The sequence below is a fragment of the Dryobates pubescens genome, chromosome 16 (assembly GCF_014839835.1).
Source record: "Dryobates pubescens isolate bDryPub1 chromosome 16, bDryPub1.pri, whole genome shotgun sequence".
Lineage (NCBI taxonomy): Eukaryota > Metazoa > Chordata > Aves > Piciformes > Picidae > Dryobates > Dryobates pubescens.
Genome location: NC_071627.1, coordinates 7468870 through 7534394, shown reverse-complemented (window position 1 = coordinate 7534394; position 65525 = coordinate 7468870). Strand labels below are relative to the sequence as shown.

The following is a 65525-nucleotide window of genomic DNA, read 5'->3' as shown; positions in this document are numbered from 1 at the left end:
TGCTTGTGTTGACACATTTCTCTGGAGACTTCAGGAAGTTTGCCAGATCATTAATCATAGCTGTTTCTCACATCAGACACACTGCTACTTCAGCTGCATGTGCTGTTTTCTTTCCCTATTTTAGTGATTTATGAAGGCGATAAGATACCAATCACATCCTGCACTCACCCAGCTGCTCTATATAAGGGAGCTCAGCCCCTGCCAAGAGAGTCAAGCCCGAATTCAGATACAAGGATCGAGCTCCCAGACATCACACCTCCAAAATGTACCTCCACTTGGGTTTTCTACTCTTCACCTCTTGGGCATCCAGCTACTTTCTCCCTCTGAAGGCAGCTCTGCAGAGCGAGAGCATCATCCATGAAATGCTTTGCTTACTTGAAGCTGAGAGAGAGACCATCAAAGTAAATCATTTTCTGCTTTCCCCCAACCCCAGCTTTGCTTTCTGAGACAGTTTGCACTGCTCAGCTAACAGATCTCTGTTGTTTTCAGGAGCGGTTCCTCAGACCTCTTCACATCAAGGTAAGAAGCTCTTGTTTCCTGTCCCATTGCTGTCAGTCTCCAAAGGGAACTTGAAGTGCAGCCTCTGGTATTGCAGGGCTGAGGACACCAAAAGGCAGGATGTAGAACACAGGCTGAGGTGGGACTGCCAGCTGGGGAGCCAGGGCTTCACCCCCTTTCTGCCCACTTGGGCTCCTCTTGCTGTCCCCAAATGCTGACACAAGGTCAGGTTTTCAAGATTCCATCAATGTGCCTAATAACACAAGCTGACTGCTAACAGAGATAAATAGCATGGCACAAGCCCAGCATTTATCAGTTCTTATCAATGCATTGCTGGGGTGACCTGCAGGAAAGCAGAGAGAGAACAGGGCTCTCTTGAAAACCAACATCTGCTGCACAACAGCAGTTCAGCCCAGGAAGCTTCCAAGCACCAGCAGGATGACCCAAAGGCCATGCCACACTCCATCTGTCCTGTCAAGCAGAGCAACTCCAATTCACAGCCAGTAAACCTTGAGCAGTTTTCCATCTTGTGTGGACTGATAGCAGATTGTGTGTGAGGGACATGGTGCAGGCTCCAGAAAGCAAAACGCAGCAGATTAAAGGAATTCTTCTTAATTAGCAGACAGGGGCAAGGCACAGCTAGAAGAGGAATGAGGGCAGGGTCCTGCACCTGGGGAGGAATAACCTCCTGTGCCTGTACAGGTGAGGGCTGACCTGCTGGAAAGCAGCTCTGTGCAGAAGGACCTGGGAGTCATGTGGACAACAGGTTCACCATGAGCCAGCAATGTGCCCTCAGGCCAAGAAGGCCAAGGGTCTCCTGGAGTGCATTCAGAAGAGTGTGGCCAGCAGGTCACAGGAGGTTCTCCTCATCTCTGCTGCCCTAGTGAGGCCACAGATGGAGGACTGGGTCCACTTTTGGGCTCCCCAGTCCAAGAGAGACAGGGAATTACTGGAGAGAGTCCAGCAGATGCTAGGAAGATGCTGAAGGGCATCTGTCCTATGAGGAGGACAGGCTGAGAGCCCTGGGGCTGTTGAGCCTGCAGAAGAGCAGCCCCAGAGGGGTGTGTGCAACGCTCAGAAACAGCAGAAGGGTGGGGAGCAAGAGGCCGGGGCCAGACTCTTGTCAGTGGTGTCCAGTGACAGGGTCCTTCAAGAAATAAAAGCTTTCTGTTGCAAAGTAGAAAACTATTTGTTCTACCCTTTTTTCCCCCTCCCACCTAGAAAGAAAACTGTGCACATTACAACACTGAAAAATTCATTCATGAACTGAAGAGGATCCCCATGCACAGGTGTATGAAGCAAGTTGAAAAAGATATGGAAAAGCTAGAGCAAAACTGTCCTGGTTTGAAGGTAGGCTTCTACCATGTCTATGTGTTTCAAGTATTTTCTTGTAGCTATCCATTCATCCAGGATCTTTACATTGGGTGATGCTGTTCAAACTCCTGGTAGCTCACTCAGATGCATGCTAAGCAACCCAGGAGCTGGAAAGCCATGGGCACATCTCCAGCTGGGTGCTGCTGCTGCAGCTCCTGGGCTGCACCAATGTGTGCACCTTCATTCTTAGGGCCACGAAGGGGCTAAGGTAACTGGAGCATCTGTGAGTAGTACAGCATCTGCTGTAGTTGAGGACCCCCCCTGCTTACTGCAGAGGGGGTTGGACTAGATGACCTTTGGAGGTCCCTTGCAACTCAGACCATTCTATGATTCTGTGAAAGGCTGAGGGACCTGGGGGCCTGGAGAAGAGCAGCCTGAAAGGGGAATCTGATCAATGCTCAGCAAGAGATAAAGGGCATGGAGCACCAACTAGAACCCAGGAGGCTCCATCTGAACAGGAGGAGAAAATTCTATGGTGTGAGGGTGCTGGAGCCCTGGAGCAGGCTGCCCAGAGAGGTTGTGGAGTCTCCTTCTCTGGAGAGCTTCCAAACCCACCTGGACACTGATCCTGGGCAAGCTGCTGCAGGTGACCCTGATTTAGCTGAGATGTTTGACCAGATGATCTTCAGAGGTGCCTTCCAACACCCACCATGCTGGGATTTGGTGACTTATGATCTGTAGGAATTGTGTGAAAAGGTTTGGTGCTGGTGAAGGGCAGTTGGCTGGCCTCATCCTCCGCCCCAGTGAGCTGGGGAAGCTACAGGGAATGTGCAGCACTGGGGTGGAATCCCTCTGTAAGTCATGCATCAGTATCTTCTCTTTTCCTTTAGAAACCTCCATCCACTGATGAAAATTGCTTTGAGCTGGCAGAAACAAGCTTCTTACGGTTTAAAGAGAGCCTGGAAGAGTTCTTGAAATGGGTCAGTCACAAGCAGAACTGCAGCAGCATTGTGAGAAGCAAGTTGGATTTGTACCTGGACAGCAAGTGCAGCTGCCCTGACTCGTGGAAACACCCCAATGGCTTGTTCTAGGGAAGAGTCACCCAGGCAGCAAGGAGAAGGTGGGAAGGGGTGAAGAGAAGGTTGGCATGGTCTGTGCTAAGTGCTACAGCATGGAGGTGAATCCAAACTGTACCCAGCAATTAAAGATTCATACAATGAGCACAGCCAAGTATTGTCATTTCTGTCATGCAGGCATGGAACATGAAATGCCTTTATCTCACCAGAGATATCTAACAAGGCCTGAAGTTCATGGGGTTTTGCACAAAGAAAGCCCAACCCTGACTCACAGACCTGAGACCATTCAAAGGCTTCAAGGACTGGGGCCAGGGAAGGGTTCTCAATGGGTGGCTGAAGGATAAGGATGTTCAGGAGGGATTTACCATGTTCAGCACAACTCCATAAGGGGCAGAGTGAAAGGGAGAAAGAGACACAGCATTTATTAGCCACACAGAGAAACAAAAATCCTCTTTTCATGCTTCAGTCCAAACATAAGTAGCTTTCTAGCATGCTCAGAAGACCCTGCACCATCAGGCACCTCCAGGTTAATAGAGAAATGGGTATGGGGTGGAAGGGGTCTTGGTTTGGCTGCCTGCATCTTTCTGCATCCCATGCAAGATGAGCACTTTGGAAACACATCAGAGTGATCTGTGAAAATGGAAATGAGAGGATCAACTGGCAAATTTCAAAGTCTATGAGAACATGTGGAGTGCCCACACGATTTGGATAGCAGCAGGGTTCTGAAGGGCTATGTTCCACCAGCCAGGTAAAAGATGAGTGTCTGTGGCTGTGTGTGAAAGGAGGGGACCTGCACAAAGAAACAAACCTGCTGAATTACTGTGCTGGAATTAGCCACAGCACATACAGCAAACGCAACCAACTACTAACCTTCCACTTGGAGCAGCTGCTGAGCAATAGCTGAATTTCCTCATACCATCAGCCTCACCTTCAAAAGCACTCAGCTTAAAGCACTTCTGAACTTCCACTTAAAACCACTTTTGAAGTGGGTATCTTCCAATAGATCTCACTCTTGAAGCCACTGTTTTATGTTACTTATCTGTGATGTTACTTTAGTCCCAGGGTTCTAATTTATCTGTGATGTTACCTTAGCCCCAGAGTTCTACTTGAGGGGATGCAGCTTCCTCACCAAACTGTAGCTATCACATCAGTTAAAAAAACACACAAACAGAAAGCAGTTGAAGAGCACATAGCTTAGCTTCACAAACCCTGCAGATGAACACAAGAATACAGAATTAACCAGGTTGGAAAAGACCTTTGAGATCATCGAGTCCTACCTATCACCCAACACCATCCAATCAACTTCCAGCAATGGTGACTCCACCACCTCCCTGGGCAGCACATTCCAATGGCCAATCTCTCTTGCTGGGAAGAATTTCTTCCTAACATCCAGCCTAAACCTCCCCTGGTGTAGCTTGAGACTGTGTCTTCTTCTGTCACAGGTTGTCTGGGAGAAGAAACCAACCCCTACCTGGCTGCAACCTCGCTGTCCAATGCTTTGAGAAAGAACAGACCAAACCACACCACTTGAGGTGTTTGAGAAGCACATTGATATGGCGCTTTGGGACATGGTGTAATGGCATTAAACTGAAAGTTGGACTCAAGGATTGTAAAAACCTTTTCCAGCCAAAACAATTCTATGATTTTCTGGGGCTGGGCTGGTCAAACACAGAATCTGACAAAGCCAGGGACAGCTATCCCAGCCAGTGCATCAGCTGGGATGGTTGGCAGGAGAGTTGCCTTACCATCAGAAAGACATCCATTCTGCAGGAGGCCGTGATTTAGGTTGGACATTAGAAGAAACTTCTTCACTGAAAGGGTTCTCAAACACTGGAAGAGGCTCCCCAGGGAGGTGGTTGAATCCCCATCCCTGGGGATGTTTAAAAGAGGCACAGATGTGGAGCTGAGGGATATGGTTTAGCACCAGACCGGGCAGGATTCAAGAATGGTTGGACTCAAGCATCTTAAAGATCTTCTCCAACCAAAGCGATTCTGTGATTCCCAAGAGATCTTAGCAGACAACATATTTTTATTACCTCCTGTGGTCAGGTGTGCTGGGAAGCTTGGGATTTTCTGCTGAGCATCCACCCTGTCCCAGCAGCTCCTCCAAAGTGTTAACATTAGTGTCCTTCAACCTAACCTTTAAAACACTCGAGATGACACTCGGGCTTACCCCGGAAACTGTGGCATCCCATTGGCTTGATGAGAATGTACTGCAGCAGCCCCAGAGTGATTCATAAAGAGGGGAGAAGAAAAAAACAAACAGCTACCTACTCTCACTCCTACAACACCCTCTTGTAACTCCAGGTCACCACTTCTCTGTAGATGTTTACTGTTCAACACACCTACTTGCTGCCCTTTGATGAAGGAAAAGCAGAGAAGGAAACCATCTCAGAAGTCACTCTTGACCATCCAAATTAGGCTAGTAGCCTCACTTTCCTTTAGGGAAGGGTTCATTCTGAACTTACAGCCTTTTCCATACCTTCTTCCTGTGCACACACCTCTCCTCTTCCCAGCATGGAGGATGTCCAGGCCACCCCCAGCAGCACTGGCATGTCCAGATCGTGATATCCACACCAGATCATGACAGCCAAAGTCTGCTTGTCCAGGTTTCTTCCCCATGGTCTCCAGTTTTTAGTTCATGAAAAAAAATGTTTCCTTCTGAAAACTGGGCCTTGGTTTCACTCTAAGCTCACCTACAAAGCTCCACAACTCTGGGCAGGGAAAATGGTGATATCCCAGCTCATTGCACAAAGTTCATGGATGGATAAAACACTCAATGATTTAACTTCTACTTTGAAGATATTGGTCAGAACTGCAGAGGAGAAACCAAAGATGATGCTGCCACTTAACTGCAAATTGTGTCCCGTTCTGTCTCGCCACCACCTTCTCTCACATGAGAGCTTCCTGATATACAGATGAAAGCTCTGCTGTTACCCACTGTTACCTCCACTTGACATGCTATGGACACAGAGTTTGGGATCCATAACATCACAAACCCACCAGCTCCAGCACACTCTTAGGTGCCTATGGACAGTGGGGCATCAACCCAGCATGTTCCCTTGTCCCCACACAGCCAGCTGGCATCACTACCCCTACACCCACGAGCAACAGCAGCAAAATAGGAGTAGATCATCAGCTCCAGAAAATATCACAGGGTGTTTTAACTGGAAACAAGCAATATCACAAGTTTGTTCTGATAAGAGAGTCAGAATCTGGGCACAAACCATGCTTACAAATCAATCTTCCTGCACATCAGGTGCTTGCTGGATGAACATCACAGTCCACAGCCACAGCCATTAGCAGGACAACTGGGCTTACTTTGAGTTTTCTCATGCCACCTCAAAAGATGATAACCAAGGAAAACCCTCACTGAGCCTGCCCAGTGTGCACCAGTTAAACCACTTGGCTCACTCATAGGGCAATGGAGGGGTTGGCAGCAGGTTCACCAGGCCTGATGGTGGGGAGGAGTTGGCCATGCCTGACAAGCCTCAGGTCATCCACCAAGATCAAAGCCATATTGAGCTATTCCTCATACTTCTACAGGGGGAAGCAAACAAGCAAAACCACTTACACCCTCTTTTAAGATCTGAGTGGGCAAAGTACTTGAAAATAATGACTCTGCAGAGCTTATACTTCATGTTAGTGCTTCTACTAAAAACAACAGTTTAGGATCACAGATTCTTGGACTCCCAGCATGGTGGGGTTTGGAAGGGACTTCTGCAGATCATTCAGTCCAACCCCACTGCTAAAGCAGGGCACCCACAGCACCTTGCCCAGAACCACAATGGTCAGGGGGGGTTGGAAGCTCTCCAGAGAAGGAGGGACACAATGTCTCTGGGCAGCCTGCTCCAGGGCTCCAGCACTCTCATACTCAAGAAGTTTTTCCTGTTCAGATGGAGTCTTCTGGGTTCCAGTTTGTGCCCACTGCCCCTGGGGCTGTCAGTGGGTACCACTGACAGTTAGTGCTGCCATTCAGCAATGCAAATGTGGATTGTTGATGTCACAGAACTGTCAAGGTTGGAGGACATCTTTGAGATCATCAAGTCCACTCACTCACCTAGAGCACACAAAGTCCTCATGCCCACAGTTAACTAGAGAGCAGACTCACACAAATCTGGTCCACAGGTTCTGACCCAAAGGAAACAGTCAGACAGCTTCAGCATGTTAATTATTTCTTCCCACAACTCCATCAAAGAGTGGGGAAATACAACAGGCACTGAGGTTATGGCACCTTTCAAAGCTGAAAGACTTTGACAGCTGGGTTTTTCTTTTAACACAGAGATGTTACCACATCCTTGAGTCATAAAGACTCTGAGCTATTGAGATTCTCATGATTAGAGAGCATGTGGCTTCTTCTAGAAGACTGGGGAAAGAATTTTAACATATTATAGTAAAAAAAGGGGGGAAAAAAAGAAGTGTCAGACATTTAATCATCTGTTTGAGCTAATGACCCACCAGTAATCCATACAGTTGTTATAGAATGGGTTGGAAGGGACCTCCAAAGGTCATCTAGTCCAACCCCCCTGCAGTCAGCATGGACATCCTCCATCAGATCAGGTTGCTCAGAGCCTTACCAAGCCTGGCCTTGAATAGCTCCAGGGATAGGGCCTTGACTAACTCCCTGGGCAAACTGTTTCAGTGTTCCACCACCCTCATGGTGCAGAACTTCTTCCTAATGGCCAGTCTTAATCTGCCCTTCTCCCATTTCAAACCATTGCCCATTGTCCCATCACTGAAGCCCTTTGCAAACAGGCCATCTGCAGCCTTCTTGTAGCCCCCTTCAGGCACTGGAAGGCTGCTGTTAGGTCTCCCTGGAATCTTCTCATCAACATTGATCAGTTCTCAACAGTGACCTTATGTAAAAGGTATAAAATATTCCCCCCCTCCCCAAAGACTTCAGATTACAGGAACCAAATCTCATTCTGGTCAGAAACAATCCTGAGCCACCCCCAATTCTCTATATCCAATGCTGTAAATTATTTGAACCTTCATCCAGACTTTGAAGCTAAGTGCAATGCTCAGAGCATTCCCAAAGGCAATGGAAAAAAAAAAATAAAGGGGGAAAAAAAATAATAGAGGAATCTGGGTCTAATGTTCTTGGCAGCAGCACAATCTTCACTCTAACAGCTTCCATAAGCACTGGGCACTCATCTCAGGAAGCATATTTTATCTGTGACACACTTCACATGCAAGGGTTTTTGATTTTCATTGCTTGCAATTCGCTGCTCCTACTCATCCTCACGGCAGGCTCCACACTTTCAGTGCAGGACAGAACCCACTTGGGACTGAATGCAGTTTAACCACCTCCCACCGGCAAACAAAGAAACCATGGGGAAGTCCCATCTCTGCCTCAGCTATCTGTGAGAGCATCACCTGTGTTATGACCCTGACCTGGGCTGGCAGCAATCAGATATCTCAAATAAACCCAAGGCTCATCCTACTGAGCTCACTGCCAAGCCAGCCCTGACCCACTCCTTTGGGTGGGGGTAGCTTCCATCCACTCCATACCTGATCCTTGAAAAGCCACAGAACCTGCTTACCTCTTCAAACACATTAAACCCAATCATAGCTCTTCCTCAAACCTTCAACCTCACACCTTCAACATGACCTTCAACACATGGCTTATTTCCAAGCAGCTGGGCAAAACATAAATCACCAGCTAGAGCCACAAACACAAATCATTTTCCCAGTGGTCAGAAGGCTACTGGATGGGTCCAGAGAGGTCCAAATGACATGGAAACCAGCTTACCTTTCTGCTGGAGTTCTGCTGACAGGACATTGCAGGGTCACTTGTCACCATTTACTGGATGTGAGCCTATGAGGAGAGAGGTGGAAGAAGTGTTTTAGCTTTTGAGAAGTTTACAAAAGAAGGCTTAATAGCTAGAAAATAAAAACAGAAATAGATGTGCCACACTAAGGGCCCTCCCCCAGATACACACAGGAGATAAGGCTGTGGTTGAAGAGCAGCAGGAGCCGAGCATGCAGGCAGTGGTCACTGCTTTGCCTCAGCTTCCTGTGCTGCCCAGTTGTGCAGCCCCAGAAGAGCAGCATAAAACAAAGCTAGAATGAACTTACTGCAGTTTCTGAGTGCAGGACTGCTGAAGGCTTGGGGACAGACAATCCTAGATGAGGAGCTGCCTTCACCACTTTCCCAAACCACGCTGCCATGACCAGAGCTTCCCACTGCAGCACCCATCGCAGCACAGGGGAGGCGAGTCCTGCACACCCAGGTCTGCAGGTGGGCAGCTCGGCACAATGTATAGCAACTTCCAGAAGCTCAGCTTAGTTCTGAGCTCTGCAGTCTCAACAGGATTCAAAACAGTCACCAGAAACATCTCTTATCCAGTTGTTACTCACTGAGCTTCTCAGTTCTGCAGAACAATGCCCTTACTCAGCAGCTCTTCTGTGGCTTCCCAGTTACTGCAGCTTTTCTTTAACTGAGCTAAGATGCACTAAAACACAGCTCCAGGCACTACACAACCACAGCCAGTGCCAGTCCTTTGCAATTTCAGTGAGAGCTGATCAGTCTAATGCTGCAGCACTCCAGGTAGCCACCAGTCTATAAGCAACACACATGGTGTGAAGAGCTTTGTTTATGGCTGACACTTGCAACAGCTCTGCCATCACAAACCATCCCTACTAGAAGACTTAGGTTTACCAAGCACTGTAGCTGGGTCCAGGTAGCTTCCACAAACACCCTAACAAAACAACAGCTCTCAAGAGTAAAATTCCATTCTAATTCCCACCTCATTTCAATGCCAGTCCCAGTTTCTGCATGCAAACCCCAGCCTGGCTTAGAAACTCAGCTACAGTGAACAGCAAAAGCTCAGCTGCTGAGAAAGGATAGGACTAAGTCCTTGAAGAAGAGCAGAGTTTCCTCTTCCATAGCCTCTGCCAGCTCCATGGAAAGCTCCTGCTCCGTCCCCCATCCCTTCAGCTCCATAGAAAGCTCCTCCACTAGCCTTTCCTTCAGCTGCAAGAAAGTCTACTCCATCCACCATCTCTTCAGCTCCATGGAGCTACTTTGCCTCTTAAAGATTTCAATTTCTCACAGGTGTGGAACTGCCTTTTGTTGGTAACAAGCCAAGCCCCCCTTACCCCATAGGGCAGGACCACCAAAGCAGGGCAGGGCTACAGGTGAGTGAAGCTCTCAAGGAAAAACATTATTGGCATCCAACTCACACCTGACTTGCTTAGTTGTGCTAAAGGACACAGGTTTCATGTGTGCTTCCACCACAGGATGACTCAGCTCACATCCTGCAGCCTTTTCAGCTCAGGGAAGCCCTACTACTAGTTGCAAAGCTGCTGAAAGTGAGCAGAATTCCCATGCCAAGCAGAGAGTTATTTCTACTCAGGGGTGATGGGTTACACTAAAAGAGGGAGATTTAGACTGGCTACAAGGCAGAAATGTTTTACAGTGAGAGTGGTGAGACCCTTGCCCAGCATGCCCAGAGAGGTGGGAGATGCCCCATGTCTGGAACCATTCCAGGTGAGGTTGTTGCTCTGGTTGCAATGTCTCTGCTGACTGCAGGGAGGTTGCACTAGAAGACCTTTAGAGATCCCTTGCCACCCAAACCATTCTGTGGGTCTATGATTCTGGTTTTCCCTGCCCCTTTCCAAAAGGATATTGCATCATCTCACTGTGTAGGCAGAACACAATGAGTGGATGCTTTGGCTCACCCTAGGTAAAAATATTTCTTCTGCTGAGCAGGTCACAACTGTCACTGTGTCATTTCAGCTCAGCTGTTGCTCAAGGGGGTCATGAGGCATTCACAGAAGGTTTTAGGTTGGAAGGGACCTTTAAAGATCATCCAGTCCCAATCCCTTGCCACAGGCAAGTAGATCAGGACCCCTTCTCCCACTCCTGAGGGCTGCCCTGGCTCCTGAAGGCAGTTAAGGGATGACCATCAGCCACAGGTGAGAAGTCAGGGGCTTATTACCAGGGAATGCTGTGGCTCGACGATCTCAAAGGTCTTTTCTGATCCAGGCAACTCTGTGATTCTGTGAATTTGGGGTTTAAAGCACTTGGCCTGCTTTACAGATTTTCAGTGTTAAATAAAAGTGCTTTGAATAAAGTAAAGCTGGTTTCTAGGAAACATTTCACCCTGAAGTGGCCAGGCAGTTGGACTGGATGATCACTGCAGGGCCCTTCCAACTGAACTATTCCATTAATTCCTCCTCCTGGGCTCTTTCTCACACTGTTCCAGTCACAATCCACTGCTGGCTCTGGCCAGCAGCTCTCCCAGCTGGATCCCATCAGCTCCACCACTCCCCCAAAGCTTTGGAGCCTTTCTGGAGCCTTTTTTTTGGTGTGTTTACGTGGCACCCCGAGCATGGGTTGGTGACACTCCTGCTTACAGAGGACCCTAAGCAGGGGACATCCCACATACAAGGGTTGATTAAAGCCAGCTGTGAGGGGAAGAGGTTGGCAGTGGTGGCTTTGAGGTATCCCCCAAGTTAAAATTTCCCAAAGAATATAACCCAAAGTGCAAACCCCTTGTGACCTCACATAAGAAAATAGCTGGGCCAAGTGTCCAGCTAACAGGGGATGTAAGGACAGGCCAGGAGGTGTTTCTTATGATGCTGGCAGAGCTGGGCAAATCCTTGTTTTGAGCAAAGAGATTTCTTGGCCATCCCTGTGCTCCAAGACACATGAGAGACTTTGACAGGCTTGAGAGGTGGGCCCATGACAACCTCATGAAATTCAAAAGGTCAAGTGCAAGGTCCTGCATCCGAGTCAGGACAAACCCAAGCACAAATCCAGCCTGAGAGCAGTGCTGAAGAGAAGGACTTCAGAGAAGTTCTGGCGGGTGAAAGGCTGGGCACAAGCCAGCACTGGGTGCCCACAGTACAGAGCCACCCATGTCCTGGGCTGACCCCCAGCAATGTGGGCACTACAGCAGAGGGCTTCCAGCCCTCCCAGCATTGCTGTGGCTTCCTCTGACCCTGCTCCAACAGGTCCATGTCTTTCATGTGCTGAAGACTCCAGAGTTGCCCCAGCACTGTAGGGGAAGTCTCAGCAGAGCACAGCAGAGGGGCAGAATCCCCTCCTGGCCCAGGACAGGGCTGGGGCTGGGCTGCAAGATGGGACATGGATCTGCTCTGCTGGCCAACGGTGCTCAGCCACTGTCCCCAACCTTGAAACCAAAGCTGCAGAGAAATTTCTTGGGTACCACTTCAAAGCCAGCTGCACTGTGTCATTTCCTCTTTCCTGTGAGCAAGCCCAGGCAGTTATCTAGAAAATCCAAGTTATCAGTTCTTCACAGCAGAGCACACAGGTGAAAAGCCACAGCACTGGAGCCTGTGCAAAGCGTCTGGCTCAGAGCGCCAAAGGCTGATTGTTCTTCTGCCGTGGGCAAAGCAACCACAGTGAGCTCTGCTGGGAAGGAACCCTCAGAGGTGGCAGCATGTCACAATCCAGGTGCTCAAGTGCCACTACAGTACCATTCCAATGAAAAAGGTTTCATAGAATCTTGGAATCGTTTTGGTTGAAAAAGACCTTTAAGACGAACAAGTCGAGCTGCTAACCCAGCACTGCCAGGTCATCACTAAACCATGGCCCTCTGCTTTCAAACACAGCTTTGAAACCCCTCCAGGGAAGGGGACTCCAACACTGCCCTTGACAACCCTTTTCAGGAAGAAATTGTTCCTCATGCCCAACCTAAACCTCCCCTGGTGCAGCTTGAGACTGTTTCCTCTTGGGCTATCACTTGATCTTTGTGAGATGTGACCAACCCCTACCTCACTCCGCCCTCCTTCCAGGGAGCTGTACACAGCCAGAAGGTGTCCCCTCAGCCTCCTCTTCTCCTGGCTGAACAACCCCAGTTTCTTCAGCCACTCCTCACCAGCCCTGGTCTCCAGATGCTTCACCAGCTTCGTTACCCTTCTCTGGACATGCTCCAGCCCCTCAATGTTCTTCTTGCAGTGGAGAAGGGCCACCCCTGGATGAGCATCCACACACCCACCCCTTCCTGCCTTTCCAACCCATATGAAGATCATGGGATGTTTGGAAGCAGAGTGGGTGGGGGAGATTGGACAGCAAGCAGAGCCTCAGCTGGGTCTACGGGCTCAGCAAGAGATTTCCATCACTCATTTTGGCAAGGGGAAAATGAGATGAAGAGGAGCTTGATGACCTCAGCTGCTTTGTATAACTCAGAATGGCTCCTTCCCAGCCCAGAGGCTGAGAGGCTGAGCTGCAGAGAGGGTGTGATCCAGTTGCCACCACCTCATCCAGAGAAAGCCCACGTGTTCCCAGCTGCTGCAGGAGCTGGGGAAAGCCCCCCTGGAAGCAGATCAGACTTTGCATGGTAAAGGAGCCCTGCAAGGCAGGCATGCCACGGGTAGATGTGGTGAGTGCTCCTGCCAGGGTGAGGAGTGCAGAGCTGCTGCAGGCTGGGGACGGAGGGAGCCATGGGTGTGGTGTAGGTTTGGCAGTGTTTCTGCCACCAAAACACAGGCGTGGAGGAAAGCAAGACCAGAGGGGCAGAGTAAAGTGACACTTGTTATGAGGAGCCAGCTTCAGGCCACAGCTGGTGTGCATGGCTAACAAGGACACACACCTCACTGGGTCTGAAACTTTTCACTTGTTTGCCCTCATTCAACAAGACTAAAGTGGAGGAAATCAGCGTACAACCAGGTGACCACACCATATTGTGGGGGTCCCAGCCCACACATCTCCCTGTGAGCACACTCAAGGTGCAGCAGCCATGGCCACCTGCTTTGCAGAGCACTCAGCAATAGCCACCGGGGCACAAGCAGTTAAAGCTCTCCCCCTGGGGCTGCACCAGGCTGGAAACACTTAACTGGATCCATCCTCCTTTTCTGGTTTATCTCAGAGGGACAGGAGGCAGCCATTCCCAAAGGGCTGCACAGACTCAATAACCACATGAGTGTTGAGGAAGGGGTTCTCTGAATCACTGGAGAAAAGAGGAGCTGACCAACACATCCTCACCACACCCAGGCTGGGCAGTCTCTTCCCTGCAGGATGAAACAGATCCAGGACTAAACACACAGAATGGTCTCCACATTCCTACCCAGCCAGGTTCTGGCTCTTTTCAGGGTCCCTGACAGGAACTCCTCATATTTGGGCCAAAGGAGCACACCTACCAGAAAGCCGGGGAGGGACTTTTAACAAGGGCTCATGGTGACAGGACAAGGAAGAGGAGAGATTTAGACTAGAGATTAGGAGAAATTCTTTAGAAACAGGGTCAGGAGAGACTGGAACAGGTTGCCCAGGGAGGTTGTGGATGCCTCCTTCCTGGAGATGTTCAAGGTCAGGTTGGATGAGGCCTTGAGCAGCCTGGGCTGGTGGGAGGGGTCCCTGTCCATGACAGGGGTGTTGGAACTGGATGATTGGTTGGACTTGATGATCTTGGAGGTCTCTTCCAACCTAGCTGATTCTGTGACTCTGATCTTTAAGGTGTCTTCCAACCCAAACCATTCTGTGATTCTGTGCTGTGCTGAACTGTACCCAACACCATCCCTGGTTACAGGTAGAGCAGAAGAAAGAAGCCTGAGGGACAGCTATAGCCTCTGCTGCCTTTTACATACACGTCTTCCTCATCTCTCCTTCTCTGGAGAAGAGAAGGCTCCAAGGAGACCTTCTGGTGGCCTTCCCCTGCTTAAAAGGGATGATCAGAAAGCTGGGGACAGACTTTTGAGCAGGGCTGCTTGTGACAAGACAGAGTAATGGGTTGAACTAAAAGAGGGAGAATTTGGCTACAGAGAAGGAAAAGATCTTTTCCACGGAAGGTGGTAAGACAGTGTTCTATGTTGCCCAGAGAGGTGGGAGATGCCCTGTCCCTGGAACCATTGCAAGTCACGTAGATTGGGGTTCTGAGGAACCTGCTCTGGTTGCAGATGTCCCTGCTGATTGCAGGGGGGTTGGACTGGATGACCTTTAAAGGTCTCTTTCCAACCCAAACCCTTCTGTGATTCTATGATAAGCACGGTCCCTTCCCAGCCGCAGCTGGCAGCTGCACTCTGCCAGAGCTTGTCCAGCTTCCCCTGTCTGTTGGCAGTTGGCAACCTTAGAGATCCCTTCTATCCTCAGTGATTCTATAATCACAGCCAAAGCCTTTCTCCCCTCACACCACACATTTTGACCTGGGTACCAGCTTTCCCCCAGGAGATTAGATAGATGACCTTTACATGTTTTTCCACCCTAGCAGGAAAGAGAAGCAGCTTCTAATGCAGATACAAAGAAGATAAGCTCCTCACTGAGTCCCTGCAGCTGAAGGTGAAGTCTTTAGGTGCTTCCCTAACCCAGCTGGAGGGCTGCATAGCTGCTCAGTGACACAGTACATGTCCACACAGCAGTATTCAGGCCAGGGTTGAAAACCCACACACGCAGGCTGGATGTGGATTACTGGAAGGGGCTGGGGGTGGTGGCTCTTCTTATGACTACATAAGCCACAAGAAGAGACCATCTTTCCATGAGAGCTCACAGAGTGTCTGCTTCCATCAGTACCTGATTTGCAGAGCAGGGCCTTAAAGAGCTCACCAGCAGACTCACTGCAAGGGAGGTCTTCAGGTCACCTGTCTGAAAGGTCCCAAAGCACTTCTGTGGCTGGCAGTCCACGGTAAGGCTTTTTAGTGTGAAGAATAGCTAGCAGGGGACCAAGAGAAATCAACTTCAGTCTAAACAAGACCTAAATACTTACCCTGTAGCAGTGGCATGCTGGCAGATGCCCCCCATGCCCAGCTAGAGAAAGGGTTATGTGATCCAGCACATGAAACTACTCCCTTTTAGGTCTAAAAAAAATCCCGTAGGATTATTTTTTTAGGCTAAGTGCCATATTCTGTTCATCATCTAGAATGAGAAAGAACAGATACTGTAAGTTGCCAGGCTACACAAACATGCCCAGGAGGTCACTGAATGGCCCACAAGTCATACTTGCTCACAACCTGGGGCTGTGGAGCCTGGAAAAGAGCAGCCTGGGAAGGGATCTGATCAATGCTCAGCAAGAGCTAAAGGGTAGGGGGCAAGAAGATGGGGCAAGATTCTTATCAGTGGTGCCCAGGGGCAGTGGGCACAAACTGGAATGCAGGAGGTTCCATCTGAACAGGAGGAGAAACTTCTTTGGTGTGAGGAGGCCTGGAGCAGGCTGCCCAGAGAGGTTGTGGAGTCTCCTTCTCTGGAGAGCTGCCAAACCCACCTGGCCATCATGATCCTGGGCAAGCTGCCGTGGGTGCCCTGCTTTAGGAGGGAAGTTGGACTGGATGACCTCCAGAGGCCTCTTCCAACCCCCACTGCAGGGATTCTATGAAATAGGTTACAGTTTTCCTGGAGAAAAGACAAAACTGAAAATTATCTCTAAGAGTTCAGTATGAGATAACACAGCTAATGGTACTTCCCAGCCAACTACAGCATTTCACAAGTGAGATGTGCAGAGTTTTGGACAGAGTCCTGATGTGAACTTTATCTGTCTCAACATACCACATTGACAGAACACATCTAAGTAGATCCATCTCTCTTCTCCCCAAAATCCAAAGCCTTCCAAGCTGAGACTGTGGTTTTGGCTCCTCCTCAGTTCTTCACATCTGTGAGGCCGTCAGATGTTGAATGCTTTGTCATGAAGCAAAACTCCTCATTTCCCAAGTTTATGTTGCACAGAGATTTTACTAAGAAAACCAGAGGTCAACACTGAAATATTCTGAGCAGCCAGCCAACAACCACAGCACTCATGGCAAGCAAAAGAAGGCTGGAAGATTAGAGAGCAGCTATTGAGCTGTGCTGGGTCATAGAAGCTCTTAGGAGAAACAACCTTGCAATTCCTACAGCTACCTACTATGGCTGACCACAGCCAGCTTGTTTTCAAGACTAGATGCTCCCCATTTCAGTATCATTAGCAACTGGAGTTCAACAAGCACACCACAGTGCACTTGTGGCCAAGAATGACATTGAGCTGCTGGAATGTATTCAGAAGAGTGTGGCCAGCAGGTCAAAGGAGGTTCACCTCTCCCTCTACTCTGCCCTAGTGAGGCCACAGCTGGAGTATTGGGTCCAGTTCTAGGCTCCCCAGTTCAGGAGAGACAGAACTGCTAGAGAGAGTCCAGGGGAGGCTACAGAGATGCTGAGGAGCCTGGAGCATCTCTGTGAGGAAGAAAAGCTGAGAGCCTTGGGGCTGTTCATGCTGGAGAAGAGCAGCCTGAGAAATGTAAATAACAGCAAGGCCACAGGTGTCATTGTTCCAGCCTGACTGTTCCCAGGACTCACCATAACTTCACCACACCAATTAAACCTTCCCAGCTTCAGCTCTGTGTCATATGCTGGAGCCTTAAGTAAATCACTGTGTAGCTGTGGTGCTGAAGGACAGTGTTTCACAGTGGGTTGTTCTGGGTTAATGGTCGGACTCCATGATCTTCCAGTCTGAACCACTCCAAGATCCTATCTATTTTCAACAGGAAAAAGGGCAAGAAAAGCAAGAAAGCTTCAACAAAGGCTCCCTAAAGCCAAACACTGACAGCTGTCAAGGACACAATTGAGTCACTTTCTCTAAAGAACATTTATTTTTGTTTCAAAACTTGTGCTCCATAGAAATACAACATCATCAACATGGACACTTTGGGTTTGTTTACACACAACCACCACCCAACCAAGCTTTGGTTCAAAGAAATATTTAACATCTAAAAATCTTCTGAGGTACAAAAGGCACAAGACCAAGCACCCAAGTGCTCTGACTCACCCACAGCACTGCACAGAGAAAGGTGGGAGGGTGGAAGGAGGAGGGGGCCATGGAAAGAACAGCAACCAAACCACGAGTGTGTGTACAATGCCATTTGCTCTCCTTCACAAGTGTTATGTATTTTGTTGTCCTTTATTTTGATTTGGGGTAAAGTGCCAGGACCCTTGGAGGAAGAGATGGATCATTTCTTAGAAATGAACTGGAAGCAACAACAGTAGAAAAGGAGACACAGAGAGGCCTGCAGCTGGGTGGGGTTCAGTCAACCTCTGTCCTCCCACAAGGTCTTAAGAATTCATTTCCTCTTTCGTGAAACCATTTGTTTGAAACTGTGGAACAAGGACATGAAATTAGTTACCATCATGTGTGCATCCAATGCATCACCACAACCCAGATGCTCCATTCAGCTAAAATCTCATCTCAGCTTGGCCAGGTTGGATGAGGCCTTGAGCAGTCTGGTCTAGTGGAGGCTGTCCCTGCCAATGCCAGGGAGTTTGGAACTCAGTGATCTTTAAGGTCCCTTCCAACCCAAACCATTCTATGAATCCTTCCTTATACTCCTCTACCCATCCCATAAGAAAAAACACATAGGAAGATGCAAAAGGCTGGGGAAGAATTGACACAAACCAAATCCACCAGGAAAACCTGCAGCTGAACAATGCAGCTGCTTAACACTGTGTGACACTGCTGGTGGGAGCTGTCATTATTGCCAAGTGACTGCAGGAGAGAAAGTGGCAATACCCAGGCTATTAAATACTGCTCTAAGGGTTCAGGGTATCACCAGCTTTGCCTTACTTCAGGTTTTGTTTCTTCATTGAGTATTACTTACCCCATTTACACCCTACTAGTACTGGACAAGCTGCATGCCTTGTTCTGTAATCACCCTCACCACTTCTGAAAAGGTTGTACCAAAACACTGCTGTTCCCTGGAAAGTGAAATCAGACCTGGATTAGTCAGAGCCCAGTCAATATAATTAGCCAGGCTACAGTAAGGGCTGGGGGGAATGCTGACAGTGTCAGCTACAGGCTCCTATGAACACTTCAACATAGGCCACCACTGACAGCACATTAAGTGCCTTAGATCCAACTCTCATTCAGCCATGTTCAGCTGGACACAAGAGGGTTTTATTAACAGCAGCTCTACCCAGAAATTGTTCACAAAGGAAGCAGCCCCAGAGTCCACCAGATCAGCTCCAGCTGCCCCAAAACACAGCAGCCTGTCAGTCAGCTTTGTCACATTAGTGACTTTTAATGAACCCAGAACCATGCTGAAGACAAGACAGGAACAGGAGAGGGGAAGCAATCAAGCAACACACAAAGAACTTTACCTTCTTGGGCCATATTGCTGCCCCAAAGTCTGGGAAAACTGTAGCTCCTCCAGCTTCTACATCACTCATCTGAGAAAACAAAACACACAGAGTCTGTTTATTTACAATGCTTTTGGCACACACAGTCCCCCAAGTCCCACAAAAGCCCTGACAGATTTCTCTCTGCACCTGATGAGAAAAAGATGCACTTCAACCAGCAAGGACTGCAGAACAAACAGGACCTGCTGCTGAAGCTTTTGTGCTCAGCTAATGTCTTCTCTTCAATACTTTGTCTAGACCGTACACAATCTGCTGCACACACAATTAGCCCTAAGAAGCTGAGTACCTGCAGAGGCAAGCTAATGCTCCAGAGCAAAGGAGACTACTTCAGAGTAAATCAGTTTCAAGAATTCCATCCCAGCTTCTGATCCACTTAGGAAAACAACTAAGTGGCTGTTAAACCACATGCTTCCTCAGAAATTCAAACCATGCCTTTGGCACTGCTTTCCATCCTGTAGTTTATGCAGCTTGGTCAACCACTTCAAAACACTACCCCAAACTATTAGGAAACCTCCCTTGCTGCAGTGTTTCTATGCTCACCAGTGATGCATAAAGCACCTGAAGCTGTGTAACAGCTGTGTGTATTAAACCTTCAGATATGTGAGTCTGAAGAACAGCATCTACGTTCATGCTTTGCCCTTCTACACTGGGATACAATGGGTTGGAAAGGACCTTAGAGACCACCTAGTTCCAACCCCCCCTGCCATGGGCACCTCCCACTAGCCCAGGTTGCTCAAGGCCTCATCCAACCTGGCCCCAAACACCTCCAGGGAGGGAGCATCCACAACCTCTCTGGGCAACCTGTTCCAGTGTCTCACCCCACTCAGTATAAAGAATTTCTTCCTGATCTCCTCTCTTCCATCTTAATGCCACTGCATCTCATCCTATCACAAGTCCTTTAAGCCTAGCTGAATTCATCAGTAAGGATGGATTCACTATGAACTCTAGACTTGATTCAAAATTCAGAGTTCCTGGAAAGACTCTTGCTAAAATTTGCCTTTCCACTGATTTCAGGAAGTTTTGGAACAGATTCTAATGAAATGAGTCAGATCCAGCTCCCACCACATTTAAACTTCACCACTACAAGGAATGCATTCCCCAAGCCCCCACACTCTCTATTGTAACTTGGATTTCTGTTTAAAGCAGATGTCATTACCACTCTGGTGTCCTCCTGCTTGGTACCTACAATAAAAGGGCATGAGATGCCATAGGTGCACAGGTTTTTGCCCCTTCCAACTAGAAAGCAGCTGCATGCAACTTGGCAAGTTAATGCCTACGGCTGAGCCACACAACCACTCTGTTTAGTAAGGTGCTGGGACACGTCCGGCGTGTTCTACACGTGACAGTAAACTGCCTGTGACCATGTACAACTGGCAGAAAACCAGGTGCTTCACCTTTCCACAGAAATCAGCTGCTTCACATTTTTAAACAAGTCAGGTGTTTCTCCTCATCTCTTGATGCTCTCTTGTCCTTTTTGCTTTTACAGGAATCAGATTTTTCTCCCCTCCCCTTTTCTCCTCCTCTTACAGAGCTCAGGGGCTTCTCCCCTCCCCTCCCCTTTTCTCCTCCTCTTACAGAGCTCAGGGGCTTCTCCCCTCCCCTTTTCTCCTCCTCTTACAGAGCTCAGGGGCTTTATTTTAAGGAACACAGTCATTTATCCCCATTTTAAGAGCTGTGTACCAAGGCTTCACCAAAAGTCTCAGAAGCAAATAAAATACAGATCGAGACAACTGGGAATTGAAGCCTCTCAGCAGCAGAGTATTTCACACCTACCTATCTTATTTTGATTTTAGCTTTGGAGATCATTTCCTCTCCCTGCCACATCAAGCTGAAAGTGTTCCTGGTTTTGTTTTGAGCTGCATTTCACACTCAAAATAACAGCACAGCCATAAATGATTCATCGCAGCACTTGAGATTTCAAGTCGTATCACTCAAAAGTCAGCCATAGAAGATTAGCTGATCCTAGTCACTGATACCATAGGCTGACAGGTAAAAATACTGCCAGAAAACCACTGTGAAAGCATTAGGCCACCAGCACCAGTGGCAGCTAGGTTTGTGACTGCAGTGTACATGGTCTGCAGGCTGTGGAATGCATGCAATTACTGAATCCTCTCCATTCTGCACCTGCAACCCAGTTGCAGCAACTTTATTAGCTCTGTCTCTTCCATTTGCTGAAGCAGCAGCTGTGCCAGAGGAGCTCTGCTTCACAAACAGCTTCAATGGAGGCTGACAGACCACAGCATCAAGTGCTGTCAGAGTGGTAGAAGAAGATGATGCCAAATGGCTGATAGACAAGTTCTCAGAGTACCACGTGGGTATCTCAAGCACTTGCCTTTGGGAAACCAGCCAAATTCTCCTCTCCCACCAACAGGAATCCAATGAAGTCAACAATTCCATGGTAGAGTGGCCAAAAGGGGAGTCATAGAATCACAGAATCATTTTGATTGGGAAAGACCTTGAAGATCACTTCGTCCAACCAGTCTCTGACCCTCCCTCTACAGGGGCTCCGGGCCCTATACCCCAAGTTTTCTGTTCTGAGGTTAAACCCCCCCACACCAGAATTCTGTCAGCTGAGATGGGACAGCACCTGATGCTGCAAAGACGAATGAACCCTTTACTTCCAGACGCCAGAGACTCTCTGGCACAAGCTGGCAAGGAGATGCTGCTGAGAGTTACACTGAAGGCACAAAGGATCGTCATACTTACATAGTTTAAAAAAGTGGCCACACGATTTCCAGTCCCTAACCGCTTGAAAGCATCTGGCTCATCTTTCTATAAAATTAAATGAGAATAGCTGCAAAGTTCAAAGCTCAGACAACAAGGCAGAGGTACTTACATAGTTAAGAAACGTCGCTAGCCTATTTCCTTCCGTTTTGAGTGTGCTGTCAAAGGGTCGCTGTAACAGACAACAACTTTAACCCCAGGTTCCAAACAGGCTCGCGGTAGACTTACACAAGGGTAGCCCTGCAGAGAGGTGCTTAAGCTCCACTTAAAGAGCTGGGAGTAGAAAAGGGATAATTAAAGCCATTAGGAACTGCAGCCGCAGCGCATAGCTGCATGCACGCAGCATGCCAAGGCTGTAAGGAGAAGCAGCGCTGAAGCAATTCTTAGGGCAGAGGAGATGATGTTTTCAGGGCCTGTGGCACAGATGCTAGCCACAAAGTTAACAACAGGCCATGACCATAACCAGACATGGATCCAAAGTCAACAACTGAGGTGAATGTGAAAAACTCAGAGTGGGCTTTAGAGGACACACTGGAGTCTTGTAAATGTAGTAGGGACTCAAAGAGAAGAGAAATCACATTCTGAGCCAGCAGGCAGAGCTGCAGGATGGCACAGGTTTGCGATTTAAGTTCTTTCAGGTGGTTGGCTGTCTAGGACTAAAGGACCACATCAAAAAGATCAAATCGTCTTCACTCTGTGGGAAACCCTTTGAGTTTGATTTGTTGAAGCACAAGATCATGGTGGTGCCAGTTTAGAAACAGAAAGAACATCTAGAATACCAGTGTCTCTCTCCTCCCTTCAAAAGAAAAGGCAATTGAAAGTTTATTTACATTGCTCACAGTAGGAAGTTCAGCCAGGAGGCAATTAAGGTGCAACCTTCCACACAAACCAAACAGTCTTTAACATTTAAAGGAGTCAGTATGAGGCAAAGACAAAGAGCAAAGAAAATCCCAGCCACCAGCTCTCAGCTGTTCAATCTGCTTGAAGAATATTTCAAGAAATAAAAGGTCTGTCTTAAACGGATTTGCCGAAGCAGCAAGACTCTTGTATCTACCAATTCAATTCAGAAGAGCCAACAGAAGCGCACTGAGATGTAGAAGACCCTATGGTTTCTGCTGTTGCTGTCAACCTCAGGTCCAGGCACACACTCCTGAACTCTAACAAGACCTCTCTAACTTCTGTGCAGCCAATAAAACCTTCAAGTTGCATCCATTAAGGTGTCCCTGTTTGAGAAGGGAACAAAGAGCTGCAAGGCTGATCTACAGACAGGGAGACACAGCAGAATCTCAGCATTCAATCCTGCAATCTGATGCACAGAGAGCCTGGAGGACCAGACCAAAACTAGGGCACATTCCATGACTGCCTTGTCTCAGCTGATGACTGCAGCCAGACTTATGTTCCAAGCGGAGCTACGCCCCAGCTCCCTAATCCAAAAGTGAAGTTGACCCTGGCCAATGTGAGGGCTGAGATCCTTGAGTTCAAAAGGCTTTGAGAGCATTCACTTGCCTCAGGAAATGAAGCAGCCTTCAAGTTAACAGGAGAACTGTCTCCACAGGCCAAAGCTAACGAACATGAGCTTCCACAGTGCTGAAGTTCAGCAGTTTTCCATTTTCCTTCTTTTAAACAGGGATTAAATTGTTTGTGCTGTGGCTGCAGCAATCCCTTCTACCAGGTAAAAGTCGCTGGGACAGGAATGAAGCCAGGTTCCATTGAAATGTCATGGTTCTACTGGAAACCAAGGCATCAGATGGATTTTGTGTCTGAAATTACCAGCTTCCATAGCTGCTCGTACGATCAGCATGTTCGCGCGTTGGCTTAGGGCAGTAATCAAGAACCAGCTCCTCTTTGCTCAGCAAACCAGAGCTGTTAACTGCCACATAGAGCCCTCTAGTGCTTAGTGAGGATCCCACACCCATCAGCTGCTCACTGTGACACCAAACCAACAAACCCTCTTCAGACCCTCTAGCTGCAGCCACACTAAGGGGTTTTTGCCAGTAGGGCTGCATGATCTAAGATCTCCATAATGGGAGAGTGGATGGATGTGTCCTTCTCAGCCAGCTCCTGCAAAGTCCTTCAAAATATCCACTCAAGGAGGACTTGGACAGCCTTGCTGAACTCAGAAGCCTGATGGAACAACTCAGATTCACAAGCCAGTATGTGAATGAAGTACTGGAATGAGCATATTTGAATGCTGCATGTCTGTCTTCTAGTGTCTCTATACTGTGCTGGAAACCAAGGTGACAGAGATAAGCAGGCAGAGCTGTTTGTTGTTCTCCTGGACTTTCAGCATCAGAGAAGGCAGCGCAAAGGCTTTTCAAAAGCCATCATCCATCCATGCAACAGGGCCATCCATTAAGGGCTTTAACAGAAAATGGCTTCTATTTCTCTCAAAACAAACTGTTCTTCCCTCCTTACCCCACCCAGAAATAGTTGAAAGGGCAATCTTACCCTAGAAAAATCAAAGTGTGGCTCATACTGTCCTCCCATTCCATAATTGGCAACCTGCAGCGTGGAGGAAGAAAGCATAAAGATCAATGAACTGCAAAATGACTGCTGCAGGAGAAAGCATTTGCTCTCAGAAACCCAAAACATGCTCTGAGAAACAGCTCTTTGTGGCAAGATTGGTATCTCCAGCACACTTCATTTCTCTTTGTATCTCATTTCTGGCAATCTACAGATGAGGAACAACTGAAGTGCTCTCTTCCTTTCCCAGTTCAAGGGTTTTGCTGAGAGTGTTTCTCAGTATCAAATGTTTCTCAGTGGCAGCACTCTGTATCACTGCAATTGTTTAACATGAACGAACAGCAATAGTTTGACCACACTCTTGTTTCCACTTCTGAAGGAGTCAACAGTGCATGGAGTTCTCCAGTATCTGAGTCCCAATGAGGAGGCAGCATTGAATTGTGCCACATCTGCTGTCTCTGTTACTTGCCCATCCAGGAACACAGAAGGCTCAAAGCAGCTTAAAAACATCACTTCACTTACTTTAGCTGAAGATCACATCATGATTTGCTCACTGAGCCTGCCTTTAGTCTCTCTCCCAGGTTGCTACACAAATATGTGATTTGTGTGGATACCCAGGAATCAACAGGACTTTAAGTGAGCATTAAAGCAGGAATTCAAGGAGCATGGAGGAACAGCAGCAGTGAACAGGTTAAGGTACAGCTATTCTGGCAGGGCTGTACCACTTCAGTTCTCCTACCTCTCCCCAACAGACAGCCAAAGTTCCTGAGATTATATATATTATATATATATATATATATTATATATATATTTGGGTCTTTGAAAGATTCAGCTAGGGTGGAGGCTCAGCTTTTGCACACTTGGAAGGAAGTGGCAGGTAGTTCCCTTAAAACAAACTGGCAAATCACAGATTGCTGCACAAAGTTATCTTCTGTTCCTTTGATATCCCTACACCCCTGACACACAAAGGCAGAGCATCCACCTCCAAGTCTTTATAGTCAGCAGCAGCTGGGAACACCCAACACTCCTCAGAAACACTTTAATGACCTGCTCTGTGTCTGCAGTCAGACAACACCACCCCTAAGAGACACTGCTAACAGCCAGCCTGTGATTTTATCTGCACAAGGACCAGACCACCCTGGCCAGCAGCTAATTTCCCCAGGATGAGACCTGATACAAGTGTACCAACCTGTAACAGTTCAGCTGTTTTCACTGTTAGCCCTGTGATTTGCTGCATTCGTTGATTGACCTTGGCCACAACAGGATCATCATCTTCCTCCAGCCAGGAGCTAGGCCAAGGGAAGGATTGAAACATATTATGTTTGGGATGGTAGCCATCACAACCCATTTCCCAAGGCAGAATAATTCTTGGGAGTCAGTCAGATGGCCAAAAAGAGCCATTCCAGAGACTTCACAGAACGGTAGGAGTTAGAAGGGACCCCTGGAGATCAAGTCCAACCCCCCTGCCAAAGCAGGTCACCTACGGAAGGTCACACAAGCTAACATCCAGCTGGGTCCTGAAAGTCTCCAGAGAAAGAGACTCCATCACCTCTCTGTGCAGCCTTTTCCATCACCCTCAACCTAAAGAAGTTCCTCCTCATGTTTAGATGGAGCTTCTAATGTTTGTGTCCACTACCCCTTGTCCTGTCACTGGGAACTACTGAAAAAAGCCTGGTCCCATCCTCCTGACACCCATCCTTTATGGCTTTCTATTCATTGATGAGATCCCCCTCAGTCTGCTCTTCTCCAGACTAAAAAGCCCCAGTTCTCTCATTCTTTCCTCACAAGAGGGACATTCCAGTCCCCTCAGCATCTTCACAGCCCTTTGCTGTACCCTCGCCAGAAGTCCCTGTCCTCCTTGAACTGGGGAGCCCCAAAGTGGACACAATATTCACTTGTTGTGCAAGCTTTTGCTCTGTGCAAGTGTTGAGGTGTAGGTGGCAGATGACAGCTGTTCAGCACAAACCCCTTTCCCATGCTTACCTTTTGGATACCCTGTAGCTGGCCACTGTAAGGACTCCGGTTTTGGGATCACGGACTGTGGCTCGTGCCAGCTGTGTCAAAAAAACATCCCAAGGGGGAAGAAACATCAGCTACAGGTTAGCAAACAACTCTCTCTCATCTCTACCAAAGGCAACACCTGATTTGTCCAACTTCAACACAGCACTGGATGAAATTTACAGCTCCAGCCTAGAGTTTGTTCTGATTTCATGCTACAGAACAGTACAAGCAGGAATACAAGTGCCATCCATCACCTGCACCTGACCCCAGGAACAGTCTGACTGCACAAGACATGATATTCACTAAACTATAGGATGGGCTGGGTTGGAAGGGACCTGAAAGATAGCCTAGTTCCAACCCCCTGCCATGGGCAAGGACACCTCCCACACGACCAGGTTGCTGAAGGCTCCATCCAACCTGGCCTTGACTGCTTCCAGGCTTGGAGTATCCAAAACTTCTCTGGGAAACCTGTTCCAGGGTCTCACTGCCCTCATAGGGAAGAATCTCTTCCTAATATCTACCCTGAAACAAGCTGAACAGACTGTGAAGGTACTTTAAGACAGCTGGAGTTAATGTTAGCAAGAGGGAACAACAACAGTTAACAACACACGAAGCCAAAGCTCTTGGCAAAGAGAGGATCATGGAATGTATTGGGTTGGAAGAGGCCCCTAAAGACCATCTTGTCCAACTCCCCTGCAGTGACCAAGGGACATCTTTAACTATAACAGCTTGCTCAAAGCCCCACAAAGTTTGACTGTCTCTAGGGATGAGGCCTCCATCACCTCCCTGGCCAACCTGTTCCAGTATGTCATTAGACACTCCTTGAATTCAACCAGTCTGCTCCTTATGGGGACCGCAAAACCCCAACTTCATTCTCAGCTGAAGAACAAGTGAAAACTCCTACAGAAAGAGTTACAAATGATGGAGCAAGCAAATCCACCATGGCAGAAAACTCATGAGGGCAACTCAACACCACTGTGCTCATTTTGTAGCTGGAAGATGCCTGAAACATCTCACTCAGAGCCAGTTGGAGATCTGTTACTGGGTTGTGAAGGTAACCCTGCATAGGCACAGTTCACCTATGTGTTTTAAACAGCAGGTAATGCATCACCACACCCTTAGGCCCCATCATCTGTAAGACAAATCTGGAACTTGGCACAACTGCTCATGTTTGCTGTGGTGTCAAAAGTGACAGATTGCTGCCAGCCCAACAGCAGGTCACTTTGGTTTTATACTTGCAGCTGAGAACAAGAACTGGGCCACTCCTTTCTTTGCCTGGGCTCAGACCACATTTAAATTTAACTCCTGCAAACCACAAACACCTTAAATCATGTCTCCTTCCTTCCACTTAATTACAGGTCACAGAAGGCCTTTTCATTTGGATTTTCTACAGAGCATGCAGTCATTATTTCCTTTGGTTTTCCCTCAAACAAGTTTCCAGCCAGCTTCACAATCCAAGTCAGCTGTCTTGTCCCCATACAAGAGTTCCTGGCACAGCTGCTGCTGCAATTCTGACTCACTGTTATTTTATTCCAGATTTCTCCTGCATAAATCATAAGAGATGAACCAGGCTGACTGAACATTGCTCTTCACTTGTACAGTGAAGCACAGCTTTGGGCATATAATTTAGCTTCCCAAAGTTTTCCTTCTGCTGCCATTTTCAAGCTTGTTTATGCCCGCTTCCTTTCTCCACCTAGCAGCTGATCTAAACAAACCAGAACTCAAATAAACCTGACTGCATTCATGTTATTCCAGATCTCCTTTTCCCAATAGGCAGCCTTCTTCATTTAACATACACAGAATCCCAGCACAATGAGGGTTGGAAGGGACCTCTTCAGATCACCCAGTCCAACCCCCTTGCTAAAGGAGGGTACCCACAGCAGCTTGCCCAGGATCACAATGGCTGAGGGGGGCTGGAATCTCTCCAGGGAAGGAGACTCCATGACTTCTCTGGGCAGCCTGCTCCAGGGCTTCAGCACCCTTACACCAAACAAGTTTCTCATGCTCAGATGGAACCTCCTGGGTTCCAGTTTGTACACACTGCTCCTTGTCCTGTGCCTGGGCACTGCTGACAAGAGTCTGGCCCCAGCCTCTTGCTGAGCATTGATCAGATCCCCACTCAGGCTGCACTTCCCCAGGCAGAACAGCCCCCAGAGCTCTCAGCCTTTCCTCCTCACAGAGATACTCCATGCACCTCAGCATCTTTGCAGCCTCTGCTGGACTCTTTCCAGTAGGCCTTTCATACTTTTGCACTGTGAAACCCAGAACTGGACCTAGTACTCCAGATGTGGCCTTGCTAGTGTAGAGTGCAATCTATATCTCACTTGGTCTAGCCACCTATCTATGAGGCTCCCCCTCTAGGTGCAGAGAGCAGCCTTTTAAGAGGCATTTGCTGAGCTTTGAGGAATCATCAGTAACACTGCTCAGAGATTCACTCAGCCTTCCTCTTAGTCTGTGTGCAGCCATGTTGGCTTTCCCTCCTGACATTCTGCATAGCTGAAATCCTCTAGCATTGAGTGCAAAGATATTCACATTTTTGCTAGTCCAGGCATGCCTGCATTGCAGGCAAACCCCAGAATTTTGGGGTCTAAGTTTCTCATACCTCCATGGCAGGCCTGCCCCAGTCCACACCAATACAGTTCAGAATTCTCTTGACCCTTCCCAGTCAGCTCTTACGTATTGCCTGAAAAATTGGAACTGCTTTTTGGAACTGGAGTAGAAGTGACTGCATTTTGCAAAACAAGCATGAAAACCAACTTGAATACAGCTCCCCAGTCAGGCACAGATGTTGTGTCTCTACAAAGCAAAAAAAGGCATTGGCAAGTCTAAGCTGCAGATAACATTAAAAAGTGCCTGGAGCCAAAAAGCAGAAGTTTGTTGCGCTTTTGTTGTAGTTTGAGCTGGGTGCCCCCCTGGTGCATTCACTTCCTGTGTCCAGAAGTCCAGCCCAGAGGGATGGACACAGGAAATTGTGTATTCCCTACCATAATTCTTTGCACCACTATAAGATCCAGTGCAGAGCCTGGCACTTCCTCTTTCCTTCCCTCTCCGAGACTTGGTAACTGGGGGAGAGATCTCCCGGCCATGGGCCTGACTGGGCCCAAGGCCACAGGGGGATGGGCAGTCTCAGGCCTGGCCAGCTGAGACTAGCCCAGCAGAGGGAGGGGGAAGAAGGAGCCCTGGGGGTTTTGCATGCACCCTCAGGTGGGGATGGGATCTTTCTTTGTCACTGCGCTTTGGGTTTTCTGTAACATTCACTGCTTTCTATTTAAACTTTCATCACTTTTGCAATCCGTTTGCCTGAGTCGTTATTTCTGCCTGTGGTGGGGAGGGGACCTGCCCCAACCCATTACAGCTTTATAACGAAGGAAGCGCTCATCTTTGAGCCCAAAACTAACACACTGCTTCAGAGCTCTGTCTGAAGGCTTCCATGATTACCAGCTAAAGTTTCCTGGCTGAAAAGGAGCTGCATTTATTCAGGATCATTTCTTTACAGGACTTGCTTTTTTTCATGCTTTTCAGCAGTCCTGCAGGACTTAAAGCCGTTCTGGCAGCTGAGCTATAGACAGATGTGGTAAAAAAGGGCAATAAAATGGTCACTTGAACTGAAAACTTGCATTTGAACCTTAACACTGCAGCATTTACCTATTCCTACACCCACACCAATTACACAAAGACTCCCTCTGAAATGAGTAACAAGCCAATCTCAGTGAACAAACTCAAGGCTCTCCATAAAACTTTGAGGAGAAAGAGAAAACCAAGCAAAAAAAAATCCAGGGTGCCTTGTTTAGAATGTGTGTAATTTGATAAAGTAAATTAAGTGATATGCTTCAGCTGACTGTTTCCATTTGATCTCAGGCTTTTGAAGTTTTGTAGTATGATGTAATAGGAAAAAGTCTCCATTTATGGAGGTGAGAGTGCTCACAGAGACAGGAGTGTTCTGCCAGCACTCCCATAGCTGCCTGGCAGTCACAGAAATCCAGCTCTGCAAACATCCCACATGAATAATGTTCTTAGGAAGCATCAATTTCTCAGTCTGTGGCCAACTATTTATGTTTACATTTAGAAATGCACACAGAGGAGGGATTCTTGACTGGTATTTGAGTACCACATTTCTCAGCATAGCTAGAGGAGTGCTAAAATGCACCATTCATCTAGGAAGAACAGAAGCTTTCCATTTCACAGCTGCCTCAGACCTGACAGCAGCTGCAGCATCTGCTGACATCACACTGCCATACTTTTGGGCCTGAAAGACAGCAGCTAGCAAGGAAATTCCACCTCCAGAAAAATCAGACAAGGTAATGACTAGGCTCTGCATTAAGCACCTGCTTCACTGTGTGCAGTGTCACTGGAATTCAAGCCATGGGTAAGAGGTAACTGCATCAAAACTGTGGCTCCCATTCAAACCTGCTGCTCTCTGGCTGGATCTACACCTAGCACAGAGATGGAACTACTGGAGAGAGTCCAGCAGAGGCCACAAGGATCCTGAGGGGCCTGGAGCATCTCTGTGAGGAGGAAAGGCTGAGAGACCTGGGGCTGTTGAGCCTGGAGAAGAGCAGCCCCAGATGGGATCTGAGCAATGCTCAGCAAGAGGATGGAGACAGATGTTTGCCAGTGGTGCCCAGTGACAGGACAATGGGTTCCATCTCCACATAAGGAGAAACCTGTTTGGTGTATGGGTGCCAGAGCCCTGGAGCAGGCTGCCCAGAGAGGTTGTGGCATCTCCTTCTTTGGAGAGATTCCAAACTACCTGGCCATTGTGATCCTGGGCAAGCTGCTGTGGGTGCCCCAGCTTTAGCAGGGAGGTTGGACTGGATGATCCCCAGAGGTCCCTTCCAACCCTCACCATGCTGGGATTCTGTGAAGCAGTCACAGCTGCCCAACAGACAGCTGTCTAGGTGGAAAAGCCAGCAATAAGTGCTGTGGGAGAATGACTGCATTGCACATTCATCCTTACAAGTACTCTGTCCTTCCCCAGTGTCCCAGATTGGGAATTACTTAAGAGCACAAATGATTTCTCCACTCTGTGTTAACTGTGTCACATTAATGCCAATGAGCTGTGTGTGGCTTCAGGAGAACACTGCATTTACAGTTCCAACTCCTGAATGCATGATGGCATAGCAAAAGCCTGCCTCTATGCCTGTCTAGACTATGGTTTAGAACAGCAGCAGTGGATTCCAGGATACTGAAGGTAAAAAAGCAACCCCAAATTTCTAGATACTATTCTAGCACAAAAAAAACCCCGACCAACAAAAAACCCACAAAACAAAAAGCAAACCACTTTGTTTCTTCCCACCTCTGTTGGTATTTCAGCTGTTTCAATGTTCTGAAGTTTGGCTCCATTTCAAAAGGCAGACTTCAAACCTACTGGACACTACTCCTATGACTGTAAACCAGCCAGTCATCCACCTTTGCAGGTCTAAGGCCCTGGATTCCTGAAAGGTTTCTAAGCCATTTGCTGAGAACTTTGCAAAGGAAGTGCAACAATGCATAAATACCTTCAGGAGCCTGGGCTTTATGCTCTTACATCACCAAGCAGTTTGGAAACGGTTTCCCTTAGGCTCACAGGTGCAGTGTACCATCTGTAGTCTGAAACCAGATCTTTCAAATCCTCTGCCCATCTACTAGAGCTTAAAAGCATGGAATGAGCAGTGAGAGATGGAAAAAGGGGAGGCTTACCCTTGGCTTGGCTAGTAGTTTGATTTTCTCAATTTCTTCATCAGACATGACTTCATAGTATCGGACGATGTGAGGGCTGTCCCACTCATCTTCCTCCTTGAAGGGAGCTATGAGCAGGTGAGGGTTTCTGTTTCCATCATGGTACCTGCAGAACAGCCTTTTCTGTCTTCGAGGTGTCTGGAAACAGAACACAAAAACCAAGACCCCCACTGTTTGCTCAAACACTTTTCCTGAACTGAAACCAGGCCAGACAAAACAAAACAGGCTTCCCTTCCAAACACGCTGCAAAAGCCATCAGCTGACCAGCAAATTTCAGAGGCAAGCATGAACTGATCCTGAAATCACTGCAAATAAACCAACATCTGCCACTCAGGATACCACTGAGCAACATCTGAAAGACTAACCTTGAATGGAGCTAAACCGTAAGGGGTTACAGATTGAGGACACAATTGCACAAACAGCCAGCTGCAAAGAAAGTCTGCTTCACAGAATGAAGACTGTGCAGATGGAGTAGATGGATTCCTTTCCCTACACTGAGAACTGAATTCATGGTTGTAGAGAGATGGCTGTGGTGGTCTTAGGTTGGACTTGATCTTAGAGATCTCTTCCAGCCAAACCAATTCTATGATACGAGATACTGGAGGCTGGCTGGTCAAAACAAAAGTCTAAGGTGTAAAAGAGAGAAGGAATAAAGCCATTGAGAACTTGGTAAAGTATAACCAGCTCTCAGTGGAAAAAGCCTGCTGGCACACTGGTTCAGCCAGCATTTGAAACAGTTGAATAGACAAAGGAGACTAATTTGCAACAACCTTTAAGGGGCACAGCCAAGAGCTGGCTTTCTGTCTAAAGGTAAGAGAGGCCAGATCACAAGCCTGGACAAAACTACTTCTAGTTTTCTCTTGAAAAACCAGCTTCACAGAAGGCAAAACCTCCCAGCAAGCTCAACCACCCTGATGCAAGGGAAGCCCAGCCTGTAAAGCCTTGCCTCTCTCTTACCATTTTCACCCCCTCGCCTCTGCAAAGGGCCTCGTAGATATCACGCTCCGGCAGGTAGTCGAGAGGCCTCTCGTAAGCACCACTTTGCACCACCGGTTCTGTAGTTGGCATGGTCTTGTTTGACTTCTCTTTCTCTTCCTCCTCTCTCTCCTTCTCCAGCAGCTTCTCAAAGTACCGCAGATTGCTGCCTGCTCGCTCGTGGGTACTGTCTTCATTGAGAAAGAAAAAGCCCAGCAGCAGTGATTCATGCAGCCTCAAGAACCCTTCCTATAAACAAGTCTTTGTCTGGAGTCAGCAGGAATTCTCTCCCCTTCCTAAAGCACTACCAGCCAACCAAGAGGCACTGGCTCCACTTTGCACTGAAAGCCAGCACCAAGAAGTTTGTCTGCGCAGAGGGGAGGTAGGCAGAGTCTGAGAGAACCTCTCAAAGGGAAGGCTGATCACAACCCCTGCATCCCAGAAAGAAGAAAAGTAGATTTTCGTCTCCATGTCCCTCCTGTGCTCTCAACTTTTATAGAATCATAGGATAGTTTCACTTGGAAGGGACCTTTTCAACAGCCTTTAAGGGGCACAGCTAAGAGCTGGCTTTCTGTCTAAAGGTAAGAGAGGCCAGATCACAAGCCTGGACAAAACTACTTCTAGTTTTCTCTTGAAAAACCAGCTTCACAGAAGGCAAAACCTCCCAGCAAGCTCAACCACCCTGATGCAAGGGTGTAAAGCCAACCACTGCAAATTCCAACCACTCTAAACTCTGCCAAGCCTGGGGCTAAACCATGTCCCTCATCACCACATCTCTGCAGCTTTTAAACACCTCCAGGGATGGAGATTCAACCACCTCCCTTGGGAGCCTGTTCCAGTGTTTGAGAATCCCTTGTAGTGAAGAAGTTTCTTCTAATGTCCAGCCTAAATCTCCCCTGCCCATTTCTGCCCTTGATGAGCAGACTATAGAGAGCACATCTACTTCTTGCAGCCCTTCCCTCCACTGTACTTCTCATCCATGCTGAACCACCACCACACTTTGACCAAGGACTGTGGTGGAGTCCCAGCCACAGCCTGCAGTTCCAAAGCCCTCCTGCAAAGTCAGGAAGCCAAGAGATGTGTATTAGCACTTCATAGTCCACCCACAGCATCCATCTGTGCATGTCTAACACATGCTCATGATTCAGGATACCTCCTGCGTACATCAGTGGAACTATCATTAGTGGTTTATTAATAACGTTGGTATGAGGGACATGGAACTGCTGGAGCAGGTGCAGAGGACCACCATGATGATCAGAGGGCTGGAGCACCTCTCCTATGGGGACAGGCTGAAAGAACTGTGGCTGTTCAAGCCAGAGAAGGCTCCAGAGAGACCTTATAGTGGTATTCCAGTACCTGGAGAGGGCCTACAAGAAAGCTGGGGAGGAACTTCTTACAAGAGCTTGTAGTGATAGAACAAGGAGCAATGGCTTTGAGCTGCAAAAGGAGAGATTTAGATTGGAGATTAGGATGAAATTCTTTACAGTGAGGATGATGAGACATAGGAACAGGTTACCCAGGGAAATTATGGCTGTCTCCTCCCTGGAGATATTCAAGGCCAGGCTGGATGAGGCCTTGAGCAACCCAATCTAGTGGAAGGTGCTCATGATGGGGGTTTGGATCTAGATGACCTTTAAGTCCCTTTCAACCCAAACCATTCTACAAATCAATAAAAATAGCATAATCTTTACCCAGCACAAGTGAGAAGGCACAGTTGCCAGTGCTTTTAGACACCAGCACCTAGAACAGCCTCTTTCCCTTCTGACCCTCCCAAGCTTATTGTGTTTCTCTCATTTAAGTAACCCAGGAGGCCACTGAGGTCACCACTCAGAGCACAGGCTAATAGTGGCCAGATAAGGAAGTTGAGCCCAGAGGAGAGGAAGCTGCTGCTCCCAGAGGGACTGCCAAGTCTGTTCCACTGTTTGGTGCTGATAAGAATTTGCACTCTATCAGTGCAGAAGGAGCTAGACACATCCATACTCTCGGAGATTTCAATCTGAGTCCCAGTGCCTGCAGAAATTAGGCAGCTATTTTTTCCCAACAGAAAGGCTTCACCCACACTCAGGATGCAGCTAACATCTTAACCAAGAGCCACAGCTGATTAGAACACCATACAAATGTAGAACAGGAGAGAACACTAAGTAGGGAGGCTAAACCTTTCCAGTGCAAGAAGCAGGCAGAGTCTGTATTTGTTTAGCTGAGAGAAAACTAGAAACACAGAGAACAGTCAAATAAATTAAAGTCTCAGGCAGAGCATTCTTCTAGCATCAGAGTACCCATGCTGAGGAGTAAGAGAAGAATATGCAAAGTCAGTTGGACTTCACAGAAGATACAGCACTCTGCCCAATTCCATGGTACCCTTAATCTTCACTTAAGACAACCTCTAAACCATCTCTTCTCAGAGATGCTCCAGGCCTCTCAGCACCTTTGTAACCTCCACTGGACTCTCTGCAGTAGCTCCCTGTCTCTCCTGAACTGGGGAGCCTAGAACTGGACCCAGGACTCCAGATGTGGCCTCATTAGGGCAGATTAGAGGGGGAAAAGAAGCTTCCTTGACATCCTGGCCACACTCTTCTGAATGCACCCCAGGAGACTATTTGCCTTGTTAGCCACAAGGCCACATTGCTGGCTCACGGTGAACTTGTGCACCAGCACCCTCAGATCCTTCTCTGCAGAGCTGCTTTCCTGCAGGTCAACCCCTCACCTGTACTACCTCATGTACAACCAAACTGGATTTCTTTTTTTTTCCCCAGGACCTGTGCCTATTCCATGTCATGTGGCAGATGATGTTCCACTCAGCTCACCAGTACGCATGGGCCATGACTGCTCTGGGCTCTGTTGCTGGCAATATTCTCCAGCACTAGATCAGATGGGTGTTTATTTTCCCTTACCAAGGGATATGAGGCGTCTGGTCAGCTCCATGGCTCTGTGTAAATCCCCAAACTGAAAGACAGCATAGCTGAGATAATCCAGGATCTCCACCTTGCTGACTGTTGTGTCCTCCCCCTCATCATGCTGTTTCAAGGCTTGCTCCATCCAGAGCACTGTGTGGTAGTAGTCCCCATCGTTGTAAGCAGTCTTCCCCATGCCAAAGCAGTCACCTACTGTTAAGGTGGATCTGTACTTTGTTCCTAAAAAACAAACAGAGATATTTTTAAGCAATCCCAAAAGAAACATTTTTGTCTTCAAATACATGGGTAACACTGAGGAAATCACAAGGACACGATGGAACTGCTGCCACAGGTCCAGAGGACTACCATGAAGATGATCAGAGGGCTGAAGCACCTGCCTATGGGGACAGGCTGAGAGAGCTTGGGTTCTTCAGCCTGGAGAAGAGAAGGCTCCAGGAAGACCTTAGAACAGCCTTCCAGTACCTGAAGGGAGTGTAAAAAAAAAAACAAACAAAAGCTGGGAAGGAACCTTTTACAAGGACTTGTAAATAGGACAAGAGGGATTGAAGCTTGAGAAGGGCAGATTTAGACTGGAGATTAGGAATTCTTTCCAGTGAGGGTGGCAAGACAGTAGAATAGGTTGCCCAGGGAGGTTGTGGATGCCCCCTCCCTGGAGGATGAGACCTTGATCAGCCTGGGCTAGTGGAAGGTGTCCCTGCTCATGGCAGGGAATTGGAGCTAGAGGATCTTTAAGTTCAGAAGGGAACCAAACCATTCTGTGATCTGTAAAAAAATCTTCACCATCCAAAGGGCTTCTAGAAGACAACTCCTGGACAGTATTTGATTTTGGTTCTGCACCAAAATGATCACTTTCAGAATTCAAGACCAAATTCTCTCATAGCTCTGTGGCATTATTCCTTTGGAAGCCAAGAGGAATTTAACACAGAAAGCAGTGTTAAGATCCTGTTGTAGACAAAAGCAGAGCAGACTAACAGCTTCATAGATTTCACTGTACCTACAAATTAACACTGTTGAGATGATCAGAGAAGCCCAAGACAGGAGATGCAAATTTGTGCATAAACAGCCTGATGGTTATTTATACAAACAGGGTATCCACTGACTAACTGTGCACTGGTTTGGGTAGCTCCAGCTCAGCAGATGCACAGACAAGACTTCATTTTCAGCTCATTGTTAATAACCTAATTGTTAAGCACCAAAACTGTTTTGTCAGCTCATCTACCCACACTGGAATGAAGCCTATTCAGTTTGTAAACAGTGTGTTGCCAGCAAGCATAACCTGCTTCACTGAGCATCTCATGAGCAGCATCAACACACACTCATCAAGACTGCCAGAACTCTGAAGCCTCACAACATCTCTGCACCTTCCAAAGCAACTCTAGCAAAACCCATTAGTTACCATTTCCCAGAGAGAACAGAGTCCAAGCATGGTGGGGAGTTGGAAGGGACCTCTGGAGATCATCCAGTCCAACCTCCTTGCTAAAGCAGAGCACCCACAGCAGGGTGCTCAGGATCACAATATCCACATGGGTTTGGAATCTCTCCCGAAAAGGAGACTCCACAACCTCTCTGGGCAGCCTGCTCCAGGGCTCCAGCACCCTCACACCAAAGTTTCTCAAGGTGAAGAGAAACCTCCTGGGTTCTAGTTTGTGCCCATTGCCCCTTGTCCTCAGTGGTGCCCAGGGACAGAAGAGCCTGCCCCCCCCCCCCCCGGCCCCCCACTCTTCAGCTCTTGCTGGGCATTGATCAGATCCCCTCTCAGGCTGCTCTTCTGCAGGCTCAAACACTCTAGGGCTCTCAGCCTTTCCTCCTCACAGAGGTGCTCCAGGCTTCTCAGCATCTTTGTAGCCTCCAGAGAGCAAAGTGCTTTAACTGATAGAATACAATAGACTAGAATAGGTTGGAAGAGACCTTCAAGATCATCGCATCCAACCTATCATCCAACACCACCTAATCAGCTAAACCATGCAACCAAGCACCCTATCAAGTCTCCTCCTGAACACCTCCAGTGATGGTGACTCCACCACCTCCTCACACAGCCCATTCCAATGATCAATCACTCTCTCTGTGTAAAACTTCCTCCTAACCTCCAGCCTAAACCTCCCCTGGCGCAGCCTGAGACTGTGTCCTCTTGTTCCGGTACTGGTTGCCTGGGAGAAGAGACCAACCTCTGCCTGTCTACAACCTTAAGGTAGTTGTAGAGAGCAATAAGGTCTCCCCTGAGTCTCCTCTTCTCCAGGCTAAGCAACCCCAGCTCCCTAAGTCTCTCCTCATAGGGCTTGTGTTCCAAGTCCCTCACCAACTTCGTTGCCCTTCTCTGGACTCGTTCCAGCAAGTCAACCTCCTTCCTAAACTGAGGAGCCCAGAACTGGACACAGTTATGATATGAGGTGACGCCTCAATGGAAGACCACAGCAAGCAAGAACAGAGCCAAGCTTTGCAAGAACCATCAGAACAATCAAGTATGGAACATCATCTTCCCTTCTTGGGGAGAGGAAGCACCAACAGCGTTTGCGTGCACAAGAAAATGCGTCCTCCTTTATAGTTTTGGGGCAGTGATTATAAAAAGGAAGCATTTTCTTTTAAAAGAATTGTGCTGGAGCTGGTCAATGTAGACCTGGTAGGAACAGCCTCAAGGTTGTTCTCCAAGTGCCAAAGTAGATACACCCTCATGCACCTATGTCATATGGACATATTGGAGCACTGTGTCCAGTTCTGGAGCCCCTATTACAAGAGGGATATGGACGTGCTGGAAGGTGGCCAGAGAAGGGCCATGAGGATGAGCAGAGGGCTGGAGCACCTCTCCTATGAGGACAGACTGAAGGAGTTGGGGCTGTTCAGTCTGGAGAAGGCTCTGAGGGGACCTAATTGTGGCCTTCCAGTATCTGAAGGGGGCTACAAGAAGGCTGGGGAGGGACTTCTCAGGATATCAGGTAGTGATATGACTAGGGGGAATGGAATGAAGCTGGAGGTGGGGAGATTCAGGCTGGAGGTGAGGAGGAAGTTCTTCACCATGAGAGTGGTGAAGCCCTTGAAAGGGTTGTCCAGGGAGGTGGTTGGGGTGCTGTCCCTGGAGGTGTTTAAGAGCAGGCTGGATGAGGCTCTGGCCAGCCTGATCTATGGGTGTGGGGTTGGAACTAGACGATCCTTGTGGTCCCTTCCAACCCTGACTGACACTATACTATGACTCTCAGCACCATGGTCCTGCCTCACTACTAAAAACAGTCTTTTGGGGAGAGTTTGAGGGTGTCACCACTTCCTTTTAAGGGAGAGGAGACCCTCATGCACCTACCTGGCAGATTTCCACGAGAGAGAGTTTCAGGATCCAGTTTGTAGGTGTCCTGCAGGCGCATCAGAGCCTTCGCTGCTCCAGTCTCATCCTCTTCAGTGGGAAAAAACTGCCGCTGAATTGTAAGGTTTGCAATAAAGCCTTTGCAGCAAGAGGGAAAGATGTTACTGCCAGAGTCTACATAAATATCAGTACCAGATTAGTACAGAAAGGGAAACATCTGATTTGTTTTGGGAATTGAAGTTCAAATAATCCAGATTTAAAGCCTCTCATTAGGCTTTCAACTTATAAAACCCTTGCTGGCTGTTCCATTTTAAGAAACACAGCAAAAGATAAAGGAGAAGAACTAAACCCCTGAAGCTCTCTCCTGCCACACAATTACTAAAGCACAATGAGAATTTAATGAGCCTCATATTCCTGTAATGTCTCTTTCTGGCATTAAGACTTAATGGATTTCATCAGTTCCCTTGCAATACCCCCAGAGACAACTGCAGAATCATTTCAGACACTACTCCAACCTGTAAAGCCACAAGAGCTTTTCACCTCTCAGCTCAAGGAAGAGACCCTGATCCAGGTTTCTGGACCTTACTAAGCAAGAGGCTTTCAAACCTGGCAAGTAAAACCAGGTGCCACTGAGAAATAAAATTGAATGTATTGCACAAGCTTATTAAAGTTGGTGGGGCAGAGAGGGGGCAATCAGCTGAAGGAAAACCACCCAGCCACTTCCACTCATGCAGCAAACAGAACTAGAAAGAAAAGCTTTTAGAAACAGAACTGAAGAGAGAACAACTCAGTAGAATCAAGCATTTTATTTCCATCTAGGAAGACTATTCCAAAAGGCAATAAAAATCTTGGCTGGAAAAAAGCTTCCAAGTGTCTAAACTTGAACATATGCAGAAAGGGAAAACATGCAACCCTCTGCCCAGAAACATAGCTTCTCCTCCTTTATTTTCAAGGAGTCCAGTAAAAATAAACCTGCATTTGAAAAAAACTAACTAGTGGAAGCAAATTCAAGCACACATTTTGACAATATGATGCAAAAGCAACAATGAGTGCTGGAAACATTTGATTTAGGACAGGTTTACAGCTAGCAGTCGTGTATTACCCTGTTAACAACAGACTGACTGCAACGTGTTCCAACTGTTTATGCTGGGGCTGGTAAGAATTCCTTCACCAGTTCACTCCACAGCTTATTTTGATCTTTAACCATGTTAATCAGCAGACAAGATTTAAATATCACCAAGAGAAGCAGCAGATTGGGAAAAGCAAGATGAGTAAGCTCTTACATAAAGGAACACAAAGCTCTAGACTAGGTGTAAACACAGCTTCAGTCTGGCTTACTCTTCCCTTTTCCTCTAACAGCTTGTGCTGTAGCAGGGATAAGAGAAAGAAGTGGAGTCTTGAGATGTTTCAATGGCAGGTTTCACTCACTTGGGTAACCAGGGAACAAGAGGCCAAAGGTTCAAATCAACTTGGCAATACCATTTCAACCACAGTTGAGTTTGCAGCTTTCATATTCCAAGGAGGACAAGCAGCTAGGTTGTAAGGTGACCTCCTCATCTCTGCTCCCCTGTAACTCCTTACCATTTGTTGTATCCTGAAGAACTAGGTTTTCCAGTTCCAGCCAGTCAGTATTCAAACGCTTCACCAGCTTATATGCGTTGACAGGATGTGCCAGGTACCCTTCAGGATCAGAGGCTGATTTGCTAGTCAGGAGATCCATTTTTTCAGCCCAGCTGGAATCACAGAATCACAGCATGTTAGGGGTTGGAAGGGACCTCTAGATCATCCAGTCCAACCCCCCTGCCAAAGCAGAACAAGAAGCACACACCTCAGTCTGAGAACAGTTTATGAACACCTCTTCCAACTGAAGTCATACTAATTACACAGCAAGAATCAAGTCATAGCTCCTTTCACCATCCTGATCAGCTTTCAAGGTTTCAACTTCACAAGGAAAAAGTACAACTGACTTCTCAAGTACAACTCTCTTTTAGAAGTAATTTGTTTCCCTGCTTACTATTTGAAAGCTCAGTACAGTGGGCAGGTATCTTGCTTGCAGTGAGTCTTAGCCATCAATTTTCAGCATAGAATCAATAAGGTTGGAAGAGACCTCAAAGATCATCAAGTCCAACCTGTCACCCAAGACCTCATGACTACTAAACCATGGCACCAAGTGCCATATCCAATCCCTTCTTGAACACCTCCAGGGATGGTGACTCCACCATGTCCCTGGGCAGCACATTCAAACAGCTAATAACTCTCTCAGTGAAGAATTTTCTCCTCACCTCCAGCCTGAACCTCCCCTGGCACAGCTTGAGACTGCATACTGCACTTCAGAAAACAACAGGATCACAGAATCCTGGAACTCTATGATTCTGCATGGATTGAACTGACATTCTCTAACAACACTTGAGGAAAAGCAAAGCAACCTCCTCTTGGGGCTGTTTAGGCTGGGTGCCTCCAAAAAAGAAGCCATGGAGGAGATACCTCCAGTGTCTAGAGTGTCCAGCCTAGAGAGTGGACACAGGAAACGGTGTATTTCTACCCATAAATCCTGCACCCTTATAAATCTGGCTGCACAGTTCTTGTCTTTCCTCTTTTCTTTCCCTTCTACAGGAGAGAGACTCCCTTCTCTGGTAACGATGGGGGAGTATCCCAGGTCTCTTTGGCCTGAGTAACTTCAACCCCCACCCCCCCCACCCTGTGCAATCTTGGCCTGTTTAGGCCTAATGCCAGGGTAAAAAGGGGGGCAGCTGAGGCCTGGCCAGCCTAGCAATGAGGGAGGGGGGAAGAAAGAGCCCTGGTGTTTTTGGTGTACCCCAGTTGGGGAGAAGGGAAGTGTTGGGTTTTGGATCTGGTGTAAAGGAACTCGTGTGTTAAGTTTAGACTGGGGATTTCTTTGAACTTTATAGGCATTGCTATGCTCACCACTATGCTTTGTAGTATATGAAGTGCTTTCCCATTTAAACTTTCCATAACTATCCAATCCATTTATGTGAGCATTACTCCTTTGCTCCTTCTGAAGCAATAGAGCAATCTGTCCCACTAAACTAGGACACGTCCTCACAAGAGCAGCTTATCAAGACATGAATGTTTGTGCACACACACAGAGTTCCTCTATTTTCACTGCCCTGACCCCACCCTACATCCTCAAAGAGAGATCAAACTGCCACCTACAGCTGAGAAGCTGTTTGGGAAGCACAGCTCTCTTTAGAGGCACTCAGCTCATCTGAACCTGGCCCTCCTTTAGGCTGTTCTAGTGTCATGCCCCGTAGATATTACTTTCAGCTAGAGAAGTATTAACAAGCTTCCTGAGGGACACAGAAAATCTTGGTTGTCAGGCAGAGCCTTCCAAGGCATCTAAGCAAACAGGATAAGGACTGAGATGTGCTGTCAATGGGCCAGTGACTGGAGAACAAGGCAGTAGAGGTGTCCCTGAGGGCAAAGCCAACACAGGAAGGATGGCAGTGATTTAGGGTGTGCTCCTCTAAAAGCAACGGGCACACTTCACCCTTGTAAGCAGTGCTGATGCTGTGAAACAGCTAGCAGAGCATGACACTCACAGGTGTTTAACTCACATGGACAAGGCTCCTCTGGCATGAGTATTGTCTTCTCTACAGGAGCAGTGTGACACAAGGACAGAAAAGTGGAAAGAGCCCAGCAGACAACATCTTCTAAACAAGCAAAGAATAACACCACCTGAAACAAGGTTCCCTCTGCAGGCTTAGGGGAATAAACACAACCAAATTACCATCTATGGGCTCACTACAGTGAGCTACTGAGGAAATGCCAGTAAAGCCTAGCAACAAAGTGGTGACACAGGTGTGGTGGCACTGAACACAGACAAGCCATTGTGACACCCTTATGCAAGAAAAGCTCTCCCCTTACCTCTTAATCTGAGCAAGCTTGCTCTCTTCTGCTCGGATATACTGCTTTAAAGACTGCACCAAGTCTTTCTCTGCATAAATCAGATCCGTCATTTGGCCTAAAACATGAGCAAGAGTTAATCACACCTCAGCAAAGGAACCATTTCCAGCAGCAGAGAAGACAGATCACATACAGAACAGACAAGTTAAGGGTGCTTACTTCAGTGACCAACCCACAGAAGCTCGATCCATGGCATTTAAATCCTCCAAGAGGCTAGTGAAATTCAAACTTCAAGACCCCTAAGATCAAGTTCAACTATCAACCCAACACCACCATGACCATTAAACCATGTCCCCAGGTGCCATGTCCACACATTTCTTGAACTCCTCCAGGGATGGTGACTCCACCACCTCCCTGGGCAACCTGCTCCAATGCCTGACTACTCTTGCAGGAAAGAAATTCTTTCGGATCTCCAACCTAAATCTCCCCTGGCACAATTTTAGGCCATTTCCTCTCATCCTATCACCTGACATTTGGGAGAAAGAGACCAACTCCCACATCACTCCACCCTCCTTTCAGGGAGTTAGAGGACCAGGTGGTCTCCTCTCAACCTCCTTTTCTCCAGGCTGAACAGCCCCAGGTCCCTCAGCTGCTCCTCTCCAGCCCTGTTCTCCAGGCTCTTCATCAACTTCATTGCCCTACTCTGGACCTGCTCCAGCTCCTCAATGTCCTTCTTGGAGTGAGTGGCCCAAACCTGTGGCTTCACTGTGACCCTTCCACTGCCTCTGAATGACTTTTTAGTATTACAGTTGTAAGGAAGACCAGCAAAAAAGATTTGACACTAATTGAGTCAAAGCAATGAAAGGTCAAAACAGTTGCCAAAGCATCTGCTCTACATATGGCTACAGATTAGGTCACACCAATAAATTGTCTAATTGTTGGCATCACTTGAGACCACAGCTTTTCAATATGGGTAACTGTGGAAACAACCTAACAGGAGGTACAGGGGAATTTCAGACTCATGTTTAGAGAGTCACACACACACTCTCCTGATTAGCACCAGTGGAACTTGCCAGCCTGTCAATCCTAATTGCTGTGACAAACTCTGCTTCTCAAAGACCGGATGAGATTTCTAAGTGCAGCCACAGCTTTAGTTTCAGCATTCCAAAGTAATTATGCGTGAGGCATGATTAAGCAGATGGAAGTCAGCAGGCAGTGCTATTTTCAGTTGGGAGAAGTTCAGGAATAGGTAAGTGTAGAGAAAAGGTGATCCCTCACAGTGACTCTGTACAACAGCTGTTTAATTTAGAGGAAAATAAGAGAACCAAATAATGCACATGGAGCTAAGAAGTGTTCTGGTGATTCCAGAGCACAGGAGCAAGTGCAGGAGGGTGGCAGTGGAACTCTTGAACCCTTCCACACAACACTGCAAAGTAAACCATGGGGAGTTTTGAATTTTGCCTTTTCAAAACAAGAGTTCCATGGAGCTCAAAGCACAGCCCAGAAAGCAGCCTGTTGAAGTTAATCAATCTCTAATATCACTAATTGGGGGGAACTAATGAAGACTTGTAATGCAGAACAGCATGAAGGATGTAGAAAAGCAGCTTTTCCTAGCCATGGAGTTACAGAAAAGACCTTTAAGACCAGAGTCCAACTGTTAACCCAGCACTGCCAGGTCACCACCAAACCAGGTTTCTCAGCACTACATCTACACAGCTTTCAAACCCCTCCAGGGATGGGGACTCTAGCACTGCCCTGGGCAGCCTGGACCAGGCCTTGACAACCCTTTTGGGGAAGAAACTGCTCCTCATGCCCAACCTAAACCTCCCCAGTGCAACTTGAGGCTGTTCCCTCTCATCCTGTCACTTATTTCTTGGGAGAGGAGACCAGCCTCCATCTCCTCTCAGGGAGTTGTAGAGAGTGAGGAGGTTTCTTCTCTTCAGCCTCCTTTTCTCCAGGCTGAGCCACCCCAGTTGCCTCAGCTGCTCCTCACCAGACCTGTTCTTCAGACCCTTCAGTTTTGTTGCCTTCTTCTGGACCCACTCTGCCACCTCAATGTGAAGAGCCCAAAATTGAGCACAGTATTTAAGATGCAACCTCACCAGTGCCAAGTACAGGGGAACAATCACATCTCTGCCACTGCTGACCACACCAGTGCGGAGCCAGGCCACGATGCTGTTGGCCCTCCTGGCCACACTCTGGCTCATCTTCAGCCAGCTGCAGACCAACACCCCAGGGTCCTTTTCCACCAGGCAACTTTCCAGCCACTCAAACACAGTCTGCCCAAATGCAGACTATGTTTGATAGGGCTAGGTGAAGCAAGCCACAGGCTTCAGCTGAGCAGTTTGGGCAATCACATTAGCTACAGCACAGCACCACACCTTGGTTCTTTCCATACCTATGGAGGTGAAGAACTCTGCCTCTGTGTGCCAGACCAAGGAAATACAGGGAAAGAACAGCAACTGCAGCCACCACTTCATCTTCCAGATAGCTCAACCCTGTAACAAATTAAATGGAAAAGTAGTAAACATTAACTTAGAGGGGAAAAAACCCAAACACACGCCCCACAAGGCATTAATCTTCAATCATTTCACACTCATGAAAGCACACAGACTCACAGAATGGAAGGTACCTTAAAGACCACCCAGTTCCAACCCCTGCCATGGGCAGAGACACTTTCCACTAGACCAGGTTGCTCAAGGCCTCATCCGACCCAGCCTTGAACACCTCCAGGGATGCAGCCCATGGAAGGCCTACGTGGCAGAAGTAATGGAAGCAATACAATGTCCACAGGGTGAAGACAAGTTCTTCTGCAAGGGCAGCAAAATGCCTTCCACATCATGCATAACCCCAGCTGGAAAATAGAAGTCCTCGAAGGTGTCTTATATTCCAATAAAAACAAAGGTCTAAATGAACTGGTCAGACTTGCAGCATGCTGTGACATTCAGTCCTATAAAAGCTGTCCAGAAGTACAAAGAGCGAGAAGGCCAAAAGGAGAAGCAGAGCATTTTGTAGTGTGGAAGTGTCTGGAAAAGCTGAAAATGAAATTTCCAGCTCTGCTTACTCAAGAGGCATCAACCCAACACATTGACCTCTGGGCACAGCACTCATGACTTCTGGTTTCAAAGCTGTGCCTGCTACAAAGCCCAGCCCCTGGAGATGGAGCCTGAGAGCTGACTGTCGCATTTCTAAGAGTAGAGCCCAGCAAGGTCATGGAGGGAAGGCCACGCTGGCAGGCAATTTAAGACAAGTGAACTGAGGGATGCCAGGTCCCCACAAAAGAGCCTCCTGGGAGCTGCAGTTCTTCTGGTTGATCTTATGGCCAGGGCTGCCTCTGCCAGGGAATTTATGAGGAGCCTGCACTGCACTGGGATCAGCCCATGGCTCAAACTGGAGCTGCTTGTTCATGGAGCAGGAACTCCATCCAGCAATGCACAAGCACTGCTGCTCCAACACAGAGTTCACAACACCCACATGCTGGGTCAAAAGTAAGATGACAACTGTTCAGCATAATCCATGAGGCAATTGCTCTTTTACACTACCCATTGTAACTGGGTGAACTGGTGGCTGGAAATGACCACTGGCAACCCTCCCTTGGCACAAATACAGTAAACAACATGGAGCTATCTGGGGCAAAATGGAATCACTTAAATCTGATGAGAAAGGTGGATGGATGGGAGAAGCAAAGGGAAAAACCATAGAATGGTTTGGATTGGAAGGGTCCTTCAAAATCATCTGGTTCCAAAGCCCTGCCACGGGCAGGGACACCTTCCACTAGACCAGGTGGCTCAAGGCCTCATCCATCGTGATATTAAACACACCCAGGCCTGAGGTGTCAACTTCTCTGGGCAACCCACTCCAGCATCTCACTACTAAATAAATGGTACATCCCAAAATTTCAGGCAGTGCAGCAAGCAGGAAAGTTATTGAAAGCTAATTCTAAGACAACTCTGGCTGATTTCCTCCTCTGGGCTCCACGTCCGCCTGCACAACACAAGACTGAAGGTGAAAGGTGGATGTTGCCCTTTCCTTCCGGGTTTTCCAAGCCCACAGCATGATAGAAGCCCTCACCCTCAGCTGACCTCACTGGTGCCATGGACACAAACACCAAACAAACCCTCAGTGATAGCACAGCGACAGCTCAGTGCTGACTAAAGACATGACTACCCAGCAGAGAACAGAGCTGCTTCTATCACGTGGCAAGAGGCTTGTTTTCAAATCATTCTGCTGACTGCTTTCAAAGACTACATGAGGAATCAGAAACATTTCCCACAACAGTCTGCAGAGCATGAGTAAGCAGGAAAACGTCTCACAGCATCACAAGCAGCCTTCTCCTTTCCCTTTTCTGTTTCTCACCCCCCCCTGCAAACCACATATTCCCAAACTGCTTGTTGCAGTCGGTTCAGAACTCATCCAGGGGAAACGTGAGAACCGAGCAAAGCTGAATGAATCGTCCCACACTGAGGTCTGCCAACACCCAAAGCCACAATAAATGATGTAGCAGAAGGCACAGCAAGGCAGGAGCACTTGGGAAGTACATTAATTTGGATCTATTAAGCCAGCACTGCCCATCTGCAGAGTCTGTCATTGTTTCACGGCGTGGTTTTCTTGGATGCACTACACAGCCTGGCAAAACAATTACAAGGGAATTTTCCAGTTAAAACAACACAAGCCTACACTTTCCACCCTGCACCTCCCCACCATGTTCTCCCATGGCTGAGGATATCTGCCAAGAACACTTAAAACAGTTAGCAGCTTGTCTTTATAGTAGATCCTTCACAGCTTCGCCAGCCTACTCAGATTTACTTGAGTCAATAAACAGACAGCTCAGTAAACAGAGGAGCAGCTCTCCCTTCAACAAGCGGGACACCTGGCTGCAGCCCTGTACACATTCGTCTCACAGCTGTTACTGGGAAAAGCAGCAGGAATAATGAACTACAGGAGGCTGGGCATGCTGGTGGAACCATGCTCTTGGACTGCACAAGCATGTGTGCTTGCTCATATGTATGCATGCCCACACCACCATCTGCTGACAGGGAAGGTAAGAGGCAGAAGGGACATCAGCACCTTCTACCTCCATCATGAAGGAAATATTCATAAACCTAGGGAGGTTTTGTCAGAACAGGAGGACTGAGTTACACAGAAATGGCAGATGAGAAGTCTGTGTAGGACAAACACCACCTTCATTCCTGGCTTTTTTTCAGTGGCATCTTAGACTTAGAATTGTTTTGGTTGGAAAAGACCTCCAAGACCATTAAGTTCAACCTTGAACCCATTAGAAGCTAGATCCATACAGGCCTGGCATTTAAATCCTTCAAGAGGCTGGTGAAATTCCACCTTCAAGAGCTCTAACATCAATTCCAACAATCAGCCCAACACCACCATTACCATTAAACCATGAGCCCAAGTGCCATGCCCACACATTTCTCTAACACCTCCAGAGGTGCTGACTCCACCACCTCCCTGGGCAGCCTGTTCCAACCCATGACCACTCTTGCAGCAAAGAAATTGTTCCTCATACCCAACATAAACATCTTCAGCACAATTTCAGGCCATTCCCTCTCATTATATTACCTGATGCTAGGGAGAAGAGACCAACCCTCACCTGGCTCAAACATTCTTTCACATTGCTGTAGAGAGCCAGGTTTTCCCCTCAGCCTCCTCTTCTCCAGACAAAACAACTCCAGTTGCCTCAGCTGCTCCTTATCAGCCCTGTTCTCCAGACCCATCACCAGCTTTGCTGCTCTTCTCTGGACCCACTCCAGCACCTCAATGTCCTTCTTGGAGTGAGTGGCCTAAACCCACATCCATTATTCAAAGCATGGCCTCACTAGTCATCTTCAAATGATGAAGGCATCAATGCTGGACAGGGGAATTCTGAACTTTTAAGTGAGAATAGTGAAATGCCTCAGCAGCAGATTGAGCAGAGCCACTGGGCTCGACCCAGCCTTGTGCTGCAAGATCCTCCACAGCAGACAATTGTCTTCAGCTGGGGCTACTGAGATGGCCCAGGACAATAAAGGAACTGCCCCAGCTCATCAGGCTACATCAATTGTGATTAGCACAAGAATCCTACTGCCACTTGTACCCCCAAGAGGAGCACTTCCACCACTGCTTCATTTGTTCAGGAGAAAAGGAGGCTGAGGGGAGATCTTCTGATTTGCTACAACTACCTGAAAGGTGGTTGGATCCAGGTGGAGGTTGGCCTCTTCTCCCTAGTAAGAAGTGATAGGATGAGAGAAACAGCCTCACATTGCACCAGGAGACGTTTAGGCTGGCCATTAGAAGAAAATTCTTCAACGAAAGGGTTCTCAAGGACTGACACAAGCTCCCCAGGGAGGTGGTTGAATCCACATCCCTGGCAGTGTTTCAAAGACACAGATGTGGAACTGAGGGCCACAGTTTAGCCCCAGACTTGGTAGTTAGAGAATGGTTGAACTCAAGCATCTTAAAGGTACTTTCCAACAGAAACAATTCTTTGAGACTGTTCTCATTGAAGCAAGAAGCTGTTACAGACTCCTAGAACGGTAGAAGTTGGAAAGGACCTCTGGAGAGTCTAACCTGCTCCCACAACGCTTGGTAGAGCTAAACTTCTCTGCACACAAGTAACATATTTACTGCTTTACTCCTCTCCTTCCCTTAACTGTGCCCAGCCAGCAGAGCTATAAAGCTAACCAAATGCATATTGTACAAACTTCTTTGGAGTGGAAGACCTCAGTGAATCACTGCTCCCACTGGAAAGAGTGCTGTCAGACCTCAGGAACACTGGCAGAAGGAAAAAAACACTCTAGACAAAATAGACCAGGATGGAATTTTTCTTGCCAAGTTAGACTGAATTCTCTAGTAAATGAGCTTTCTAAGAATTCTTAATCAAGAAGATGTGAAAGTATGGACCTAACATACACAAGTTGCTTGCACAACTACCAGGGCTGTCAGTTTCTCACCCACTCTTACTTTCATATCCATTCATAGGGGATTTGAGAGCTCTTGGCTGACAGCACTCAGTGCCAGTTCACATCCAGTTCTTGAACCACCAGCACCCCTCAGCACTCCTCTCCAGCCTGGACTGGTACCAGGGATTGCCCCAGCCTAAGTGCAGAACATTGCACTTGACCTTGTTTTAAACCTCAAAGTTCACACAGGCCCACATCTCTAGCTTGTCCAGGTCCCTCTGGATGACCCATCTCATCACTGCTGGAAGAGCTGCTTCCATATCTAACTAAATTTAAAGCATCATGGTGAAATCTAAGCAGCAAATGACAGTTTCAGAATCACCTAAGACAGGTTCTTAGCACAGACAGTTGAGGCCCACATGCCAGGCTCTGAAGATTGGTCTGTCCTCCACTAGCAAGCTGAGGTTGGACTCTTGGATCAGGCAGGTTTGTTTGGGGTTTCTCCACATGCCAGTGCTTTCCACACAGGCTTCCTGTGTACAGACAGAGAGAACTGCTCAACTGACTGCATCTGGCTTCACTCCCTTCCCCCTCTGAAAACAGTGGAGCTTCAAAAGCAGGCAACAACTCGCTATCAGTCTTCATGGCTGTAGATAAGGTTCAGATTACACTTCACTAGAAAACAGTGCAAACAAAAACCTGCTTCCCTATTTTTAAAGCCAAAAGATGGGCTGAAGTGTAAACAGATTTTCAGGGTGTTGCCAAGGAAGAGCTTCTCTCACTACCTCAAAGAAAAGCAACCATAAAAAGAAGCTTGTATAGCAGCATTTCAAGTCTTGCAGATTAGTCTGACACATGAGCCAGGAGCTGTCTGACACATGATGGCAGCTCTGAAAAGCATTTTAAAACTATTAAATACTAAGGAAACCATTTTAACCTAGGAATTGCCTAATTCAAACCTTCACCCTTGGCTGAAGAGTTTTAAACAAGTAATTCAAGGCCAAAAATTCATTAGCCACATGAAGTCAGATGCTCCCAACATTCAGCCAGTCCCCTTATCCAAAGAGCTCTGGATCTGAAGATCTGTCAGTGTCCCACTCAGACCACACTGCCATATTTTGAACCTTATGTCAGGATTATCACTCTCCACAGCTGCCTGAAAGATTGAAGCCATGTTGGGGTTGGTCTCTTCTCCCAAGGAACATGCAACACATCAAGAGGAAACAGCCTCAAGTTGTGCCAGGGGAGGTTTAGGCGGGACATGAAGAGCAATTTCTTCCACAAAAGGGCTGTGAAGTCCTGCAGGAGGCTGCCCAGGGCAGCAGAGGAGTCACTACCCCCGGAGGAATTGAAAAGCTCTGTAGATGTGCTGCTGAGAAACATGGTTCAGTGGTGCTTGGAAGTGCTGGGTTAATGGTTAGACTCTGTCTTAAAGGTCTCTTCCAACCAAAACAATTCTGTGACTCACACCACCAGCACCACAGCTAGTCACCTTGCTACAAACAGCCAGCTCTCAATCCCCCCAAGGCAGACACCAAAGACATTGCTCCTTTCCCTTCCTCCTCACAAGTTCTCTCTCCCTCAAGTACCTGCTTCCCAACTCTCCCCTCCCCATACACGTTGGATCTATTGCTCCGAGCAGATCATGCCAACAGCACTACCCCTCTTGCCAAAGGGTTTAAATGTGCATCTGAAAACAATTATAATTGCCTAGCAAATAACACAGGATGATTGCCTGGTGCTTTGCAAGGAGAGCCAAAAGGAAAGGAGGAAAAGCTGTTCATCTGCACGCTTTAACGAGGACACAGCACATCCATGCACAACTGCATCTGCTGCTTCCAAAGCAGAATGGCTGCTGGTATCCTTTGTTAGGATAATAATCTAGAAGCTATCATCATTTTGATTGGCTCCCAACAGCTTTTGTAAAAACCCACAGCAAAGAATCTTTCCTCCACATTCCAGCAGGCAGCAAAATCCATGCCCAGGAGATCTGCCTGCATCTTACTCCACAGCATCTGCAAACTCATCCCATATGAAGCAGCCTGGAGTCAAATCAAATCTCACCCTGCCTGTGAAGATAGCACAGCAAATATTGCTTGTTCTCTTCCCACTGGAACTTATTTTTTCAGCATTAGAATTCAAGCTGCATTTCACTGTGCCAAGCCCAGAATCTTAGTGCACTGTGATACTTAGCATAACCTTCCATATGCTTGTACAGCATTAATAAAATCTTCCTGTTCAGAGATTTTAAAATAAAAAGGTGTACTGTCAGGGGAGTGTTTCAATTAATAACAGCACTAAAATCCAACATTCTCTCAGAGATCAGAGTCACAGAATAGCAGAGGTTGGAAAGGGCCTCTGGAGATCAACCAGTCAAATTTCCTGCCAAGGCAGGTTCACCCAGAGAAGTCCACAAAGGAACATGTCCGAGTGGGCTTTGAATGTCTCCAGAGGAGGAAACTCCACAACCTCTCTGGGCAGCCTGCTCTGGTGCTCCAGCATCCTTAAATTAAAGAAGCTCCTCCTCATGTTTAGATAGAGCTTCTTATGTTCAAACTGGTGCTTGTTACCCCTTGTTCTGTCACTGGGCACCATTGAAAAAAAGAGACTGGCAATATCCTCCTGACATCCACCCTTTAAGTATTGATCAGTATGGATGAGATCTCCCCCCTCAGTCTGCTCCTTTCCAGACTAAACAGCCCCAATTCTCTCCATCTTTCCTCGTAAGAGAGATGTACCAGTCCCCTAACCAGTTCTGTAGCCCTTTGCTGTACCCTCTCCAGCAAGCCCCTGTCCTTCTTGAAGATGGGGGGGGTTTGACTCTATTTTAAGATCACCCTAGAGCATACCCCCACCACACTCAGCATTCTCATTCCTCAGACATATAGAAAAGCATACCCCAAAATCAGAAGCAGTCAGAGGAAAAGCATCCATGTTTACAGCTTGCTGCTTGGGAAGTTTGCCAACATGCACAGCATGGAAATTCTAAACAGGCTGGATTCCTGACTTAAACCTAGCCTGCAAGACTGCTTACACCAAGTAGCAAGCCACGCTCCCTCTGCTGTTCGTGGCTTTGAAATGCATTCTCAATACTCCCAGCTCCGGCTTCTCAGAGGATGATTAGCTACATTTAAAAAATTAGAAAGAATTTTAAGAAATGATGGCACAAGCAAGAAGCAAAAGTTTTGTGTTAGCGTCACAGCAATGCCCATTCACAACTGCTGGCAAAAGTGCAGTGGCAGTTATTGGTTGCTATATACATTTACAACATACCTGTGGGACTATTGCCTAGGTCCTTAATGCCAGGAAGCTGAAGTACTTACGACCCTGGTGAAGATGGCTGTGGTGGCCTTTCAGCTCAGCTCCACTCTCACGGAGTGCCTATAAAATTAAGGAGTGTGGCATTTTATTACAGAAACCTTCTCTGGGAAAGCCTAGAATCATTAAAGTTAGGAAAAAAAACCTCTAAGATCATCAAGTCCAACCTTCTAGCCAGCACCTCCATGACCACTGGAGCATGTCACGTAGTGCCACGTCTATTCATTTTCTGAACACCTCCAGGGATGGTTACGCCACCACTTCTTCAGGTAACCCATTCCAGTGCCTGCCCTGAGAAATAGAGGTGATCCCTGGCTGGGAATAACAACCACCACAAGCTAAACAGCTCCAAACATAGCCCTCATTTACACATCCTCCTTCCTCTTTGCTTCCAGGTTAGAAGGATATCCTTTGCTGCCCAAAATAAAATTATCCCTGCTCTGTTACAAGCATGGTTTGCATTACTATGACACAGCAAGCTGCTGTGTCCCAGCTGAGCTGTGATAATACTCCAGGGAGTGCTTTTATTTTGGATTTTCCACCTAGGCTTTGATTTCTGCATCCCACCACTCAGGCTATCTGCTCTCCTGCCTTATCACCCCACCTCAGCTACACATGTGTGCTCTGACTAAGAACGCACAAATCTCAGGTTAAAATAAAATGAGACAAGGGTAGAACAGGTGGGGTTTGAACACCTTTATGAAGCTGAAGATATGCTCTGCTCTGTCTACAACAGGCTGGAAGCACACACAGGGGCAGCGAATGCAGCTGACACTCAATAAGCTTCCCAATAGCAGCCTCATCCAAACGCAAAGGGCACAGAAAAGGACAATCAGCCCTTACACGTTTTTGGCAGTGATGGTCCTTTCAACATGTTTACCCCATCTGGAGCTGCCCCCCCCTGCCCCACCAAAGCTGCAATTCTCCATCAGATACCAGCAGCCGGGAGAAAGGACACGGACCCTCTTTGCGGGGGACACTGCGAGCCCCGGAGGGGCTGTAAATCCCTGCATGGGCACACAACGAGCTCTGAAGCGGCTGTAAGCCCTGGGGGTGTGGAGGGACGCTACGGCGCCTAAATGGACTGTAAGTACTAGAGGGACGGACACCCTGAAGGGTCTGCACGCCCCAAAGGCACTAAGAGCCCTTGGGAGTGTGGGAACTGAAAGCCCTCAGCGGGGACTCGCCCTGGCTGCATCCCACGGTCCCTCAGCGCGGAGGAACAGCTTCACCTGCGGCCGCAACGCCTTCCCTCACCCTGCCCTCCCCGCAGACCCCCCGCCCGGCTCACCGGCAGGACGCCGCTCCGCTCGCCGCGCTTCTAGAACCGCCCCGGCCCTTCCAGCCGCGCCACGGCCAGGCGCCCCGCCCCGGCTCCGCTCCTATTGAGCCGCCGCCACGTTTGAAGCCCTGCCCCGCGCCCCGCCTCTCCTGCCGTAGTACCGCGAGGAGCGGCGCGCGCCCCGGCCCCGCGCCCGGGACCCCGCCGGGCGCCCCTGCGGCAGCCCCGCGCCCCGCGGGGGTGCATGGTGGCGGCCGTGCCTGGAGCTGCGGTGTTGCGCGGTTACAAGCGGTTCCACAGAGGAGTGGAACACCAGTCCTAAACACACGTTTTCCGGGGAATGGCTGAGGGAACTGTGGGTTATTCAGCCTGGAGAAAAGGAGGCTGAGGGGAGACCTCACTGATCTCTGCAAGCCCCTGACAGGAGCTGGGAGTGAGGTGGGGTCGGGCTGTTCCCACGTGCAACAAGTGAGAGGACAAAGGGAAACCGCCCCAAATTGTGCGGGGCGGGGGTTAGGTTGGGGGTTAGGAAATACTTCTTCCCAGCAAGGGTTCTCGGGCACTGAACAGGCTGCCCAGGCAGGTGGTGAAATCACCGTCCCTGGAGGTATTTAAAGATGTGCAGATGTGTGTCCGAGGGATGTGGGTTAGGGCTGGTGGCTTAGCAGCAGGGGTGGCATTGTGAGCTCTAGGCAAGCAGTTGGACTCGGTGATCTCAAAGGTCTCTTCCAACCTCAACAGTTCTGTGGCTCTGATTCTATGAAACACCACCTGAAAAACCTTTTTGTTCTCTAAACACTCTGCCTGCCCAGCTCTGAAAGCATTCCTTGTGGGCTGCCTGTTCCTGGGGCTCCAGTGCTGCTGCTCAGCGAGCAGCAGCTGGGGTATCCCTGTGTCCCTACTTCTGCTGTAGGCCTTAGGCAGCTGGGAGAAGCAGAAGGAGGGAAATGAGAAGATGCTCCCGTGCTGGAACATGCAAGCAGGGTGTGACAGGATGAGGAGGAACAGCCACTCTCCATGCTGGCAGCAGTGGCCTGAACCCTGCTGTGGCTCATGGGGTCATGGCACACCTTGGGGTGCGGATGTACTCACTGACAGGTGTGGACAGAGCTGAAACAAAGACAGCAAAGATCATTTCCTCAGCTCCTCTAATGTACTTACTTTTCCCTATGCCAACCAGTATTCACGCCAGCTTGGAGCGACCATCATCGTTATTGTTTGTTGTTCTTGGAAAGGAAGCCACGAAAAATGATGGGAGGGCTGGAAGCCCTCTGCTGTGAGGCCAGGCTGAGAGAGCTGGGGTTCTTCAGCCTGGAGAAGGGAAGGCTCCAGGGAGACCTTCTGGTGGCTTTAAGGGATCAGAAATCTGGGGACAGACATTTTAGCAGGGTCTGTTGTGAAAGGACAAGGAATGATGGTTTAAACTAGAAGAGGGAGATTTAGACTGAATAGAAGAAATCTTTCCACTGAGGGTGTTGAGATTGTGGCCCAGTTTTCCCAGAGAGGTGGGAGGTGCCCCATCCCTGGAACCATTCCAGGTCAGGTTGGTTGTGGCTCTGAGCAACCTGCTGTAGTTGCAGATGTCCCTGCTGCCTGCAACAGGGGTTGGGCTAGATGACCTTTGAAAGTCTCTTCCAACCCAAAGCATTCTATGATTCTACAACTCTCTGATTCAATGACTTTATGATTACAAATCATTGTGACAATTAGCAAAGAAAATAACATCTTTTCAACGTTCAACAGAGTCAGAAACGAAGCAGACCATACAAGGCACCAGGAACAAGCTACCTCTTGCTTTTCAGACTCACTACACCATCACAAGTCCAGTCACTGTGACTGAAAAAGCGAGGTTTGGGGAGATGACTCACTGTTTCAGAATCCATAAGGAAAGCTGAAAAACAGGGAAATAAATAACATGAGGGTGCAACTGCTAATATTATAAACCATAATAAGAGGGTCTGGCTGTCCCTGTCACCAGAACATCCCACCAGAGCTCCATATGCTGCACATACATCCACTGTGTGCAGTGACATTTACTTGGGTGAAGTTAGTTTCCATCATACATTTAGGAAAGATTGTGTTAGTGTCAAGGAAAGAAGCAATCTGTGAGGCTGTGACGGCACTAAAGGTATTAGCACATTTTAGAGACTCTGAAAACAACATTAATCTCCAGAGGCAATGGTGTGACTCAGAGCCAGGTTTCTTATTCAATTCTGATGCTTCTTTTTTAACCCATTTTTATTACAGACTTCTTGCTCCTGTGTTATGGAGAAACAGGATTTATTTATTTATTTTGCCCCTCTGTTTTAGTGGAAAGGACTAAAAATATGTACGTAGAGGGGACACAAGAGCACAGGAATCTGCCTTTGCTCCTATGAATTGCAGAACTGGAAGGGACCTTAAGGATCATCTAGTTCCAAGCCCTTCACCATGGGCAGGGATACACTCCACTAGATCAGGTTGCCCAGAGCCACATCCAGCCTGGCCTTAAAAACATCCAGGAATGGGGCTTCCTTCCTGGGCAACATGTCCCAGTGTCTTACCACCCTCATGGTGAAGAACTTCCTAGCATCTAATCTAAATCTCCCCTCCTGTAACTTGGATCCATTTCCCCCAGACCTACCCTAAAAAGTCCCTCAGCAGCTTTCTTGTAGCCCCCTTCAAACACTGGGAGGCCACAATAAGGTCTTCTCAGATCCTTCTCTTCTCCAAGCTGAACAACCCCAAACAGCTGTGCAGTCCTTTTATCTATGTGTACAGAACATATGCTGCAGTATTAGCACAAAGAGCCTAGCTAATGTTTTTCAATACTATATGCAGTGTTATTCCCATAAAGCACAAGGTTTGCTTCAGCTCTGTTGGCTTTGAAATTCTTTTACATGGAGTTGCTGGGCTTGCAGACTGGCCCCAAGAGCCCGTCTCAGGTTAAAACCACCTCAACACAAGGAAGAACATCTTTAAGGGTCACAGAGCACTGGAACAGGCTCCCTAGAGAGCTTGTGGAGTCTCCATCTCTGGAGACTTTCAAGCCCCATCTGGATGTGTTCCTTTGCAACCTGTGATGGGTTCTATGGTCCTCCTCCGGCAGCAGGGGTTGGACTTGAAGATCTCCAGAGGTCCCTTCCAACCCCTAACATCCTGTGATCCTTTGCTTCTGCCCCTGCAATGAGGCTAAGAGATTTCTAGTAGAAGAGAAGTAGGAGACCCTGCTTGCTGTGGCACAGCACCAGGAGAGGAGGAGGCAGTGTCAGGAGGCGGGGTTTTATCATCTGATTCTACCAGTACAGGTTGATATCCCTTCTGCACAGCCCCAGCTGGCACCTGGAGGGCTATGACATGGAAATGTGGTTTAAAGTCCAAGCTGATGGTTGTCCTCCATGATCTGTCCTCAATGATCTTAGAGGCCTTTTCCAAATCTATGATTCTATGAAAAAAATGTCTAGGATTCTAAATCCAGGAGCACCAATTATCTTGTGAGTGTTTCAAGCCCTTACCTTCCTTAAAAGTAGAGTCAAAGTCCTTTTGCAGAGATCTTGGCTGCCAAACGCGCACATGAGCGGTTTTGGATGCCACTCTGTCTCTCTTATTACGTGGCTTTTGTCCAAGGCCTTAGCAGAGGAAATATTAAAACTATCTGAGAGTCCTTACATCATGCAGTGTAGTATTTCCCATGAAACAATGCATTGAGTCAGAATGGAGGAGGCAGGGGCATGTCTGGGTAGCAGAATTCTTTCTGACCTCAGCATAGCACAGGTTTCTCCCTAGAGCTGTAGCTAAAAAGTGTATAAAGAGAGCTCCTACATGAACCCATTCTAAATTTAGCTGCGTGTCTGCTGCTTTTCAATTGTTTTTTATGAATGAAAAGAACAATCACAGCAGATTCACAGAATCACAGACTCATGAAGGACTTCCAAGTTCATCAAGTCCAACTGTTACCCAGCACTGCCAAGTCACCACTGAACCATGTCCCTCAGCACCACATCTGCATATTTTTCTGAGCTCTTCCAAGGACAGTGATTCCACCACTGCCCTGGGCAGCCTGTGCCAGGGCTTAACTGCTCTTTCAGTGAAGAAATTGTTCCTCATGTCCAACCTAAACCTCTCCTGTCACAACCTGAGGCCATTTCCTCTCATCCTGTCACTTGTTACCTGGGAGAAGAGACATTCAGAGCCAGAAGTTCTCCTCTCAGCTTCCTTTCCTGCAGGCTGAACAGCCCCAGTCCCCTCAGCCACTCCTCACAAGATTTGTGTTCTAGAAGAGAAGCCAAAACCCAAGGCAAGTGAACATCCTCCCTCTGCTATTCAAAGATTCAGCAAATGTCTGATCAGTGCCTTTCCATCTGCCGGAGTTGAAAGATGGTGCTGTGCCACAGAAGTGCTGCCTGCTGAAGTAGCATCTAATCATTAGTCTTCCTTTAGTGTGTGCACAGATGGGTCTTAGCAGCTGAGCTGGGCAGAAGCAGAGGACTTCTGAACTGAGGGAGAGGGTGGGTGTGGACTCAGGTAAGTCTCCTGGGCTGGCTGTGCCTGTGGCTTAGAGTTGGTATTACTCAGTCACTATCTGGCATGCAGCTGACAGCAAAATCATGGAGTATTTGCTGGCGGAAGAGTTCCTGAACATTTGTCAGGGAGCCGTCCTAAATCAGACCCCCTGAGCATTACAGAAACATGGACCATCACCTGGGAAAGGTGTGAGTAAGACCCAGGATTGGCCAGGCACAGGGAAAAAGCCACATGGCTGGAGCTACACTGTGAGCAGACCTGGGTATCATTTCCTCTTCAAATGATACACTGTGCACAGCAGCAACAGAAGGCTACACCAGATTGCCCCATCTCCACCCTGCAGTGCCATAGCTCTCCCAGCCCACTGCTCCTCACGCTTGCGCTGCTCCTTCACTCAGCATCTGCTTTGTGGACTGTGAGTAAAATTGTCACACAACCAGCTCAGGCTGAGCAAACACAGAGTGTCTGAAGCACTGAGGTGTCAATTTGACCACGTTTTGTCCTCAGACAAAACTCAGAAACTGTGGCTGCAAACAAGCTCCTGCTCTGAGGGTTTCCTGAACAGGCTCTTCCTGGAGTAGGGAAAAGGCTCTTTGCCTTAAACCAGTTTGGAAGCTCAGTCCTGTGAGGTCCTAAGCCCCCCTGATACTGACACAGACTGGGTCAGTGTTACTCAGAATTGCATGCCTTCAGGACAGCAAAGTGCAACCAAGAGAAAAGAAACTATGGGATTTAAATTAATCAAAGAGTGGTTTAGGTTGGAAAGGACCTTAAAGTTATCTAGTTCCAGCCACTCTGCCATGGGCAGGGACACCTTCTACTAGCCCAGGCTGCTCAAGGGCCCATCTTGAACATCACTAGGGAGGGGACATCCATGACCTTGCTGGGCAACCTGTTGCAGCATCTCACCACCCTCACTGTCAAGGTTTTCATCTTAATCTTCAGTCTAAATCTCCCCTCTCCCAGCTCAAAGCCATTGCCCCTTGCCCTATCACCACAAGCCCTTGTTAAAAGTCCCTGCCCAGCTCTTCTGTAGCCCCCTTCAGTTACTGGAAGGCTGCTCTAAGGTCTCCCTGGAGCTTTCTCTTTTCCAGACTGAACAGCCCTAACTCTCTCAGTCTGTCCCCATAGGGGAGGTGCTCCAACCCTCTGATCATCTTCACAGCCTCCTCTGGACCCCCTCTAATGGTTTGAGGTTTTCTTATGTTGGAGTCCCCATAATGGGACACAGTACTCCAGGTGGGGTCTCACAAGAGCAGAGGGCCAGAATCACCTCCCTTGTCCTGCTGCTAAATGAAACTAAGTTAAGCTCTGCTGCAGATAAGCCTGACGAGCGCTAATGTGAGATAAACGCTGAGCATGCAGATGGAAAAGGTCTGTCATGCTGAGCAGTAGCTCCAGCTGTCTCTGTGCCAGGTCTGGGAGTCCAGAGCTGGATTCAGCGTCGGGAAGAGGAGCCCCGGGAGGAATCCGACGGCTCGCCTTGCTGTTTAACGTAATTATGGTACGGTCGAGGCAGCGCTCTGAGCCGTGCCCAGCTGCACGTTCACAAGGTCATGGAGACTCCTGCAAACACAGAAATAAGGAGGAATAGCCTGAGGAGCTTGTTGAAAGCTGTACACATCCAGAGTTAAGGGTGTCTGGCTGCAGCAAGGGAGAAAGGCACTAATCCTCTCCTTTTCTTGTGTAAAATGACACTGCCCATGTTTTCATGAGGCTTTTCAAATTGTCCAGGGATGCTCAAAAGAACCTGGAGATGCATGGATGCAGATCAGCCCTCACTAAGCCTTGGAGGGGTTTTCAAGGTGTGAGGCAGCTTTTACGGAGGATAATCTGATATTCTGCTCCCAAGTCTGTCTGTGGGCACTCAAGGCGAGCAGCTCCATGCCAGCACTGAGTGACTGCAGTCCCATGGTTTGCATGCAGAGGAGGCACTGGCTGCGCTGAAACATTTTGAATATCATATCCAGGTTTTAAGCTTTTTTATCTAAGTTTGGCCCCCTCCTCAGCAAATGAGTAAGCTCTTTTGTAAACTTGGCCAGCAGGAGCCATGAATCACAGAATCATAGCATCGTTTTGATTGAAAATGGCTTTAGTATCATCCAGTCCAAACATTAACCCAGCACTGCCAGGTCACCACTAAACCATGTCACTCAGCACTACATCTGCACAGCTTTGAAAACCCTTCAGGAAAGGAGGCTGCCCTGGACAGCCTGGTTCAGGGTTTGACAGCCCTTTTGGCGAAGAAATTGTTCCTCATGTCCAACATCAACCTCCTCTAGCATAACTTGAGGCCATTTTCTCTTGTCCTATTGCTTGCTCCTTGGGAGAAGAAACCAACCCCCACCTGGCTCCAACCTCCTTCCAAGGAGTTGCAGAGAGTGAGAAAGTTTCCCCTCAACCTCCTTTTCTCCAGGCTAAACTACTCCAGTTTCCTTGCTGCTCCTCACCAGCACTGTTCTCCCAAGCTTCATCACCCTTCTCTGGACACTCTCCAGCCCTTCAATGTCCTACTCCAAGTAAGGGACACAAAACTGAACACAGTATTTGAGGTTCAGTCTCTGCAGACATGGTCCTGATGGCCACACTATTGCTGATCCAGGCCAGGATGGGGTTGACCTTCTTGGCCACCTTGGCACACACTGGCTCATGTTCAGCTGGCTGGCAACTAGCAACCCCCAAATTAACCTTTGTTCCCTGTTTGATGTGAGGGGAAAACACTGAAGGTCCTCAGAGCCCACAGTTAGATGCTGATAGCTGCAGCGAAGCCCAGCAGCAGGCTCAGCTGAGGCAGAAGGACACATTCCCCCTCCCAGTGTCACCACACCCTGGGGTGTAAGCGCTGGGGAATGTACCTGGGTGGCTGGCAAGCTACCAGCTGCTGACTGTTGCCCATCTGACCTCTGTGCTCACCACATAACTGTATTTTTTACTGTTAGCTGAAGGAATAAAAGGCTTCAAAGGCAGCCACAGCACCTCAGCTGAAGCTCAGGAAGCAACCTGCAAAAGATTTCTCTTTGCAACACATTTAACATGGGGGATTGAGGAGGAGAGGCTCATTGCGCTGCAGAGAGAGAAAATCCAAGAGGGGGCGCGGAAGAGGACTGAGCAGACCTTCCTGCCTGCATGGCCTGGATTGTAGCAGCGGTTTTGTGCAAGGCTGAGTGGCCGCTGCGAAGCAGGCTCTGTGAGTCATGCTTCCACAGGCTCCAGCATAAATCAGATCCAGAAATAGGAGAGGCCAGCTGGTCACATCATTCCTTTTAGGTTTAGGGAAAGATGTAGTTAAGAAGCGTGGGTGAAAGACATTACGAAAGCATGAAGAAAAGCCACAGAAATCTCAACCTGTGTTTTATTTAGGCTGCTAATTAGTGGATGAAAAGCCAGACCTTAAAAAAACCAACAAACAGTGAGCCAGGCTGAAATCAGAGCAGAATGAAACCTTCCCCTCCAGAGAGAGGATAATTTGCAGTCACTGTGGTTTAGGTGGCTATCATCTTCCGGGCATTGCTCCTTCTATGTGTGTGGCTTTTCCACATGGAACTGAGATATATTTATCCAGAAGAGATTCCACAAATGAGGAAAGGGTCACTGCCTCTCTTTTTTTGTACTAAAGGCAGCAGCCCAGGCTGCTCAGGCAGACTCTGTGGTTTCACTGCTGTCTGGCTCCAGCACTATCAGCTTCAGATCCTTACTCACTTCGCACCAGCCTGTGCTAGCTTCTCACATCTCTTCTTCACACACAAGGTATTTTACAGTCTGGCCCCATCCTCTTGCCCCCCCCAGCCTTTATCTCTTGCTGAGCATTGCTCAGCCCTCTGGGGCTGCTCTTCTCCAGGCTCAACAGCCCCAGGGCTCTCAGCCTTTCCTCCTCACAGAGATGCTCCAGTCCTTGCAGCTTCTTTGTAGCCTTTGCTGGACCCTCTCCAGTAGTTCCTTGACACTTTTGCACTGGGGAGCCCAGAACTGCAGATGTGGCCTCATTAGGACTGAGTAGAGGGTGAGGAGAACCTGCTGGTCACATTTCTTGCTGCACCCCAGGAGGCCTTGGCCATGAGTGTACATGCTGGGTCATGGGGCATTTGCTGTCCCAGATCCTTCTCCACAGAGCTGCTTTCCAGCAGGTCACCCCTTCACCTGTACTGGTGCAGGACATCCTCCTGAGGTGCAGGACCCTACACTTGCCCTTGCTGAATTTCACAAAGTTCCTAATCTCAGATCTCAGAATTCCAATCAGAGGGAGGATGACAGAGTCCTTCTGCTTGATTGCAGGTCTGTGTTCCGCTCTGGCAGAGCACCCTTTGCTCCTGCCCAGTCCCCAGGCCAGCCAGCAATAAGCAAGCAAAGGGAACAGCATATCTCTGCTGCACCTGCAGAGCACATAGTCCTTCAGCTCCTCATCATTCTCACAGGCAACATCTTTTCATCTGTGTTTTGTATCATATCATGAGCAGCCTTCTAGGCCAGAAGGTGCTGGGGTCAACTTTCTTCCCAGAGATCCCTCATCTTCAATCCAATCACGAGCTGCTCCTGCAGAGGATCTGTTCTGAATTCCCATGTCGGAGTTGGAGCAGGGCAAGGCTGGCAGCACGAATCCTGAACTTTCTTCTTGACAGCAAAATGCAGGAGTGGAGCTGTTGACTTCTGGAGTCCCAGCAATCCTTTCTGGCACATAACTCAATTTCAAAAATACTTGGCTGCCTTGAACAGCAGATCTTTATTCCTTCCCAGGCAGGAGGAGAAGTACAGTGTGTGCACTGTATGCTCAGCAGAAGTAAACAGTGCATGCCTGAGCAAAGGCAATCGTGCAGAGGTGTTAAGTCAGGCAGTGGATTCCTTTCCCTTCAGCTGCAGGAAGGGGAAGGCACATTGTCTGCATCTACCCGTGCTCCAGTTCCCTCTGCACACTCCCTGTGCACTTGCTGGGCTTATCTCAGAGCAAATGCTTCCCCTTGCTCTGCCTGTGATAGGACACCCAAGACACTTCACTTTTGGCATGATCCAGGTTAAGTGCAGGAGTCCCTCCCAGCATGACTGGCTCTGCAGGGAACAGCATGTGGTGGAAGCACCATTCAGCTCCTTGTTTTCTAACCACATTTGAATAAAGTAATGAGAGGAGACCACAACAGTGATGCAAGGGCTGAAAGCCCTCTGCTGTGAGGCCAGGCTGAGAGAGTTGGGGTTGTTCAGCCTGGGGAAGAGAAGGCTCCAGGGAGACCTTCTGGTGCTCTTGCAGGACTTGGAGAGGGGAAAGGAAAGATGGGGAGGGACTTTATCAGGATAGGACAGGGGGTAAGAGGTTTAAACTAAAAGAGGGAGATTTAGACTAGATACTAGGAAGATTTTTTTTCCACTGAGACCCTGACCCAGGTTGCCCAGAGGTGGGAGATGCCCCACCCCTGGAACCATTCCAGGTCAGGTTGTTTGGGGCTCTGAGGAACTAGCTTTAGTTGCAGCTGTCCCTAATGGCTAGGAGTGGCTGGGAGGTTGAACTAGGTGACTTTTAAAGGTCTCTTCCAACTCAGTTCTGTGATTCTCTATTTCACAGAAGCCATCTCAAGACAATGCTGTGGTTTCTAACACAATCACTGCAGTATTGGCCCTGTACTGATCCCCAGGCCTCTGCAGGACCCCAAGGTCCTTAAAATATCACCACTCCAGCTGTGTTTCCTCCATAAAGGAAGGTGTTACAGCTGTTCTCTTCCCAGACCCTGGCTTCTGGCCCAGGCAACCCACCAACCCTTTCCCATGAGGACAACCCCCCCCCCCCCTTTTTTTGTGGTGCAGAATTAAATAATGTTCCTAATACATGCTGAGCTCCTCATTAGCTCTGCCTCACTGAGCTGTATCTCACTGAAAGCCAGCACTAATCTTCACCCCAGGGCCCCCACAACTCAGCTTTACATTCTGCTGGGGACCCATTAGCTCTTACTGTAGTCAGGGTTACCAGAAAACATATCCATGCTGGGACAGGACACTACATGTGCTGGGGAACCACCCTACCTCCTGCTGGTCCCATCATCCTCCCATTCCCCTCAGGCAGGCCACATCCTCTGACTAATCCACTGCACTTCAAATAAGTGATTTGTCCTCACCCCATTACAACTGATGACTTCAGACGCTGGAGGGAAGAGATGTCACCCAAAGGGACCTTGACAAGCTTGAGAGGTGGGCCTGTGCAAACCTCAGGAAGCTCAACAAGGACATATACAAGGTCCTGCACCGAGGTTGAAGTTCCCCTCTGCTATCAACACAGGCTGGGGGACGAAGGGCTGTGGAGAAGGACTTGGGAGGGTTGGGGGTGCAAAGCTGGACATGAGCTGGCACCAATCGCTGCCAGCCCAGCCCCAGCCTATTCTGAGCTGATCCCCAGCAGCGTGGGCAGCAGGGGCAGGGAGGGGATTCTGTCCCTCTGCTGTGTTCTGCTGAGACCCCGCCTGCAGTGCTGGGGCAGCTCTGGAGTCCTCAGCACAGACAGGGACCTGTTGGAGCAGGGCCAGAAGAGGCCACAGCAGTGCTGGCAGGGCTGGAAGCCCTCTGCTGTGAGGCCAGGCTGAGAGAGTTGGGCTTGTTCAGCCTGGAGAAGAGAAGGCTCGGAGTAGACCTTCTTGTGGTAATTTTCAGTGCTTAAAGGGCTGATC

General features: G+C 48.3%; 2 protein-coding genes across 2 annotated transcripts in view; one reads left to right on the top strand and one right to left on the bottom strand.

Moving 5' to 3' along the window:
• LOC128897975 (uncharacterized) overlaps positions 1-2952 on the top strand; it is a 9868-nt gene extending 6916 nt beyond the window's left edge. The window contains exons 3-6 of the mRNA XM_054168655.1: positions 311-401; positions 490-519; positions 1720-1848; positions 2703-2952. Of these exons, the coding sequence (XP_054024630.1) occupies positions 311-401; positions 490-519; positions 1720-1848; positions 2703-2903 (451 nt within the window). The 3' untranslated portion in view covers positions 2904-2952. The remainder of the gene's footprint in view (positions 1-310; positions 402-489; positions 520-1719; positions 1849-2702) is intronic.
• A 14530-nt stretch (positions 2953-17482) lies between these two features.
• P4HA2 (prolyl 4-hydroxylase subunit alpha 2) lies at positions 17483-53381 on the bottom strand. Its single transcript, XM_054168378.1, has 17 exons — positions 53267-53381; positions 53055-53162; positions 45287-45386; positions 42910-43006; positions 40606-40757; positions 39025-39162; positions 35715-35954; positions 32806-33014; positions 31810-31986; positions 26113-26183; positions 25319-25418; positions 24115-24168; positions 21779-21838; positions 21649-21714; positions 18904-18972; positions 18405-18501; positions 17483-17904 (listed from the first exon to the last, which is right to left on the bottom strand). The coding sequence occupies exons 3-17, from the start codon at positions 45366-45368 to the stop codon at positions 17834-17836; spliced, it is 1683 nt and encodes a 560-aa protein (XP_054024353.1). The 5' UTR covers positions 45369-45386; positions 53055-53162; positions 53267-53381; the 3' UTR covers positions 17483-17833.
• Between the last annotated feature and the right edge of the window lie 12144 nt (positions 53382-65525).

Excerpts from the sequence above, each read along its gene's own strand:
- P4HA2 (XM_054168378.1), bottom strand. The coding sequence starts at position 45,368 with ATGAAGTGGTGGCTGCAGTTGCTGTTCTTTCCCTGTATTTCCTTGGTC. Across the intron at positions 31,987-32,805 it reads GAGGCGAGGGGGTGAAAATG|ACACCTCGAAGACAGAAAAG; the intron begins GTAAGAGAGAGG and ends TTCTGTTTCCAG. Across the intron at positions 21,839-24,114 it reads CACACTTTGATTTTTCTAGG|CGACCCTTTGACAGCACACT; the intron begins GTAAGATTGCCC and ends TGTCTGTTACAG.